The following is a 65421-nucleotide window of genomic DNA, read 5'->3' on the forward strand; positions in this document are numbered from 1 at the left end:
GTGCCATTTTGGTAAGTTCGTTTTGTAATTAAACAGGAAGTCCTACTGGGGAGCGGACAGCAAATCCTTCCGGGTTTGGATGTTTGTTTGTGTGCTTTGTTTTGTTTTTCGGGAAGACCAGGGTCATCCACGGACACACTCTGCAGAAGGGATTCCACTGGCCCCCCTCTTTTTTAATAAATAAATGACCTTAAAGAGTCTGGCAGTTGTGGGAGGCAGGGTTTCATGAGCTAATCACACCCCTGGGGGGAATTTGGTTGTGAGTAGTGTAGTCTCACCCTAGGGGTGTGATTAGGCTATGGTAACCACACCCACCCGTCATGCTTTATTTCTTAACTAATAAATCACTACAAATGATGGGCTCCGCAGAGCTATATATCTCAGGCCCCTCGCTGCACACACAAGCCGCCCCCTCTGGTGAAGCCAGAGGAAAAAAAAGTGGTGTTCTCTCAATCGATGCATCCCATTTTGCCCTTTGAGATAAAAATTTTAAAACTGGGCATGCACTTTGGGCGTGCGTATTTTTCCTTTCTACTATGGAGATATTATAAAGAGCCACTAAATTCTTCCGGCCGTTTCTGAGTCTATCCATATTCTGACATCCCAGAAGAGTGTCCTTTCTGGCATCTAGAGGACTCCTGCTAGATGGAAACATGACTTTTCCCTGGGAATTCTGGTTATTTGTGACTTAGGGCGAGCCAGGAGCAGGCCTTTGTGTTGTTGCTCTTTATCAGGGCATGGCTGGAGCCAGCACACGTGCTCCTAAAGGTCCCTGCACAGAATCGCTGTCACTCCTAATGTCCTTTATGCCTTTGGCCTCATTTTCTCTCCCTCGCCATGTTCCATCTTCTTCAGGAACGCATTCATTTGTGTTAGCTTTACCTAGTCTAATTGACAGGCTCCATTGTGGTGTGCCGAAAACTTTTGTTCGTATGGCCTTTATCCCTCCAAAGTGAGAATGCCATGCCCCTTTAAAAAAAAAAAAAAAAGATTTCTCAAACTGATCCCATACAGGCCAGTGCCTACACACACACACACACACACACACACACACACACAGAGAGAGAGAGAGAGAGAGAGAGAGAGAGAGAGAGAGAGAGAGAGAGAGAGCGAGAGAGCGCAATGATTAACCCGAGGCAGGGCAACTTACAAATACCATTCTCCCCAAGCTGCAGACCAACCAGAGAAAAAAAAAAGTCTTGCGTTTTACAAAGAGAAAAACCAGATATATTTAAACAGTGATACAACTTACACTTTGCTCATTTGAGGCAAATTTTGAAGACCTGCTGCCAAGTATCAGGGAATAATTATTTATAAAATTGGTGGGGGGTTCCCAATTTCAATGTCAGCCTTGGAAGGAAATAGTTCAGCCAGGCTATCTGGACGATTCAGCTCAACATCCAGCATTGCCCTGGCGGTTCTGACCAGGGCTTCCTACAGAAACTGTCTGCTGCCTTTTGGAGGTGGAGCCAAGACCAGGTGAATTGTCCCTGGAGGGGAATTAAAAGGGGCCTCCGTGTTTTACAATTAGCTGGAAAATTTGGTCTCAGGATTACTTAACATTAGACTTTAATCTTCTCATAGTCAGTTTGGAGTTGAAGGATTACCCGACTGGTTTGACTAGTGAAATATTTTGGCTAGTGGATCCCACTATGCATTTAAACTTGGATTAGTGCTTATTCTGGGTCCTATACTATATACTCTTTTTTGTTTTTGTTTGTTTGTTTTTCGAGACAGGGTTTCTCTGGCTGTCCTGGCTCTCACTCTGTAGACCAGGCTGGCCTCGAACTCACAAAGATCCACCTGGCTCTTCCTCCTGAGTGCTGGGATTAAAGGCGTGCGCCACCACCGCCACCCGGCAACTATATACTCTTATCAAGTACAAAAGTGTATGAGACCATTCTCAGGCCCAGAGGCACACACCCATGCATAACAGTAACTACCATCAAGGAAGTTATGGGAGTGTGGGTCACTCCCATAACTCCTGCTACGCTTCCAGGGAGACAGAGTGGTTACCAGCACACCTCTCTGGTGTACCACGGCTGGAGAAATGAGCTGGCATATCCACCGAGGTCTGACTTCTTCTAGGGTGCCTTGTTTCCTAACCCCCACACCTTTTCCTGGAAGTGGACCTCTTTGGGTATCTTTTGTTTTGAAGTCTAATTTTTCTGTGGCAGGTGTCCCATTGTGACCGTGTTATCCTTCATGGGACCAACAGTGTTACCCATGGCGGCAAGAAGGAACACTTCATTTGGAGACGGGAGCGAGGGGCTGGGTTTTAGGTTCGTGCCTACTCCTGCAGAGACCAAAGAGGAAGGGAACCTCATTTGATTAGGACTGGTTTTGGGGGTCCCCTCTCAGTACTTAAAAAAAAAAAAAAAAAAAAAAAAAACAAGCTGGGCAGTGGCGGCACACGTCTTTAATCTCAGCACTCAGGAGGGAGAGCCAGGTGGATCTCTGTGAGTTCGAGGCCAGCCTGGTCTACAGATCAAGATCCAGGACAGGCACCAAAACTACACATAGAAACCCTGTCTCGAAAAACAAAAAAACAAAACAAAACTTCCCGAGGACACTATTACGCTCAGTGATGGTTAAGAACCACCACATTGTCCTGACCTTAGCATAGTTCATGCCTTGGAAGGTAGAATTAGGACGATCAGGAGTTCAAGGCCATCTTTAGGTACTAGAGACTTTGAGACCCACATGACAACATGAAATCCTGTCTCATTAAAAAAAAAAAAAAAAAAGACAAACTAAGAACAAACAGCAAAAAAGCCTGAGTCCTGTCAGTGAGACATGAAGCCAAGGGGAAAGCCCATGGCGGGATATCTAATTTGGCTCTCACTTTGTTATTGGTAAAGAAAACAAAAAAGCCCAAACTCACCCATACGGTGCTATATACGGTTCTCTAAATAATTTCTTGGAACATGTACTGAAGAGGGAAAACACATACAGGTTCAGGGTGTGGATCCTGACACTGCTGCTGTATAATGCTGAACAAGCCCCTTATTTTCCTTGAGCTTTTATTCTAGAAAGGAAGGAAGGAAGGAAGGAAGGAAGGAAGGAAGGAAGGAAGGAAGGAAGGAAGGAAGGGAAGGAAGTCAATGTGGATACACAGTCTCTAGGTTACAGGATCAAACTACAACACTGGCATCTCCCTCCGTCCTGAGGCCCAGGCACCCTCCAAACACTCTGTGGATTATGTTATTGAAATCTTTCGAAATCCCATTTGTGGAGGAATTAGGAGATCATTGTGTTGCAAAGTGTTTTGTAACAGGTTAAACCCTATAAATCCGTGATGTGATAGGATATGGTGATTCCTGTGGTGAGAAAGCCTGGAGATCTGCCTTGAATTTCTTCCCTCATTAGTCAGTCCTTCGGGGTTTGGCAACACTCTCCTACTCACCTGCTGCCCAAGGCTCACAGCTTAAAAGATGCTAAAATTTCTCTCTTTTACATCAGGGTCATCCGTCAATCTTTCTCCTATACAGTACGGGGTCCTAGTTTGTTGCAAATTATGTAGCACATTGGAACTCAACTGACCCTTAGCTCTTGTGGTCCACCACATTAGCTTCCCCCAAAGAGGGGAGATTTTCAGAGTTGAAGAAGCTTCATTTCAGGGCTGGAGAGGTGGCTCAGCAGTTAAGAGCACTGGCTGCTCTTCCAGAGGTCCTGAGTTCAATTCTCGGTAACCACATGGCGGCTCACAACCATCTATCATAGGATTGGATGCCCTCTGCCAGCAAGCAGAGCACTCATACATGAAATATCAATAATTTTTTTCAAAAAACCTCATTTCTTTCTGTCTCTAAGTATGGCATCTATATTCTGACCATCATGAAGTACATCTCTCCCCAGGCCAGACGTCAACCCAGACCCTGAAACATGATCATTTATTTTGCTACAAAGACCCCAGGTTTGACAAAACATGGGCCAGCATTCTAAGCTTTAGGATGTATTTCCTGAGTTCCTCATTCTTATTTTTACAGTGACTGTTCTCTGTACCACTTTTTAAAAGGGCCAGGCCAGGACAAAAAGCATCCTTGATGAGTATTTCCTGAGGCTTTGGTACTGCCGCGAATTGCCATTGGCTCTCTTGCATCTACATCCGGTTCTGCACAGTAACTGTGGTAGTGGCTCAGTTTGCCTCAGAGAGTACCCCTGGAGACCATGCTCATCCTCCTGCCTCTGAAGCTCCGTTCCAGAGGCGTCAGTGGCTTCCTTGTGTGTCCTGTCTCTCAGGTGTCCATCTGACAGAGACCAAGAACAGTTCTGGAGATTTTAGTGAAATTGAACTTAATTTTAAAGAAGAAATTTCCTTCCTTTCTTTCTTTTTTTTAAATTACAGATTTTTATTTATTCTGGGCCTGTTGGTTCTTGGTTTCCATGAGAGGACTGCCCCCTGGTGGACAAGAATTATCAATTCACATGAAAACTTTTGCTTCAGTAAACTGAATTTTTGTTTGTTTTATTTTTTTTGTTTTGTTTTGGTTGATATTAATTTTATTCAAATGAACAATAGGGGTGGAATGTGTAGTATGTAAATTCCATTAATGTGTATCTCAAATGTCCCTCCAGGTATTCTGGAACATCCTCTAGTAGGAAGGTCTTTTGTTGTTGTTTGAGACAGGGTTTCTCTGTGTAACAGCTCTGGCTGTCCTGGAACTCACTCTGTAGACCAGGCTGGCCCTGAACTCACAGAGATCTGCCTGCCTCTGCCTCCCTAGTGCTGGGATTACAGGCGTGCGCCACTATCACTCAGCTATTAGGAGGGTGTTAATCTTTGCAAAAGAAATTCTCATTGGACTGTAGTGGCTGGGGAGTTATGAGTTCTAATCTGAGCCGGGCGGTGGTGGCACATGCCTTTAATCCCAGCACTCGGGAGGCAGAGGCAGGCAGATCTCTGTGAGTTCGAGGCTGGCCTGGGCTACAGAGTGAGCTCCAGGAAAGGCACAAAGCTACACAGAGAAACCTGGTCTTGAAAAACCAAAAAAAAAAAAAAAAAAAAAAAAAAAAGAGTTCTAATCTGTAGGTCAGTCATAGCCACTGATGTAGTCTATACTATAGTAACACCATTTTCACAGAATCAGTACACAGTGTGGAATGGAATACATATGGATGCTGAATGCTGCTTTTGGAATAATCATACGGAATGTACACAAAGTAGTTCAGGCATCTAAATTTCTTTTCCTGTGAGACAGACTTGGCACTCTTGTGCAAGTGAAGAAACCAAGAACTGTCACCTTCGGAAATGACATTGCTGGGATTTAAGCCTAGGTACTTGGGTTTCAGAATACATGCTTTTGACTCTCTGCTAAATGTCCTCACTTAGGAGTTTCAGAACACTTTAGGATTCCAGACGGCCTGTCCTGAGAGCACTGCTGCCCATCACGATGTGCTACCAGCATCAGCGTTATGGAAGGTTGGAATTTACCTATGGCAGACCTCCCCGCTCCCCTTTCCTGTGTCTCCCACCATCTTCTCCACGTGACCCTCATCAGAGAACTGTACGTGTAAAGAATGCTGAGAATTGATTCTCATCCATGAGGCTGGATTAATTAATGTATTTCCCGAAAACTTCAGCTCTCAGCTTATTTGCTTTCCTTTGTTTTCCAAACAACAACAATGGCAACAGCACAGTGGATCCTACACGATCAAACCACAATTCTTTGGCTTTTTCCGTTCAGAGCAGCCCATGCCGTGTGCTGGAATGCACTTAGAACATCTGGTTTACTGCAACATTTTCCCAAGCCAAGGGAACTACAGGTCTGCTTTCATCTCTCAGAGGCAAGTTTTCCTGTTCATGTTCATGTGATCCAGGCCCACGTGTCTACATATAGTCCCTTAAAGGGGTCCCTTGAAAATGGGTCCACAATTCTATATATAGTCCCTTAAAGGGTCCCTTGAAAATGGGTCCACATTTCTATACATAGTCCCTTAAAGGGTCCCTTGAAAATGGGTCCACATTTCTATACATAGTCCCTTAGAGGGGTTCCTTGAAAATGGGTCCACATTTCTATACATAGTCCCTTAGAGGGGTCCCTTGAAAATGGGTCCACATTTCTATACATAGTCCCTTAGAGGGTTCTTGAAAATGGGTCCACATTTCTATTATTTATTTTATTCCATTTCTATACATAGTCCTTAGAGGGGTTCCTTGAAAATGGGTCCACATTTCTATACATAGTCCCTTAGAGGGGTTCCTTGAAAATGGGTCCACATTTCTATACATAGTCCTTAGAGGGGTTCCTTGAAAATGGGTCCACATTTCTATACATAGTCCCTTAGAGGGGTTCCTTGAAAATGGGTCCACATTTCTATACATAGTCCCTTAGAGGGGTTCCTTGAAAATGGGTCCACATTTCTATACATAGTCCCTTAGAGGGGTTCCTTGAAAATGGGTCCACATTTCTATACATAGTCCCTTAGAGGGGTTCCTTGAAAATGGGTCCACATTTCTATACATAGTCCCTTAGAGGGGTTCCTTGAAAATGGGTCCACATTTCTATACATATCCTTAGAGGGTTTTGAAATGGTCACATTCTATACATAGTCCCTTAGAGGGGTTCCTTGAAAATGGGTCCACATTTCTATACATAGTCCCTTAGAGGGGTTCCTTGAAAATGGGTCCACATTTCTATACATAGTCCCTTGGAGGGGTTCCTTGAAAATGGGGCTGGTGGAAGTCAGAAAAGACTCATTCAAAATCACTTAACTCAAGCTGGGCATAGTGGTACATGCTTTGTGTTTGTTTGGTTTTGTTTTTCGAGGCAGGGTTTCTCTGTGTAACACCCCTGGCTGTCCTGGAACTCACTCTGTAGACGAGGCTGACTTCAAACTCACAGAGATCCACCTGCCTCTGCCTCCTGAGTGCTGGGATTAAAGGTGTGCACTACTACCACCTGGCTGTGGTGTGTGCTGTTAATCCCAGCACTCAGGAGGTGAGGCAGGCTGATTTCTGAGTTTGAGGCCAGCCTGGTCTACAGAGTGAGTTCCAGGACAGCCAGGGCTACAAGGAGAAACCCTGTTTTGAAAAACATAAAAGTAAAAAGAAAGAAGAAAATCCCTTAATTCAAACCATGGCTTCACACACCTGTTGTCTCCGTGTCCGAGAGGCTGAAGCAGAGTACTCATTAGAGGCCATCCTGGATGACACAATGAGACTCTGCTGAAAGAAAGAATGAAAAGGAAGGAGAAAAAAAAATCACCAAACTCACTTTCCAGTGTGCGACTGAGTCAACAAAGCAGCGTCCTGTGAGTTTGGACTTCAGGTGGTGACTGGAGAGTCTATCCAGTCCCGAATCTTTCCTTCTTTGAATGACGTATATCACTCCTGCTCCATGCAGTTCCGGCCTCGGGCCCTTGTGACCTCGATTACCCATCCAGAGCCTAACCATGCTCTAGCTCTCCATCCTTCTCACCCAGCTGCTTCAAAGCCTCAGTCTCTTCACGGGTGGTCTCCATTTTGAAGGATGAATCCCCTCCTGTTTGGAGAACCTAAAATAAGACCTGCTATAATGGAGAAACAAAGTGAGGTTTTGTTTTGTTTTTTTGGCAAGGTCCAAGGCACTTCGTTGACTACTTCATGACATTCAACAATACCGACAGGGTGTGGACTTCCCTGGAACAGCATTCCATCCATAGCAATCGGTAGTAAAAGATGATGTTACACATATCTGAGCATACAACACAAATCTTGTGTTTTTAAATATACAAATATTTTCCTGGGAAATCGCCACAGCTTTTGGAAACTGCTTTACGACTCTACCTACATTGACTAATAAGAGGGCTCCATGAGAAAAGGTGCTTACAGCCAAACCTGACAACCTGAGTTCGATCCACGGGACCCACAGAATGAACTCCTGAAAGCTGTCCTCTGACCTCCACACATTGTCACACACATGTGACTGCACTCATACACATGCATCATCGTGCATGTACACACACACACACACACAATAAAGTTTTATTTGTGAGATGTTTAAAGACTGTACACACAGGGCTAGGAAAGTAGCTCAGTGAGTAGACAGATGGCTTGGAATGCATGAATGAACCCCTGGGTTCAGTCCCCGGCATCGAATACATCAGGCATGGTAGCACCTGCCTATAGTCCTGTCGCTTAGGAGGTGGGAGACCTTAAGTTGGAGGAAGACCTTCTTAAGTCAGAAGAGACAAGCAGGAGAATCAGAAGTCTAAGCCCATTCTTCAGTACATAGTGAGTTCAAGACTAGCCTGGAGTACATTAGCCTGTTCCAAAATCAAAAACGAAGACTATCTACAAACACACACCTCAGAAATACTTTTCAAAATGTGATGAAGAAGCTCTCTCAGTGACCTAAAAAGATTAACATGGTTTCAAAATACTTTCTGCTCTACCTGTACCTCCTTTAATTACCTATGAACCGAGTCGGGGTGTTTCTTTGCCTTGCTTCTGCTAAAACCCTAATTAACTGATATTTGGCTGTTGTTTTCCTTCAAATTTAAAGCAAGAAAGAAAGCCCTTTGGTTGACAGTACAACTTGAAAGCATTTCACTTTACACCAATATGAAAAATGGAATTCTGATCATCGTCGAGCCTGAAGTATGGATTGAATTAATACAGTCTTTAATGACGTTTCCTACCCCCAACTCCACCCCATTGCCATCTGCATTCACCCAGAAGTTCATGGTTGAAATCAGGCTGTCTGGGTGTCTTGGACACAAAGGAACCCTTTGAAAATTTTGATTTGAGCATATGAGTGTCAAGAACCCCCCAGAACAGAGCCAATCCAAATCATGCTACAGTGTCTCCATTCAGAGGGCATCAATGTGCCTCTTTAATGGTTTTACATCCCAGGAAATTGTGATTACATGGCATTTGCTTTTCATTTGCTGAAGAATGGACGAAAGCTTGAAAGTCCGCTTCACAATGTGAAGAAAAGTACTTTTGGTTCTGGTCATCTTCTGCCGTTCTCGGATAAAAACTACACAGAAACGTCTTTAAGACACCACACAATTACATGTACAATTGTAGCTCAGTGGCTGGGGTGAGGAGAGAGTACAGTCTCAGCCCGACTGAAAAGGACTCCCAAATGGCTATTGTCCCCACGAAAAAGTCACTTAGTCAAGGATGGGATGGGCAGCCACAAGATCGGGAGATTAGTTTTCTTTCTCAGTACGACACTTCCCTGGGAGTTGCCTTAATTCAGGATTGACGGGAGAGCTATTTCTAAGTAAGTAACTGTAGGTTTAATTGAAAACTTATTTTAGTTGCTTGATACTATGGCTGAGAAAGAAAGCACTCAAAACTCACTCTGCTTTAATTATGAATGCAAAACTAGCCTCATGATATTCTTTGTGGTCAAGGACTTACTGGATATGAATAAAAAGCATCAAGACCAAGACCAGATTGTCAGTGGCTTGGTCCTAAGAGCATTCACATGAACCCAAACATCCTGCAAGATTTTTGTTTTTGTTTTTGTTGTTTGTGACAGGGCCTCACATATCCCAGGCTGGGCTTGAACTCACGATGTAGTTGAGAACGTCCTTGAACTTCTGATCCTCTTGTATCCACCCCCTAAATGCTGGGGTTACAGGTATTCACAACCATATCAAATGTACTTGGTTTGAAAGATCAAACCTGGGGCTCCATGCACGCTGAGCAAACATTTTACCAGCTAAGTTACTAGGCCTGCCTTTGAGTAAGAAACCAAGGCAGAAATTATAGACCATTGTAGGATAAGATCAAGATTGGGACTAGTGGACACTCACACAGTTATCAATATGACGAGTTGTGACATTAAATGGTATGAAGTCTTATGAGACACCACAAAGTGCTCCCAGCAGGTATCTCTTGAATTTAATGTGCACAGGAGTTGCTTGGGAGCTGAGCTGTAGAGCACCTACCTAGCATGCTTAAGGCCATGGAGTCTATCACCAACACTGGACACAAGAATTGCCTGGATATAAAGAGGCAGACACCTCCCTCTGAGGCTGTGATTCATTTTTTTTTAAGATTTATTTATTTATTATGTATACAGCATATATGACTGCAGGCCAGAAGAGGGCATCAGATCTCGTTACAGATGGTTGTGAGCCACCATGTGGTTGCTGGGAATTGAACTCAGGACCTCTGGAAGAGCAGTCAGTGCTCTTAACCTCTGAGCCATCTCTCCAGCCCTGTGATTCATTTTGTCTGTGACTGTCCCAGGAAACAGCACTGGACATGCACATTGAATAATTCTCCTTCGGGGGTTGTGGTGGTTTGAATAAGAAAGGCTCCCATAGGTTCGAATTTTGAATCCTTAGGGAGTGGCACTACTTGAAATGGAGTAGGAGATGGTGGCCTTGTTGGAGGAAGTGAGTCATTGGGGCTGCGCTTTGAGATTTCAAAAGCTGAAGGAGGCCCAGAGTCTCAGTCTCTCTCTCTCTCTCTCTCTCTCTCTCTCTCTCTCTCTCTCTCTCTCTCTCTCTCTCTCTCTTGCCTGGGGATCCGGATGCAGAACTTTCAGCAATCCTCCAGCACCATGCTCCCTACCATGATGCTAATGGACTGAACCTCTGAACTGTAAGTGAGTCCCGTTTAAATGCTTTCTTTTATAAGAGTTGCCATGGTCATGGTTATTGGTTGAAATATTAAGGCAACTCCGAGTAGTTAAAAGGGAGGTTATTTTGTGGGGTAACTTACAAGTGAAGGGTAACAGGGTCTGGGAAAGGTGTAGCGCAGTCCAGCCATGTTCTCTGGAGAACTCTGCTCAGTCTCCCTCCAGTGTCCAGGGTCCAGGAACCAAGAGAGCCGGCACATCTGGATCTCGGGTCTTCAGGGCTCCTCTCTCGGCTCCGCCTTCTAGGCGGGACAGTTACCGAAAGCCTCAATGGGGGTCAAAGCTGGAACATCTACCCACTTCACATGGTGTTTCTTCACAGCAATAGAACAGTGGCTAAGACAGGGTCTATGGTGAATTTGTAAATATAATGACACCTTTTATTTGATTGTAATACTTACCATATCTGAACTTGCAGATTGTCTCCACATTGTTGAAGTGCATTTACTCATCCTGTTGAGATTAATCCAGCTCAAGGTTTGAATAAAAATGATTCTTGTTCTTAAATAGCCACTCCATCATCACCTGGATCCGAGTGACAGAGAAGACGCAGGGTAGCCAAGTTGCATCACAGCCGAACACAGCTTGAAACCTGTAGAGATCAGGTAGTGCTTTTCTCTGGATTACTTCCTAAGTGTAGAACTGGCCTGTAGATTGTGCCTTGCCCCGAGTGACTCCATTTTACAAGGAATGCTTGGCCCCATTCTGAGTCTAAATGTGGATACAGGATGAGTACACAGATTGAGGCAAAACTGACAAATAATCTACTCCTGAAAGGAAAAAGTTACCGTTTACAAGTTTCTCAAAGTAGGTTGGGAACATATAAGTGTTGTAGAATATTATTTTAAGGTGTATTACTTTTGTTTGTGTTGCATTTGTTTAACTCTATGAAGCTGTGTTACTGTGCCTGTCTAAAACACCTGATTGGTCTAATAAAGAGCTGAAGGGCCAAGAGCAAGGCAGGAGAAAGGATAGGCAAGGCTGGCAGGCAGAGAGAATATATAGAAGGAAAAATCTGGGATGAAGGAGGGAGAGGAGGAGGATGCTGGGAGCCAGCCACCCAGCCACACTGCCAGCCACGGAGTAAGAGTGAAAGTAAGATTACAGAAGCAAGAAAAGGAAAAAAAGCCCAGAGGCAAAAGGAGATGGGATAATTTAAAGTTAAGGAAAGCTGGCTAGAAACTAAGCCAAGCTAAGGCTGGGCATTTATAATTAAGAAAAAGCCTCCATGAGTGTGTGTGTGTGTGTGTGTGTGTGTGTGTGTGTGTGTGTGTGTGTGTGTGTCTGTCTGTCTGTCTGTCTGTCTGTCTATGTGTGTCTGTGTCTTTGTACCAATAGGCAGAGAGTTCCCAATATTCCCCAGGCCTTCAGCTCAGCTCCATCACCACTGTTTGACATGACCTATTTAAATTGCTGTCTCTCCATCGGCTCATCCGTCTATCCGGTCCTGGTCTTGCACCTCACCTCCACAGTCCTGCCCCTCTACAGCTTGACTGACCCCTGTGGCCTGGCTCTGAAAGCCTGAGCCCAGCTCTGTGACTCCAACAGCTCTCCAAGTGGGGTCCTTAATGTTTTACTCAAGCGCTACAGCGGCTGTCTTTGAAATCTGTATCTGCCTCTGCCTCCAGCAAAGAATCTTTGAATTGCATGACTTCTTTAACCCTCTTGCAACCATTCTATAATGCAGACACACACACACACACACACACACACACACACACACACACACACACACACACACATTGCTGGTTAGCTTTTTTGTTATTAGAGAATAGGGAACCTCAGTTGAGAAGATGCCTCTGTAAGACTGGCCTATTGGAAAGAAGACTGTGGGACATTTTCTTGGTTAATGATTGATGCGGGAGAGCCCAGACCACTGTGGGAGGTGCCATCCTCTGGCAGTTGGTTCTGGGTTGTATAAAAAAAGCAATCTGAGCAAACCATGAAAAACAAACCAGCAAGCAACACCCCTCCATGGCCTCTGTTTCAGTTCCTGTCTCCGGGTTCCCGTACTGAGTTCCTGTCCTGACTTCCCTTCTAGATTCTTTGAAGCTGACAACACTAATGCGATGGTTAAGAGCTGTGGAAGGTGAAATCAGAGAGCTGTGGAAGAACCAAAAGGGAATTAGGCTTGAATGACAAATTACAGAATTGACTATCAAAACTATGTTAAGTTTTAATTTAAAATTGTAGCATGAATCTTAAAAGTTCTTATTAATAAGATCAAACCTGAGGCCAGTTATTGGGGTAAACACTGGAAGATCAGAGAGCCAGAACAAGCCACAGCTACCTCACCTCGCCGGATCCTCAGCTGGTCTTATTTTCTCAGACTGGAGGCTTCTGAGTCCTCATCCAGAATGGGTCTCAGCTGAACTGCTGCTTAAAAGCCTCAATGCTTAACCAGCCAAATGCTTCTAGTTTATGGTCCTCACGCCTTATATACCTTTCTGCTTTCTACCACCACTCCCTGGGATTAAAGGCTCGCTTTCTGAGATTAAAGGCATGAGTCACCATGCTTGGCTGTAGCCTTGAACACATGGATTTCTGCCTAATGCTAGGATTAAAGGCGTGTGCTATCACTGCCTATCTTAAGTATCTAGTGGCTTTTCTGTTCTCTGACCCCAGATAAGTTTATTAAGGTACACAATATTTTGGGGAACACAGTACTACTACATAAAATAGTTTAATTTAAAATAAAATTTTCATTCTTCATCCCAATATAGAAACATTATTACTATTACTTATTATTTTGATTGTTCAAGGCAGGCAGAGGATGGAAGACTCCCAGACAAACGGGGACAATTTGGATACAGACTATTCATCCTGAGGATGAGGCCGTGGCTCAGTGGTAAGAGTCTTGGCTAGCATGTGTGAGGCCCTGGGTTTGATGCTCAGAATTCACAAGAGAAAAGGATGGGTTATTTTTTGGATATGAATGTGCCTTTCAGGGACTGGCTAGACCTAAGTCATGGCTGACACAGCTGTTTAAGGGAGAGCAGTGGCCTCTTCCTCAAAGAAGAACTTGACTGTATTTTATAAGGAGAGAAGTCTAACACGAATCTTAAAATCTTATAATAAAAAAAAAAAAAACCCCAGAGCCAGATACTGGGGAAGCAGAACAAGCTACAGCCAACCTCACCTCGTCAACTCCTCAGCCAATCCTGTTTCCAGGAATCCTCAGACTGAAAGCTTCTGAGTCCTCACCCCTGAGGGTCTCAGTTGAACTGATTTAGCCACTAGCTCACCTCTACAGAATCCTCAGTCTAAAGAGAGAGAGAGTTGCTGTTTCCTCACGCCTTATATACCTTTCTCTGCCCTCACATCACTTCCTGGGATTAAAGGCGTGTGTGCTTCCCAGTACTGGGATTAAAGGTGTGTGCCACCACTGCCTGGCCCTGTTTCCAACGTGGCCTTGAACTCACAGAGATCCAGACAGATCTCTGCCTCCTGAGTGATAGGATTAAAGGTGTCACCTCTGTGTGGCCTCTCTGTCTAATCTAGTGGCTGGCTCTGTCCTCTGATCCCCAGATAAGTTTATTAGGGTACACAATATATCACTACAGAGAAGTCTCGTGTCCATTCCTAGCTTGTGTTTGTTCATCGAGGCACACTAATGGGGCTTTTCCTTTATAAGAGTTACCATAGTCATAGTGTCTCTGCACAGCAATAGAAATCCTAACTAAGACGCCCACCCCTTAAACCTGGGATCATCTTGGTTTAGCCTCCCAGGTGCTGAGATTACGATTACAATTGTGTGTCTCTACACCTGGCTCAATAGTCTTTTTTTTTCTTCTTCTTCTTCTTCTTCTTTTGGTGGGGTGGTGAAGTTTTGTGTAGCTCTGGCTGTCCCGAAACTCACTCCATAGACTAGGTTGGCCTCAAACTCACAGAGATCTGCCTCCCTCTGCCTCCCTAGTGCTGGGATAAAGGCATGCACCACCACTGCCCAACTTGCTCACTAGAGTTTTAAAAATATTTTTTCCTGAAAATAACTGGGTCTGAAATCCTCCTGGTTGCAATTAAAAATCCCATGTAGAAGGGGGGAAATATGAAAACATTGGCATTGGATCTTCTTTTCTTCTAAGGACAATGTGATCATTCAGAGACTCCCCAAATGTTGTTACTGTCTCCACTTCCTAAATAATGACAGCACTATTTGTACCTTGTACCGTAGATGGAGTGGGGCTAAGACATTCTTATAGACGAATTTCTAAATGGTCTTATTAAACAAGAAACACAGAGCCAAATGCAGATGTAATAGCCAAGGAGATCAGAGCAATAGCCACGACTAGCTTTAGCTTACCACCAGCAGTAGCTTCCACAGAGAGAGCTTCTTCCCATCTAACCGGTGTTTTTATTGCCTTCCTGTTCTGCCTCCTCATTGGCTCTAAGCCCAGCCGCATGACTTCCTTGTCACTGCCTGTCTGTACAGACCTCCAGGTTTCTATGGTTAGTACTGGGATTAAAGGCTCGTGTCACCACGCTTGGCTGTGTCCTTGACCACACAGAGACTCTGCCTGCCATGTGATCGGATTAAGGGCATGGGCTACCACCACCTGACTTGTGTTTTATGGCTATTTGACCTCTGATCTCCAGGCAACTTTATTTATTAACATACAAATAAAATATCACATTTCAGTACAAATAAAATATCACCAAATATTCTTCTGTAGGTTGCCATGGTCATGGTGTTTCATCACAGGCATAGAAAAGTCACTAATACACCAGCTGAGTCACCTCCTCAGCCCCTGCACTGTTTTTGATCTCTAGACACATGAGGACTAACCTGTGAGCCTTATCCCAGTGCATCCTGTCCCCCTTGAGGACTTTCTGAATACAGAGGGGCTATTTATTGGCAAAGAAATTTGGGTTAGGCATTCTTGAGTTTCTTCATAGAAGTCAACGGAGGGTATAGTTTGTTTTATGATGTGACAGGATGTAGAGCAATGTTTTAATCTTGAAAATGATTTCAGTGATATATAGGGCTTTTGAAACTTCTATGATCTTTGAATATTATCTTGGTATTTGAAGCCGTATTTCAAAGATCCTGCTCCGGCCTTTAGAGTGAATAGTTTCTATCTGAATTGTCAATTTATTTGTGAGTCTGCCATCTCGTACCTACTTTGCATAATTAATATTGTAAACAATATTAATGATGTTCTTTGATATTGGACTTGGGAAGGAAAATTTAATTTTAAATGTATTCTGCAAATAATTTGATAGTTGATTCTGTAAATGTCATTTTTAATGTACTTATAATTGTTTTCCAAACAACTCCTCTGGCAATAAGCCACATTATATAGCAAATAATTTCTTTATCTTCTTGGATTAAATAAAACAACATATTTATCTCTGTCTTTGTCTGGATTTTTCTTGCTGTGACTCACTTTGCCAGGAAAGTGAATTTTAAATATAAATAATAAGTTGGGTGGTGGTGGTGGTGGTGGTGGTGGTGGTGGTGGTGGTGGTGGTGCACACCTTTAATCCAAGCACTCAGGAGGCAGAGACAGGCAGATCTCTGTGAGTTCAAAGCCAGGCTGGCCTACAGTGACTTCCAGGAGAGCCAGAACTGTTACACAGAGAAACTGTCTCGAAAAACAAAACAAAAGAAAACAAAAAAAATAAAAATAATAAATAATAAATTCTGATGACCCCTTGTTTTCTCACCATACATAAACAAGAAAAAAAGAGTGAATGCAAATTTAAGAATATAAAATGCCTGAAAGTATCTTATTAAAATTCTAGAAGAGACAATGGTAGCCATTTCTTAGGACTGTCATAACAAGGCACTGAAAACAGTGGCTTAACTCAGGAGAAATGAGTTGTCTCGTAGCTCTGGAAACTGTAAATCTAATCAAGTGTTGGTAGGCTGCTGTTTCCCTCTCTCTGTCTCTGTCTCTGTCTCTCTCTGTCTTTCTGTCTCTGTGTGTGTGTGTGTGTCTGTCTGTCTGTCTGTCTGTCTGCCTGCCTGTCTCTGTCTCTCTGAAAACTGAAGAGGATTCCTTCTTACCTCTTCCTGGCTTTTGCAGTTTGTAACCATCTTTGACACGTCTTGCTTTGGAGATGCATCTCAACAACCTTCTGTCTTCACAGGGCCATCTCCCTACGGAGACACTAGTCAGACTGGATTGGGGGTCTATCCTACTCCACTATGACTTCCCATTGGCTAATTATATTGGCAATGACAATATATTTAACAATATATTTCAAGTCCTGTCCCATTCTGAAGTACTGGGAGTTAGGGCTTCAACATAGATATATTTTATTTTGAAAGGGGCTGGTCATGGTAGTGTGCCCCTTTAATTCAAAACTCAGAAGGTAGAGGCAGAAGGAACTCTGTGAGTTCAAGGTCAGCCTGGTCTACATAGTGAGTTATAGGCTAACCAGGGCTACATCATGACACCCTATCTTTAAAAAAAGAAAGTAAGGACAGAAGAAAACAAGAAAGCATGATTCAATTTTTTTAAATTATTTTTTATTTTTTGGAGCTGAGAATCGAACCCAGGGCCTTGCATTTGCCAGGCAAGTGTTCTACCACTGAGCTAAATCCCCAACCCTAATGATTCAATTTATAATAACCATTTTACTATCAATATTTATCAAACATTTAACAAATATGTGGGTCTGGAGAGATAGCACAGAGGTTAAGAGCACTGACTGGTCTTCCAGAGGACCTGGGTTCGATTCCCAGCACCCACCATCTATAACTCCAGTTCCAGGGATCTGACACCTTTTCTGGCTTCTGCAGACAAAAAGGATGCACATGCTACGTAGAAATAGATACAGGTAAAACACTCATACACTTAAAATAGAATGATTTTTTAAAATTGACAAATATTTGCATGGTGTTGTTAACTTCAATTATATAACTGAAAATGTTTCTTCCAGGTGGTACTGGCACACTCCTTTAATCTCAGTTTTCTGGAGGCAGAGGCAGGTAGATCTCTGTGAGTTCTAGGCCAGCTTGGTCACAGAGCGAGCGAGCTACAGGACAGCCAGGACTACTCAGAGAAATCCTGTCTTGAAAAAACAAAAACAAACAAACAAAAAAGAAAGTATTTCATCTTTAGAAGAAAGTTAGGATCTAGATCAGTGGTTCTCAGTCTTCCTAATGCTGTGGCCCTTTAATACAGTCCCTTACAGTGTGATGGCCCCCAACCATAAAATAGTTTTCATTGCTACTTTATAACTGGAATTTTGCTACTGTTATGACTCATCACGTAAATATCTGTGTTTTCTGATGACCTTAGATGACCCCTGTGAAACAATTGCTTGACCCCTCAAAGGGGTCAGGACCCACAGGTTGAGAACTACTGTTCTAGTCATTTGAGAGGAAAGCTTGACTGTGGTTCAGCAAATTCCAGAGAAGAGGCATCAAAACACAAGAGAAGCAAAGGTGAAGTGCAGCACGAATCCTAATTGTTCTTAATAAAAACCCGGAGCCAGATATCGGGGTAAATGCTGAAAGATCAGAGAGATAATTGAACAAGCCACAGCCACCTCTCACCTCACCAACTCCTCAGCTGAAATGGATGAGCTTCTGTCTCCTCCTGCCTTATGTTCCTTTCTCCACCCAGCCATATCACTTCCTGTCTCCACATCCTTAGTGCTGGGATTAAAGGAGTGTGACTCCTGAGTACTGGGATTAAAGTACTAAATTTTCTTTTATTTATTGGTTTTAAATCCATCACCACCTGGCTCTGTTTCTCTTTCAGACTGGATTAATCTCATGTAGCCCAGGGGGGCCTTGAACTCACAGAAATCCATCTGCCTCTGCTTCCTGAGTGCTGGGATTAAAGGTATGCGCCACCACTGCCTGGCCTCTATGGCTAACTAGTGACTGGCTTTGCCCTCTGATCTTCAGGCAAGCTTTACTTGTTAGTTCACAAACAAAATATCACCACAGTGAAGGAACAGGGGAATGCCGAGAGCCACCATTTCAAAATTAAAGGTTACACCATCAAGCAACTTGATAGAACATGTTAGAGGCAAAAATATGTTTGTATAGTCTTCTCTGTTCATGATGATGTCATCTGTAAACATTTAAAAGTAGAAAAATCTGGTACATATGTTTCCTGATTGCCGTGAACCAAACTGTGTTCTCCTGCAAAACATAATGAAGTCCTACTTCCTAATGTAGCAGTATTTGGACATGGGACCCTTGACAGTAAATTAAGTTTAGATGAGGTCATGAATGGGGGTAGGGTGGGGAGGCTCACGAGAGGATTATTGTCCTAAGGAGAGCAAATGCAAAAACATTTATCTTCTCTCTCTCTCTCTCTCTCTCTCTCTCTCTCTCTCTCTCTCTCCCTCTGTCTCTCTCTCTGTCTCTCTCTCTCCCCCTCTGTCTCTCTCTCTCTGTCTCTCTCTCTCTCTGTCTCTCTCTCTCTCTGTCTCTCTCTCTCTTCCCCCCTCTCTCTCTCTGTCTCTGTCTCTGTCTGTCTCTCTCCCTCTCCCTCCCTCTCTCTCTCTCTCTCTCTCTCTCCCTCTCTCTCTCTCTCTTTCTCTCTCTCTCTCTCCCCCTCTCTCTGACTCTCTCTCTCTCTCTCCCCTTGTCCTCTCTTTTCCCTTGTGAAGACACTGCAGGAGAGTGGATGCCAGGATCAGAGCCCTGTTTCACCCCTGGCCGTGACCTGAACTGATCCTGACCTTCCAGAAAATAAATGTCTGCTGCTTAAGCCTTCCTGCTCACGGTGTTTGTTGTTAAGTCAGCCTTACCTAGATAAATACAAAACCGAATCTGCTCACTGCTTTCACGTGACTAAGCAATGAGAGTATCAGAGCCCAAGGTCAGCGACGGTGAGACAATGAGGTTCTTGGGTTTGTCAGGAATAGAGTAGGCAGAGGACTTCGCCTTCTGATCGTGAATACAATAACCTGGCATTATCTTTCATAGAAAAATACCTTCTCTACTGGCTAGTGCATAGTAATTTTTTCCCTCTCTTTTCTTTGTAACATAATTCATTGGTTTGATTCTTTGGGAATTTGACATCATGTACCCCAATCCCACTCATTTCCTAGTCCCTCCATGTCTGCCTTCCACTCCTGTAGCCCCCCAATAAAATAAAATAAAATAATTAAAAAAAAAAAAAGCTTTTGCTCCTCCATCTTTCCCACCTCTGTAGCACATATTCATGTCATAGTGACCTTGGGAGCTGTGGTGTGTCATGCAGTAGATCCTTTTGCCCAAAGAGCTTTACTTGCAAACGTTCATTGCAGAGAGTTGTTGGTCTGGTACACCATCAATACTGGACCCTCACAGAAACTTCTCTAGGATGTCCTGCTGCTTCCCTGAGTCATGGAGATTTTGCCGCTATGGTTCCACAGGACCAGCCCCTTCACAGGCTCTAGCAAGTCATAGATGGGGTAGATGTTGAAGCGGGCCAACCCAAAGCCCTGGATGTGGGCCTGGGTATTAGCTGTGTTAGTCAGTCTGGGCCTGCTGGGTCATCCCCACTCCCCATCCCTTCCCATCCTCCCACCCCCCGCAGGCAGGTTAGGACCAGCTCTCTCAAGGCAGTTCTTCCAGGGCCAAGCAAGGTGGAGGCCAGCTCTCCCTCACCCATGCCATTGGGGCCAGTTGGGGTGGGGGAACAGCTCTCCTGCTGAGATGTCCAGTAAGGGGCAGAACCAGTTCTCCAGTGCCCAGGCCACCGAGGCCAGCTCTCTCATGGAGCCCAGTGGTAACATGGGCCATGAACTTCAACACAGACCCCAGCTAAAGTATGGCCATGAACCCAGACATGGCCCTTGGCCACAGCCTCAGCCAGGACATCACCATGGCAGCACAGGCCACCCAGATCAGCATGACATTGGTGACAGCAACATGGTCTCAGTTGTTGGCCCAGACCATGGGCATCCGTATGGCCCTTGGTGGTAACACAGGAGCATGGACTAACCCGGCTGAGGTAGGGCCACATTATTATGTTTTTGTTTGTTGAGACAGGGTCAACAAGTAGCAAAGGCTGGACTTGAACTCCTGATCCTCTCCCTTCACCTCCTCCTGAGTGATGGTATTAAAGGCTTGTACCATCATACCTGCCTAGTTACTTTTTTAGGTTGTTGATTGCATAATCTTGGTCTATAGTGTTGCTATCCAGTCCCCCATGATAAAATGATAAAAGGGTTTGGGGTTAGTAATATGTAAGTGCTAAATTCATTGTCCCCTGGATCCTGCTGGCTGCATGCTTACTGGGAAGTTTTATGTTCTAGGAGGTTGTATTTCAGTAGCTAGGGTAAAATTCAGAGCCAGTTGTTGAGTTAGGGTTCGAGGTGAAAGAGGACAGAGCAGACCTGCCACTCATCAGAATGAAGAACTCTCCCATAGCCTTGGCCAGAGTAACAATGTTCTACATTTTCAACAGATAGGCTTAACTTTTATTTAACCCTGGAGAGTACTATTTGTGTATCAGTGACTGGCAGCCATTTGTCAATTTTCTTTTTAAAAAGAAGATTGCAAGACTTTTCTTCGTTCCAGATAGAACTATGGGTAGGAATGTTTTGTTGTTGTTGTTGTTGTTGTTATTGGTTGTGGCATAAAACCGAGAGCCAGGGAGTAGTGACCCAGTTTCTAACTTTCGTCCATCAGCTATTACAGCCCATTTCCTGCCAGGGCCGTCCTCTCCACGGGCTGAAACTCATGCAAAAGTGGAAGAGATGGAGGTGATTTTTCATCTCAGAAGCATTAGATCTACAGTGTGTGTACGTGCGCACACACACACACACACACACACACACACACACACGGCAGAGATTTCATGTAGCTCACTAATTGATGAGAGAATTAGGAAAGCCTCTGAAGCTGATTGAAATGAAGAGTCAAAGGCTGAAAATATATATGGACTAAAGTAATATTCCGCTGGTTTGTGGCACATGCTTTTCATCCTAGTACGTGGAAGGCAGAGGCAAGCAGATTTTGGAGTTCAAGGCCAGCCTGGTCTACAGAGTTAGATCTAGGGCAGCCGCCAAAACTACACAGAGAAACTCTGTCTTGAAAAAAAAAATGCAAAACCCTGCCCCGCTGCTACCCTGCTGCTGCATCAGAGGGACGGAGAGTTACAATACAAAGACTGTTGCTTTTGCATCGGATTCGGTCTCTTGGTGGTCTTTGGGGAACTCTGGGCACAACAAAATAAAGGAATATTCAAGTGACTTTAGGAATTGTAACAAACTGGCTTTTTATACGGGAAGAGGAGGGTAGACAATGCAGTTCAGTCCTCACTCAGGTAGAATTCATCTGCATGCTTATAGGTGCATTAAGTAGAGTAATGTCACTTTTCCCCACACCCCGGTCCTCAGAACCTGGGATTAGGTTAGGTTACACCACAAAAGGGAATGATGGCTGCGGATGGAATGAAGATTGGCTCTACATCTGACTTCCTTATGGGGAGTTATCCTGGACTGCTCAGCTCAGCTCAAGGTAATTAATCACAAGTGTAAGGAAGTGGCCGAAGAGTCAGAGGGTTGTGACTGTGGAAAACTTCAGAACGATGGCGCACTGCCGCCTTTGACGATGGAGAAATGGGTCTAAGAACCAAGGAGTAAAGTGGGCAGTGACATCTGGAAAACTTAAGGGAGTAAATTCTCCCCCCCCCCCGGGGGGGGCATCCAGAAAGAAATGGAGCCCGGCAGAACTTTGGCCCTCAACCCAGCAAGACTTGTGTGGGATTCCTGATCTCCAGCATCACATTAGTAATAAATACATTGTTCGGCCACCTCACTTATGGCACACTTTAATAGCAGAGAAAGGACACTAACACAATGGAAAATAGTTACCTGCAATGTAGAGTTTATGTATAACCCCAGACGAAGGCCCAGACACGGAGGCTCATACAACCCCTCAGAGCCTCAGCATCCCATTAAATGTAGGCTTTAAAAGTGTCAGTAGACCTCATTTATTAAGACCCCCATACCAAGCTATCTCCGTGGACCCTCTGGAGCTGACTTTTTCAGACTGCTAATGTAAGTAGGAGTGTGCGCCAGCCAGGGGATGATTCAGCACTTATCAGAGATGCTCTGCCCACCACAGGGTTATTAATCACTGCCGGGAGTAAGAATGAGCAAATTGATGACTTGAACCCCCCCCCCCCGGAAAACCGGGGCGAGCCAAGTCATCAATAACTCTGCAATCAATTCTTGCTCCCTCAGCCAGTTTCTAGGCAAAAGGAGTCATGGCCTGTTGTGCAACAACCACTTCAGTTTGTGAGGTGCGTTACAGCAAGATTTTCTTACTTTCAATTAATGCAGTCTGGGTAACAATTAGGAATTGACTCTGAGCCTGTGAGGAGGCTTAAGGTAAGTAATTGGCAGACATTGAAAAATGAATTATAAAAAAGCATAACCTAAAAAATTTTTTTTAAATGTATCATTTTTGCCTCCTCTGACACCCATACTTTTTCTCTTAGCAACACTCTTGAATTTCAGGTGAGAATAATTCTATTTATTCCCCTTTGGTGGGTGAATGATCCAAACTTCGTTGACTGTATTTTTTGGACAAATGGCTGGCTTAGGAATTCTGTAAAAACCAATTTGGTGCCATGAAGATGAACCCTGCATGGTCCCATAAAAGCCCCGGGCAAGGTCACTTGGTGTCTGCTGTTCTTTGCCGAGCTGGTGGAACATGGGCTAACCTGTGGGAGAAACCAGTTTGACAATGAAATCAACTGAGGGGGGAAGCGGAGGAGGACAGGCTTCTTTGATGTTATTTGAACTCTTGACTCTAGGTGTGACTCAAGAAGGGGTCATCTGTCTCCGTCTTGTCTCATAGCTGCTCTATGATCGAGTCTGTGATTTCTCATGTGTTGGTTTAGGTTTAATTTCTGTTATCAAAATCTTCTTTGTTGCAGTAATTCCTCCGTACCCATGGAGGACGTATTCCAAGGTGCTCAATGGAGGCTTAGAACTGCAATGTTAGTAGCCCTTAACCTTATCTAGATACTGAGTTTCTTCCCTTGTACATGCATACCTGTGATTAAGTTCAATTCATAAAGCAGGCACAGTAAAATGCTGAGACCAAAACAGAACAATCACAACAATATACTTCACAAGTTATATGTATGTGTTCTCTCAAAATATCCTCAGGTACTGTGTGCCTGTGACTCGAGGATGATGCAAAGTTAGGCCAGGTGTGGTTGGTGGCCATTGCCTCTAAATCCCAGGTCTTGGGAAGCAAAGGCAGGTGGATCTCTGTGAGTTCCAGACTAGCCAGGGCTACAGAGTGAGACCTTGGAGAGGAAGAGAGGGGTGTGTGTGTGTGTGTGTGTGTGTGTGTGTGTGTGTGTGTGTGTGTACAAAGCCTGTGTCAGGAGATGACATGAGCTGGATGACACAGGCACTGTGATATAGTGTTAGGGTGTTAGGCTATTGCTGACCTGACAATCTGACAGGAGGGGCTTCTGCTTTGTTTTAAATTGAGATGACATAAAGCTCAACCATGTCACTCAAAGCAGTGTGCAGTTTAAGACTTACAATCCCCCCACCCCCAGAGATTTCCTTTGCTATTTTAAAAACAAAATCCTGCCTAGCCCAGGCTGGTCTCAAACTCACCCTGGAGCTGAGGATGACCATAAACTCCTCATCCTCCTCTCCCTATCTCTCAAGAATGGGATTACAGATGTGCACCACAACACCCAGATTCTTCTGAGATTTCAGTTTAATTTTTTTTTTTTTTTTTTTTTTTTTTTTTTTTTTTAAAAATCTTTTTTTTTTTTTTTTTTTTTTTTTTTTTTTTTTTTTTTTTTTTTTTTTTTTTTGGTTTTTCGAGACAGGGTTTCTCTGTGTAGCTTTGCGCCTTTCCTGGAGCTCACTTGGTAGCCCAGGCTGGCCTCGAACTCACAGAGATCCGCCTGGCTCTGCCTCCCGAGTGCTGGGATTAAAGGCGTGCGCCACCAACGCCCGGCCAGTTTAATTTTTTTTTACCATGCTGACTACAAATTGACTTGCAGCATCATTAAGTAAAAGCTCAGATGAGGGGACATTACTGTATTGGCAATCAGGAGAGTTCCAAGACTATAAGTCTATTGAAAAAAGATGATTTGGGCCAGCAAGATGGCTCAGCGATAAAGGTACTTCCTGCCAAGCCTGACTATTGTTATGGGTTTAGGGTTGCTCAGATATTCACCATGACCATGAATACATTTTAATAGGAAGAGGCCTTTTGTTTGGCTTTGGGTTTTGGCTTTTTGAGACAGGGCTTCTTTGTGTGGCCTTAGCTGTTCTCCAACTCACTCTGTAGACCAGGCTGGTCTTGAATTCACAGAAATCCGCCTTCCTCTGCCTCACAAATGCTGAGATTAAAAGGCATGCCCCACTGCCCCCCAGCATGAAGAGTTTTTTTTTTTTTTTTAATTTAGGTACTGGCACTCATACCTGGCACCAGGGTTTCACCTGAGAGAGCTCCCGAGATACAGCTCTGAGCCATCTCAGCCCAGAGTTTATAAAGGCAAACCCCACAAGGTTACATGGATTTTGCCTAAGCATAGGCAGGGCCTTATTTTAACATGTATGTCATGCAGTCGTACTAGTCATCTTTTTTAACAAAATTTGATTATACAAAAGCAGAAATAGCCGTTAGTCTTATGACCTATTATCTTGCAAGAACAACAAATTTTACCAGTTCGGTCAACTTAAGAATAGTTTTCAACATCTGGGAAAAAAGGGGAATGGGCTGACAGGGTATAGCTGTACAAGCTGGGGGATTACATGCTAAGGCATTTTGTCACACACACACATTATATATCACAATATATCTATACCTTTATCTATATATATTAAGCATAGTAATTGAAAACTTAAATGTAATGTTAACCATCACATTACCAGAGTCTGAACCTGGGATTCACATGGTAGATCACCTCGTGCAAGTTGACCTCTGACCTCCATGCACATGCCATAGCGTGCCTGCCCTGACTCATAAATAAATGTGATTAAAATAATTTTTGAAGTTGGAGCAGGGAGGAAGGGGGGGAATATCAAGGATAAAGATGAGAACATTCTCTTGGCAAAATCTTTGTTTTGGTATCTTAGAGCAGTTTCAGCTCTGACTGTGGACTTATTGTATTTTCTACTGTCCCTAAAAGGCCTGAAACTGTATTATAATAACATCAGCTCTCACAGTTTGTTTGAAGCTTGAGGAAGGATTTAGAAATAGACATTGTTTGCTTTTGAGATTTCCATATTCTAAGAGGAGACAAGAACAGAAGGAGGAAATCTGGCTATTTCTAAGAGTGGGAAGGCTGAAGGGATAACTTGATTGTAAATCAGACTTCACATTGCTATCTACTTCTGTACTAGTTACTTTTCTGGTGTGATGAGCAAGGGAACTTATAGAAGAGTTGACTTGGGTTTATGCTTCTAGAGGAATGAGAGCCCATCATAGCAGGGAAGTAGAGTCCGTGGCAGCTGGAATAGCAAGCTGAGAAGTCACATTTGTGGAAGCAGAGAGAGGGGGGGAGAGGGAGAGAGAGAGAGAGAGAGAGAGAGAGAGAGAGAGAGAGAGAGAGAGAGAGAGAGAGAGGAGAGTAACTGGGAATGGCACGAGTCTTTAAATTCTCAAAGTCCATCTCCAGTGACAAACTTCCTCCAACAAGACCACACCCCCTAAACCTCCCCCAAACAGGGCCACCAACTGGGGACCAAGGGTTCAAGTACCTGAGCCTCATAGTGATCATTCTCATTCAAACTAGCACAGTTTTTTTCTTCTTATTTTATTTTATTTTTATTTTACAATGCCATTCAGTTCTACATATCAGCCATGGGTTCCCCTATTCTCCCCCCTCCCACTCCCTCCCCTAACCCCCCATTCCCACCTCCTCCAGGGCAAATCCTCCCCCGAGGACTGCGATCAACCTGGTAGACTCAGTCCAGGCAGGTCCAGTCCCTTCCTCCCAGACTGAGCCAAGTGTCCCTGCATAAGCTCCAGGTTTCAAACTTCCAACTCATGCAATGAGCACAGGACTTGGTCCCACTGCCTAAACTAGCACAGTTTTTATCTGTTCAAACACTATTCCTTCTTAAAAGCTTTTTTAGAACATACACCATAAGCCAATATCCATGGTTCTTTTCAGTTTATATTCAGGAAATCTGAGACTGCAGAAGAGGCAGAGGGAAATCAAATTCAGCTACTAAGATTAATAAGATCATGGATTCAGTCAGCAAAACTAAGTCTTAGAATGAAACCTACCCTGCTGATAAAATGATTTAGGATTTCCTGGCATTCAGAACTGTGAGGAAAAAGAAGTCATATTGTTTAAAGTACTCAGTCTGTTGTGTTTGTTTTAATACCCCGAGTGAACCAAGACACACATGAGTGCATGTACACACACACACACACACACACACACACACACACACGCACTCAGGGTGGGAGAGGCAGGTTAAACAAATAATTCAAAAGAAATACTTGACCATGATAAATATAAACTGTGGGACAAATAATACGTGAGCAATAAAGAGGGTAACATGTTAGCTGAGCTGGAAGGACAGGAAAAAAATACGCTGGAGATTCTGGGGATCTGAATGTGGATATTGGCCAACAAAGCTTCCATTTCTACAGAGCACCTTTGACTCCTAGGCAGCAGCTGACTGGCCCCTGGGCACCTATGTGTCATGAAGATAACTACAGTTCTGAGAGAGAGTAGAAGCCTCGAGATGCATGGTTTCCCAGTTGGGGTCTGACTTGTTCTCTAGATCTTTAGCCTGCTCCCCTCCTCAGTCCCTGCATGCTTTATTCTCAATCTTTTTCTCATTTTTCTTTCCGCCTCTTCTCTAGGTCCCAGCAGATGACTGCCCTTCCCCTACATACCTTTATCTAGCCAGTCACCAAACTGTGGCAGCCACATTCAAGTCATCTTTCTCCTTCTCTTCTCCCACGCCATCACCACAGTCCAGGATTTCTTCAAGTCTCTCCCTAATTGTGTGCAGTGGCCTCCCCATGACCTTTCTAAGCCTGATGATGTCACACTTCTGCTTAAACGTGTAGTGTGCCTCTCTAGATTGCGGGGTTAAGTTTAGATGCCTTTTTAAAAAAAAAATATATATATATATATTATATATATATTTTTTTAAGATTTATTTATTTATTATGTATACAGAAGAGGGCGCCAGATCTCATTACAGATGGTTGTGAGCCACCATGTGGTTGCTGGGAATTGAACTCAGGACCTCTGGAAGAGCAGTCGGTGCTCTTAACCTCTGAGCCATCTCTCCAGCCCCTAAAAAAATATTTTTAATTAAAATATAATTCCATCATTTCTCCCCTTCCAACTCCTTCTGACACCCCCTCCCCCAGTGATGTTTTTCTGTTAGCACATCCTGCCTCTCAGTACTCCCAATCTTTCATCCCCCAGATCCATTCACATTCCTTCAGCTCACACCAAACTGTCTTCTGACTATTCTGTTACTTTACATGCTCTTTTCCTTTATTTGGAATCTCCTTCCCCTTTCAACCAAGTTTTCCTTTTCCTTCAAGATTTAGGGCCAGTATTACCTTTTCCAGGAAACTTCCCCCCACCCCGGATCAACTCAGCTTATGCCCGTATTTTATACAAGTTTTTGCTGTGATTTCCATTTACTCTATCGTCTCTCAGGTTATGTTCATATTCTCCATGCCAAGCGTAGTGCCTGTCACCTAGCGGATTTCACAAGAGCTTGAAAGAAACTAAATCACAGGGGTTAGAGAATCCCTGTCTGGAAGGATCATGGATATTTCGGTAGCTTCTGTATACGGAAGCAGATTTTTGAGGTTTGGAAGCCGGCAAGGAGAATCGACCGAGTCCTGGATGGGACGAAAATTGCTTCACCGGGTTTCACTTCTTAGATCTGTCTCTAGGCCAATTGGCCACTAGGGCAGGTGGAACCCAAACCAGAAGAAAAACTGCATTTCCCGTCATGCCTCTGGAAACAACTCCCGGTGACCCTCAACGTCCCCCACCTCCCTCGCACGGAACCGAAAGGGGCACTTCCGGTTCTGCAACACCCGGGAGCCGGGCGGCGTTGGTCGGCCCTTGAGGGCCTCGTTCGGAAGCTCCGCCCTCGCTTGGGTCTTTTCTAAAAAGACAGCGTCGGTCTGGACCGAGTGGGACAGGTAGCACCGGGGTGCCGTGGGGGGCTCCGGGGCCGTGTGCTGCACGGGGCCGGGAGGCCCCGTTGCTCCGGAGTCTTGGGGTTCCGGCGGGCTCGGGAAGCGGGTCGGACGCTCGTCGCCCCGGCACTGACGTTTTATCTGCTCTTCTTTTTCTCTGCCGTCTCAGCGTCCCGGGCTCCCTGCGTGTCTCCCATGGCGGATACGACCCCGAACGGCCCCCAAGGGGCGGGCGCAGTGGTGAGTGAGCGGCCTGGTCTCCCGGCTCCGTCCGCGGGGGTTGGCGAGGAGCAGGAAGTGGTGGAGAGGGGCTGGAGCCTTCTGGAAGCCGCCGCCCGCGGGGCTGGGGGGAGGGAGTGGCGTGGGGCTCCGAGTGTGCTTCCAAAAGCGACACCGCCGCCGGCCGCCAGCCTGTCTGCGGGCACACGGGGCCTCCCCGCGCCTGCCCACAGCCCAGCCTCCCCGGTTGTGTCTCCTCCGGTCGTCCCAGGGTTGAAGGTGCCATCGGAGGCAGAGGCTTCCACCCACACCCCTCGTGGTGCGCGCAGTCGTGCCCTTTGTACCTGCCTTAAGCCCTTTTAAGAAAGTTCGCAAAGGGGAGAGCGGCGTGTTTTCTTCTTCAATTGGTCGTCTCCTAGCAGGAATACTACTCCCCTTTTGTAAACTTGATAACTGAAAGTGTTGTCTTGTACTGCACTAGCCGAGATACCTTGTCATTTAGTCCTGAAACCGAATTTTTGATTTTTTTTTTTAAAACATTTGACAGCACCTCTGTATACACACACCTATTTTGCTGACCCATTTGACATTCTTGCTAACCCACAAATGCTAAGTAGGTGTATTCGCCTCTCCACGCCATTTGGGAAGGTTAACACTGATGGTAACCTAATGCGTAGTTCATGTTGTCCATTGGCGCTTCCCCTCCTTGGGGCTCAGCTATTGTATGTGTTAGTCTTACCTCTCGACTCTCAGTCAACGGAAGTTCCTCTTTGGGTTTTGAAGACACGGGTAGTTGCAGTGTCTAGACCTGTTTTGCAGAGTGATCCAGAAACTGGAGTTACATGACTGATTGTGTCCTCAAGACAAGAACCATTTTATGTTGACTCTGTTTGGGGGATTCAGGTGTGATGTTTAAGGTGATGCCTCAACTGGTTCACCATTGTAAAAATACAGTTTTCCCCTTTATAATTTAAACTGTCTATCCTAATACTTTGAGACTGTGAATAATTTGCCCTCAAGTGTTTAATCCAAAGATCCATTAAAATAATTTGGGGGGGAGTGGTTGGAACCGTATATATCAGACAGTTCACACTTAAAAACTTAAACCACCATGTGCCTTTTAAGCTGCTGTATTGTGTAGTAGAGCATACCTACATCAAGAAGACCCAGATGAGGGACTGGAAAGATGGGCTCAGTGTTTAAAAGTGAATGCCGCTTTTTCAGAGGACTCTAGTTCAGTTCTTAGCACCTACCAGCTGCTCACAAGCCCCTGTAACTCCCAGATCTTCTGGTCTCCATAGGTCACTTTATACACCACACAGATGTATTCACATACACATAACACATAATTAAAAGTAATAAAAATGAATCTTTAAAAAAAGATGCCTGAAAAGGATGATTCAGTGACTTACTGAGGAGTGAAAACCCTACACAGATACTTATTTTGTTGGGTGGAATGTATAGAGATCAGAGGAAAACCTACGATAGTCAGTTCTCTGCTTCCATGGTGGTCTCAGGGTTCAAATTCTAGTCACCAGTCTTGGCAGCATGGGCTGGACTGTCTGTATGGCCCATCAAATGGATTTTAAAGAGAATACTCTAAAGAAACTGAACATAGCAAGCTAGAGTCAGCCTTGCATTTGACTGCTGCTGTAATCAGTTAAGTTTAGAGGCATCACAGTATAATAGCTAGATCTCAATAGAATAGGCTAGCAGCGTGTTTTATATTCTTGATGTTGCTAGTATGTAATTAAAAGGCATGTAATAATGCCCTTGAATTTTAAATATACTTGTATTTTTCCTAAAAAAAAATTTTTACACATGCAAAATCCAGAATGAAATTGCTTAAAAGTAGTATTTAAAAACATCAGATAGATGCATGAATGTGTTTTAAAATCAGTTTATTGGAAATACCAAGTAGAAGAAAAAAATTCCATCACATGTAATGAGGATATGTATTATGAGACTTCTGTTTATATACCCACATATGTTTGTATCTTGGTATTAACTATTTTTGAATATTGTAGTTAAAAATATAAAAGCCTCTTTAGAAATGGATATGAGGTCTATGTAAGTGATAAAGCAGATTTTAAGTTCTTGCTTTCATGATAAGCTTAATCTAGGTCCACGGATAACAGGGTCAAGCTTGTGCCTGTAGTGGATGCAGAGAGTCCTATGATCTGAGAAGCAGGTACCATTTCATACTTGACAGGCATGTTTTGAGTGCCCTTCTGCATGTCCATGACAGATAGTCTGCAGACTGATGACTTCAGCACTAACTCCTGCAATGATTTTACCTCTCTCTTTGTACTGGTTTATTTAATCCAAACCTATTATTTGATGCCTTACTCAGTTCTGGGGCCTATTTGGGTTTGCGATTTTTCTAAGAATAGACATTATAGTTCTCTTGAGAGCCATTTGTTCTTATTTAATGTTGTTTTAAAATAGAGCCATTATTGTAAATATTGAAATAGCACAGAAAATTTTGTACAGTTGAATTACTGTCCTGATTTTTTTTTTCTGAAAGTGCTTCTTTTTTTTTTTTTTTTTTTTTTTGGTTTTTGGAGACAGGGTTTCTCTGTGTAGCTTTGTGCCTCTCCTGGAACTCACTTGGTAGCCCAGGCTGGCCTCGAACTCACAGAGATCCGCCTGGCTCTGCCTCCCAAGTGCTGGGATTAAAGGCGTGCGCCACCACCGCCCGGCTCTGAAAGTGCTTCTTATACCTTCCACAGCATATATGTGAAGAAGCAGTTACGTACCATGAGTTTCCACTTAATAATCTAAAAAGCAGATGTTGCAAGCTGGTTCTTAAAATAGCCTTCATAGGAATAAAAGTGTATAAATTGTCCTTAACATAATATTTTTCTTTTCAAATCTAGCAATTCATGATGACCAATAAACTGGACACAGCAATGTGGCTTTCTCGCTTGTTCACAGTGTACTGCTCCGCTTTGTTTGTCCTGCCTCTTCTTGGGTACGTATTACCATGTTTCTGACTCAAGTCGGTATGTGTGAAATGCTATTTAGCTTTAGGAATTGTTGAAATGTAAATGGCATAAAACTAATGCACACAAGCCCCATTCATATCAGCAGTGATCTAGTAATACCAGTTGGGGGATGCTTTATTGTGGTTGGACTGCTCATTGGCAGCCATGGTTTTTGCAGTTCTTACTTTTTTAACTTGACAGAGTGAATGCTTTATATTATACAGTTAGATGTGTATTTGAAGTGATGTTTCCCAGAATGTGGAGTACATTCGTGTAATTTATTTTCTATTGACAATTAAATGATTTAGGTGTTGTGCAATTATGATGCAATTCACAAAGGAGGAAGAGCCCTGGTAGCTGTTGATGTCTCACGATAACTTTTCCTCTGGTAATTTTCAGGTTGCATGAAGCAGCAAGCTTTTACCAGCGTGCTTTGCTGGCAAATGCTCTCACCAGCGCTCTGAGGCTGCATCAGAGATTACCACACTTCCAGTTAAGCAGAGCATTCCTGGCTCAGGCCTTGTTAGAGGACAGCTGTCACTACCTGCTGTATTCACTCATTTTCGTCAATTCCTACCCCGTTACAAGTATCCTTTTCATACTCATGACAGTGAAACTGCCAGCTAAACATGTAGGAGATGTCTTGATTGTTTTTCTGTTGGAAGGATACAGTAATGATGTTCCATGAAGCTTGTTTGTTTGGCTTTTAGTCCGTCATTTGTGTGGAGCTGTATTAATATCAACTTTCTGTCCCCAAAATTTGAAATCTAAACTCTGTAGAGCTGTTTTGGGAATTTAGACTTAGTCTCTCAATATTCTTGCCTTGTAAGCCTAGCAGATATTTAACAATTAACATTCAAAGCACAAGGTTATACATGAATTTAGTATTTAGATCTTTATTTCATACTTCATATTCATATTTCAATTAATTCCATATCCTGGTGGGAATATGCAAATTTTTCAAAAACATGCAAGTTATTTACATGTATGAGGGTTTTGCCTATATGTATGTATGCACAACATGTGTGCTTGATGCCTGTGGAGATCAGAAGAGGGTGTTGAAACCCTGCAACTGAAGTTGTAGGCAGTTGTGAGCCACTGGGTGGGTGATGGGAAATGAATTTAGGTCCTTTGTAAAAGCAGCCAGTGTTCTTAACCCACAGCCATCTCTCTAGCCCTACAGATTTGTTACTTGAAAAAAAGTTTTTGGCTACCCCAGCTACCAGTGACCTAGGAACAAAAGAAAATTAATCTTGTGAAAATAATGTGCTATAATGTAAAATAGAAAGTAAGGACATGAGCCAAGTGTGGTAAGCCTGTAATCATAGCCGTGGGAGGCACAGGAGGGTTAAAGCCAGCCCGGGTTACATAGCTAGTTTCAGGTCAGCCAAGATTACGTAGTGTGACTTTGTCTCAGAGCAAAACCAGGCTAGCAAGGTGACTAGCAGGTTAATTCTTAGGAGTCGGGGAAGAGAAGTGGTGAGCAGTGACGAGCCCATCAATAGTAAATGCTAATCTTATTCCTAAAGAAATCCGGAATTGGGGTATATGCAAAGGTGGCCCAGAGGAATACTACAGATGTATTTGAGCCTTTATTCTTTGTTTGTTTGTTTGTTTGTTTGTTTGTTTTTCGAGACAATTTCTCTGTGTAGTAGCCCTGGCTGTCCTGGAACTACGCTTTGTTGACCAAGCTGGCCTTGAACTCATAGAAATCTGCCTCCCAATTGCAGGGATTCCTTTGTTCTTAATGTGGTATATTGTCCTTATTCTGTCAGTGACTGGCACTTAATAAAATAGTAGACTTTTCACTCCTTGCCTTTCTAAATAATTTTTTTTTTTTTGAGCTGAGGATCGAACCCAGGGCCTTGTGCTTGTTAGGCAAGTGCTCTACCACTGAGCTAAATCCCCAACCCCTCTAAATAATTTAAAAGTGACATTGAACCAGGCATGTAATCACATGCCTGTAATCTCGTCACTTGGAAAGTGAGGGTAGGAAGTCAAGGCTAGCCTGGGCTTTTGTGAGACCCTGTCTCAAAACCAAAAGTTGGAAAAAATAAAGTGACATCAAAAGCTAAGATGAATCTCTTAAGGATTTGTGAACTGTAGACAATTAGAGGAGATAAAGTACTCATTTCAAGGCTCCGTGGTGGCTATGTGGTCATTTGACAGAGGATGAAATTTGGCCTAGGAGAATGAGGTTTGTGAAAACCAGGACTGGAGCCCAGATATCTTGACTCCTGTTGGAGGTTATACTTTGGCACTGCCTCTGTTACTGAATTAGACTTCAAGTCTGGGGGTGTCAGAGTTTAAGTTGAATTTTTTTTAAGCTTTAGCAGAGTTTCACGTAGTCCTTAAAAATGAGAAGTTTCTAAGTTTCAAGTTTTAAAGGAGTCTGATTGTTAAAAAGTCTTAAATTGGAGCCAGACGTGTATCCCTGGAATCCTAGCACCTGGGGAGCTGTGGCAAGGAGGAGTGAGAGTTTGAGGCCAGTGTAGGCTGCAGAGGAGGATGCATGTTTCTGTTTAGTCTTCTAATGTGTGGGGGGGCATAGCTGCTCATTGACTAGAATGAGTGAGTCAAGGTGATAATGAGTTTGATACTCAGATTATTAGCAGTTAGCATTTCCAGCTAGGCCATACCTTCACCTAGTACAGAAAAATAGTGATTCATTTCTAGTGCTGATGTTACTATCGATAACATTTCAAGGCTAGTGTTTATGCCATTCATCATTGATAGTCATTCATGTAAATACTTGGCAAGTTTTTTTATTATTAACCTGGCAAAAATTGGAGTGGATCCATTTCATTTTTTTTTTTTTTTTTTGAACAATTGAGCTGGGTAGCAATGGTGCACGCCTTCAATCCCAGGGAGGCAGAGGCAGGCCGATCTCTGTCATCTCAAAGCCAGCCAGGTCTACAGAGTGAGTTTCAGGACAGCCAGGGCTACATAGAGAAACCCTATCTCAAAAAAGAAAAAAGAAAAATTGGATGAAAATTGTGTATTTACCTACAGTGTAAGGTAGGTAAATATTGGACTTAATATGAAAATTTAAAGCCAATAAGACCTATGGTAGATTTTTATATAAGCTGAAATTTATAGTCTTTTTTACAAATTCAGTATGAATTTTTTACAAATTCAAAATGTTAAAAAAAAAAAGCATTCAGGTATATGTCCTCAAAGTAATGGAATTTAAGCACATTACTTTGACACCTTTGTCTGCAATGTAGACTCTTATAAAGGCACTGTAGAAGATTTTCTGTGTTTAAGACCAAATTAGTGCGCTGGAGAGATGGCTCTTAGCGCTCATAGTGTCCTTGCAGAGGATCCGGGTTTGGTTCCCAGCCCCACATTAGGCAACACACAACTGCCTGTAATTCCAGTTCCAAAGGATCCATCCAGTCCCACTGACCTCCAAGGGCGAGCGTGCATGTGTGTGTGTGTGTGTGTGTGTGTGTGTGTGTGTGTGTGTGTGTGTGTGTGTGTGTGTGTTGAACATTAACTCGTGCAGGTACATACACATAACTAAAAATAATAAATAAATCCTAAAGAAACAAAATGACCAATTGGCCAATGTGGGGTGAAAACTATATTCAGTCATTTAGGTAGCTTACATTTTCGCTTTGCTTAGCAGATATTTGTGGTGCTTTATTAGAAATGTTTTTGACTTCCCAGATGGATGGTAAGATTTAGAAAGTGAGGCCGGGCGGTGGTGGTGCACGCCTTTAATCCCAGCACTCGGGAGGCAGAGACAGGCGGATCTCTGTGAGTTTGAGGCCAGCCTGGGCTACCAAGTGAGCTCCAGGAAAGGCGCAAAGCTACACAGAGAAACCCTGTCTCGAGAAACCCTGTCTCGAAAAACCAAAAAAAAAAAAAAAAAGATTTAGAAAGTGAGGAAGTTTACTTCTTCCTATGAGGTAGAACTTCATTTGATTCAAAGTCTGGCTATGAAAGAAAATCCATTCCACCAAACTCACTGTCAGGTGTACTTAGCTCTCTTTGCATGCAGCCAAAAAAAAAAGTGTGCATGGGCTTACAGTACTCATTGACTTCAAAGCTTTCCTTAATTGCTTCTCCAGTGAGTATTTTCCCAGTCTTGTTATTTTCTTTGCTTCATGCTGCCACATACACTAAGAAGGTCCTTGATGTAAGTAAAACTGTTTGTTTCTTTGCCTTTTACATTGTCCATAGTTAGTGTGGCTTGGAGTTTCAGACATTTTTTCCCCATAAACTTGATAGAAATTTTTTTAGTGATTTGAAAATTTTAAATTTAAAGATTATATTGTTAAAGTGTTATAAAACAGCATCTTGCCGGGCGGTGGTGGCGCACGCCTTTAATCCCAGCACTCGGGAGGCAGAGGCAGGCGGATCTCTGTGAGTTCGAGGCCAGCCTGGTCTCCAAAGCGAGTTCCAGGAAAGGCGCAAAGCTACACAGAGAAACCCTATCTCGAAAAACAAAAAAACAAAAAACAAAACAAAAAACAAAACAAAAAAAACAAAACAAAAAAAAAAACAGCATCTTTTGGGCTTTTGTAGACGCTTTTGTAGAAAGGATTGTTCTTAAAATTTTCTTCCGGTTCCCTGAAGTTTGAAATATACATCTTCATTTAAAAAACTTATAACTTGCAGAGTGCTGGTGGCACATGCCTTTAATCCCTTTAATCCCAGCACTCAGGAGGCAAATGCAGCTAGATCTCTGAATTCAAGGCTAGCCTGGTTTATAGAGCAAGTTCCAGGACAGCTAGGGCTGTTACACAGAGAAACCCTGTCTCGAAAACCAAACCAAAATCCTATTACTCTAAGTTTGATGAGCTGGCAGAGATCTCCTGCTGTCACTCTGACTTACTGCATGAGTATAACCATACTGAGTGGTTGTATAGTGACATTAAGAGCTGCTTTCATCAACTTTTTTTTTTTCCCCTGGTCTGGGATGTTCAGCAATCAAATTAAGCAGACATGCTGTATTTATACTTAAATTTGAATTAAAATACCAGTGTAAGTTTTTTTGTTTTGTATGTTTTTTGGGGGGGGAGGGGTTTTTTTTTTTTTTTTTTTTTTTTTTTTTTTTTTTTTGAGACAGTCTCCATGTAAGCCAAGCAAGCCTTGAATTCAGAGATCTACCTGCCTCTCCTTCCTGTGGTGGCACACACCTTTAATCCCAGCACTTGGGAGGTACGTGGTGCCATTCTAAAGAGACGTCCTGAGCACCCTCATATTTTGGTGTTAGGGTGATTAGTGAGTTATTAAAGGTGTCGTGTTACTTCTAATGCTTGTTTCCTTTTGTTTTAGGCAAAGGGTTCAAATAGTTTACCTCTGCTGAGATCTGTCTTGGATAAATTAAGTGCTAACCAACAAAATATCCTGAAGTTCATTGCTTGCAATGAAATATTCTTGATGCCTGCTACAGTTTTTATGCTCTTTAGGTAAGAACTCAGACATGCTTGTTTTGAAGATTGACAAGTGAACAGAAAGATGTCAGATTGCATCCTGCTTGAATCAGCAAGTGCAGCATGTACCCTCAGGTAGAGCATTCCAGATGCTCTAGTAGAAGCATTGCACCATGGGAGAACCAGGTGCAAATGCTTTAACAGGCTTTGGAAATCATTTTTCTTTGACATTTTCATGCATGTGCATATTGAGTGATGGTCATTTTTACCTTCTCATGGCCCCATTACTCTCTCCCCTTCTCTTTTCTCTTGTTGAAATCTTTCTTCCCTAGAAGCTCCCCATACTTAGATGTCTTTTTTGATTATTAATTAAATTTATTTGTTGACAATTTAATACATGTATGTAGTGCATGTAGTTATTCTCCCCACCCACTTATTTTCCTTTTGTCCTTCCTTTTCAATCCCTATTCCTTCTTACAAGTCCTTTTCCTATAGTATGTTTTTTTGTTATCCACTGTGTTAAATCAGGGCCATCTGTGTGACCAGGGTGTGGAACTATCCATGGCAGCCTGGTGGGCTCACCAGTGAGTGTAGAACTGAAGACAGGGACTCCTCTTTCCCCAGTATCCATGAGTAGCCCTGGGACAGGAAATTTGTCTTTACACCCGTGAAACATCATTTAACCCTTGGAGATTAATTTTTGATTTTTGAAAATTAATTTAAAAAATACTACATATAGAAGAGTCTTCTGCCTTAGTAAGGGTTACTATTGCTGTGATAAAACACCATGACTAAACCAACCTGGGGAGGAAAGGAATCATTTGGCTTATGAGTCCATATCCCAGTTCATCATCAAACGAAGTCAGGGCAGAAACTCCCAACATGGCAGGAACCTAGAGGCAAGAGCTGATGTAGAGGCCATGGAGGGTGCTGCTTACTGGCTTGCTCCTTCTGGCTTGCTCAGCCTGCTTTCTCATAGAACCCAGGACCACCACCAGTCCATGGTGGCTCCTCCCACAGTGAACTTCCTGCATTGATCACTAATTAAAAAAGTACCCTACAGGCTTGCCTGCAGCTCGATCTTTGGAGGCATTTTCTCAACTATGGTTCCCTGCTCTCAGATTACTGTAGTGTCTGTCAGTTGACATAAAACTAGTCAGCACAGTCGTGAAGTCTAATTCAGCTCATTCTTGCCTTTTTTGAGGTGGTATAAGGAGACATTTTGAAAGATAGTCTTACAGTAACAATTGCCTACAGTTGTTTCCATATTTTGTTTGTAATCTGGAAATAATAGAGAAAACTTCTTTTGAGAGGTAGACTATCACAGCAGTGTTAGTCTCTCCATTGGTAATTTTGCATTTGATTTTAATCATGTACATATCTACCTGGATGCTTGCTTTTAAATTTTAGTTTTATAGATAAGCTAATAGGGGTATCTAATCTATTGGCTTCTCTGGGCTATGTTGTCATCAATGAAGTTCATGACCGAGCAAAGGAAAAAAAACCTTCCACAATATTTTAAATAAGGTTACTATTTTATGTTGGACTGGAATTTTAGCTGTGTTGTGCCTCATATGGCCTCACAGGCTCCAGGTTGGACACACTTCTTTTCTAAAAGAGTAGTTTATGATGAATTCTAGTTGTGGTTCTGTGTTCTCTGTTCAAGAGTAAGCAGTTCTATATGTGCATTTGTAATCCATTTAGAAAATACATAGCTGGTCGAGGTGGTGCCTGCCTTAAATCCCAGCTCTTGAGAGACAGAGGCAGGTGGATCTTTGTGAGTTTGAGGCCAGCCTGGTCTGCTGAGTGAGTTCCAGGGCAGCCAGGGCTACACAGAGAAACCCTGTGTTGAAAAATAGAGAGAGAAGAGGAAAATATATCTGTAGAAAGTATAGTTTGTGGGTGTAGCTTTATTTGCTTATTATATTTACTGAGTGCCATAGTTGCCATAATGCATGAATTTTTAGAGTTAATGTTTTTTTTTTAAATTTTATTCATAGTTTATGTATGAGTGCTGTACGTATATACTTGCATACCAGAAGAGGCATCAGATCTTATTATAGATGGTTGTGAGCCACCATGTGGGTACTAGGAATTGAACTCAGGACCTCTGGAAGAGCAACTAGTGTTCTTAACCGCTGAGCCATCTCTCCAGTCCTGTTTGTTTCTTTTAATGATTATTCATTTGCTCTGTTGAATTAGTATGTTCCATTTTATTATGTTTTTAGTTTTCCAAATATTGATGTAGTAGATACCTTTCTTAGTTTGCTTATATCTGTATACCAACAATGGTTTCTTTAACGTAGATATCAGAATTAATTTTTCTATGTTTAAGTGTACTTTGTGTTTAATAGACCATGTCAAAATGTTCTTTAAAATGTCTGTGTGTTTGTCTAGGCCCAGGCCTGTAATCCCAGCATTGGGAAAGCTAATGCAAGAGATTTTAAGTGCTAGGCCAGCTTAGGCTGCATAGTAAGACTCTTGTCTAGGAAAAAAGTTTATATACTTGTTTTTCATTGTACAAGTTATTGTTACAGAGTGTAAAACTTTATACTTTTTAGTCTTTGTTGACTGATCAATGAAGTTTTTATATGCCTGACAGTTGGTTTTATTTTTAATTTTGTTCTTTCCTGTGCTAAGGATTGAACTCAGGTCCTGGCACTTCTTCGTAAGCACTCTGCTATTGAACTGTACTACTCTCAGTCCAATTTTACCTTTTCCCCCCCTTATTTTGAAACAAGGGCTCACCAAATTGCCTAGGCTGGCCTTGGATTTCCAATCCTGCATCCTCCTCCTGAATTTCTTTTTTCTTTTTTCTTGTTTTGTTTTTTCCAGACAGGATTTCTCTGTGTAGCCCTGGCATCCTGAAACTCACTTTGTAGACCGGGCTGTCCTTGCACTCACAGAGATCTACCTGCCTCTTCTTCCCTGCTGGGATCAAAGGTGTGCACCACCATACCTAGCTGTGAAAATGTTTTAAATAGGTTCTCTGGACCTGGACTGCAGTTGATAAGACTTTTAACTTGTTTCTGAGCCTTGAATTTTTCTCATTGAAAAGGAAATATTGCCTGGCATATGTAAGGCTTTGTGTTTAACCTCTAGCACTGAAACAGAGTAGTAATTGAAACAGATAAATAGTGAAAATCCATTTCCTAAGTGTTGATTATAGGATTTGATGCAGCTCTGCTTGTAAATTATTCAGCTCTAAAGCTTACACGCTAAAGTTTAGCATACTAACATGAAACCTAATTTTAGAATTATAGTAGGTTTTTACTTTATTGATCCTTAACTCAATTGAGCTCATTAAGACTTTTATTTAACACTGTGGACAAAGTTGTTATCTTAATTTTCAAGAGTAGAGTTTACCAGAAATACATTTAAAGATAATTTTTTCACTAGAATTTATTTCTTTAACAAACGTGTGTGTGTGTGTGTGTGTGTGTGTGTGTGTGTGTGTGTGTGTGTAGATACCAGAGGTTGACATTAGTTGTCTTCCATTATCACTCTCCAGACTCTCACTGAACTGGAAGTTCACCATTTGCCTGCTCTGGCTAATCAGCAAGGCCCTGGCATGTGAACTCCTGTTCGCATGCATGTGCAGCAGGCACTTTAGCTACCCAGTCATCTCCCTAGTCTGCAGCTCCACACTCAGCTTGTCTGTATTCCTCTTCCTCCTAGCTTCTGGTGATTACTGTTTTACTCTTCCTTGAAACAGCTTTGCTAGCAACTGCATTTGAGTGAGTGTTTAATTTTTCTATCTCAGGCTTATGTACTTTTATGTGTGTGATTGTTCAGCCTGCATGCATATGTACTGTGTGCATGCCTGGTGCCCACAGAGGCCAGGAGAGGCCCTGGAACTGGACTTAGGGATAGTGGTGAGCTGCCGCGTGGCTTCAGAAGCCAGACCTGCATGTTCTACAAGCGTAGGAACTGCTAACTGTTGAGTCCTTCCTCCAGCCCCACACTTGTCACTTCCAGTTCCGTCCATTATTTTCCCACTATAAATGATAGTGTCTCGTCCTTTTAAGACTGGTTAGCATTCAACCGTGTATGTATACTTGGGAATATGTAGCAGGTGTCTTTATTCATTCCTCGCTGATAGATACTTCAGTTGATTCCATATTTTGGCTGTTGTGAGTAGTGATGAAGTAAACATGGAGTGCATAGATCACATTGATAATACTGATTTCATTTCCTTTGGATACTTGCTTAGAAGAGGAATAGTTGGATCATGAGGTAGTTACATTATTTGTTCATTCCCGTTTTCCATAATGTTTGTACTACTTTACATTGCCACCACTCATGCATACTTTTCCCCTCTACATCCTCATCCGTGCTCTTTTTTTTTTTCTTCTTATTTTCATAATTGTTCTTCTGATGGATGAATCTGTAAGCTGCTTTGAGTAACATGTTTTAATATTTTTTATGCATAAACAAGGGAGATTTTTCTGGTTTTGTATTTATTGGTTTCATATAATTTTAATTACTTTAATGAATTAAAATCATTTTATGAAGTTTATTTATTTTGTCTTTGGGGATCAAGCCCACAGCTTCGACACATGCTAGACAAGTGTTCCTCCACTGAGCTATGTCCTCAACCTTCCATGTGCAATAGTATATTGTGTATAGAATACTTAATGCTTTAAGTGTGTGACTTAATATAACCCAAACTATAAAATTAAAATACTCGTGCTCTCACTAGTCTTTCTGTGCTCCCTCCCTTCATGGCAGATGCACTATCTGATTAGTAGAGGCTGTATTACTTAGAGCTCTGTATTGAACGATAAACCTACATTCTTGACTTGACCTCACATGTGCATGCACAGATGTGCAAAGACAGATGGTCATTGGAAGTTTGTTTACTTCTCTGCTTCTTTTCTTACATTTTCTTCAGTTCCTCTCTTCCCTTCTCCCTCCCTTTCTGCTTCCCTACTTTCCTCCCTCCCCTCCATGTTTTAGATTTTTGAGACAAGGCCTTGTTTTGTAGCCCAGGCTCATCTTGAGGCAGTCCTCCCACTTCTACTTTTTGAGTACTAGGATGCTGAGACATAAGCACCCTGTTGTGGTTTTTGTTTGTTTTGAGGGGGTTTAGTCCTCAAAACAGAATCCTCAGGTGCTTATAGGAAGTTTTGCGTGGTAAGCAGAAACTGCCAAGCTACACCCTCAGCTGTAGCTTTATTTCTTATTGTATCCTAGAGCCACCCTAAGCATTCAAACAAGGGAGGCTTGGTAGTCATAGTAGGAAGATAAGATAGAATGCTTGAAGTTGTAAAAGGAACTGGATAGTTTGCATGTTATATTCATATTACATGTTAATAGAAGTTAAAGTTGGTTAACAACATATAAGGTGTTCCTCATTTATATTTTTTGGGTATGTGCAAGGACAGTACATGCTGTTTTGTCTCACATTCATAGTAGTGTTACACTCTAGAGCAGTAAATAGTGAGCTATTACACGATGAGCACTGTGTTAGTGTTAGTCATTTTGTTGTACACTTGTGTGCATGTTCCTAGAAGAATAGATTAAGGGGAGTGTTTTGTGAATTTCATCAGAGACTAACTTGGATGGTGGGAAACTGAGTTTTCAGTGAACGTTTTCTATATTTTCATTGTTAAATATTTATTTTTTTATTTTTTATTATGTATACAGCATGTACGACTGCAGGTCAGAAGAGGGTACCAGATCTCATTACAGATGGTTGTCAGCCACCATGCGGTTGCTGGGGACTGAACTTAGGACCTCTGGAAGAGCAGTCAGTGCTCTTAACCTCTGAGCCATCTCTCCAGTCCCTAAATATTTGTTTAGATTGTTAAAATTTTGTTTGATTATTTGTTGGGCAAAATGTATATAACATTAAGTGATAAGCTTATAATCATGTAAATTATTTTTATTATGAAAGTATTGTACAAATTAGAAGAAAGGGTTAAAAATACTAAGCTCTTTTTAAAAAAAGATTTTAAATGTTTTTATTTTCTTTTCTACACCAGGATCTCATTATGTAGCTGTGGCTGTCCTGGAACTCACATAGATTCTCCTGCCTCAGCTTCCCAATTTAAATATTTAAAGCCATTAAACTTGTCTTTAAAAATATTTTTTAATGCATTTATTATTTCTTTGTATGTATGTGAGCACATACGTATAGGTCATAGGACAACTGGGAGTCAGTTCTCTCCTTCCATCATGTGGGTTCCAGGGTTCTGTCTCAGGTCATCATGCTTGGCATCCAGCACCTTACCTGCTGAACCATCTCTCTGGCTCACATTCTGCTTTTTTTCAAAGTTACTCTGTGGGTTTTTCTATGTTTTTGTTTTTTTCCTTTTGTTTTTTTAGGACTGAGTCCCTTATAGGCAAGCTAGCTCAAACTCACTATATGTTTAAAAATGACCATCTTCCTCCATTTTTCAAGTGCTAGGTTTATAGGTGTGCTCCACTGTCTGTCCGTTATATATTTTTCATGGCCAGGATTTTTGAATGACTAACTAGGATATTATTTACTAACCCTACTGCTTCACTGTGTCCACGTGAACTTGGAGTGTATACCCAGTTCATCCTCCCGCCCTCCTTTGTATCCAGAGTCTTATGCGTGCCTAGTACATGCTCTATCTAGCACTGAGCCATGTCCATAGCTCCATTCCTGTTTTGTTTTTAGTTATTTGAGTGTCTTTTTTTGGTTTTTCGAGACAGGGTTTCTTTGTGTAGCTTTGGTGCCTTTCCTAGAACTCACTCTGTAGCCCAGGCTGGCCTCGAACTCACAGAGATCTGTCTGCCTCTGCCTCCCACTTGCTGGGATTAAAGGCATATGCCACCACCACCTGGCTATTTGAGTGTCTTAATCTAGGTAGTTTGTAGGAAATAATTCCAGACTTAGAGTTTCATAAAACACATACATACTTGCCTCTTGAGGTATTAGAATTATGGTTTTTTAATCAAGAACACTAATTACTATAGGCTCTGTCAGTATATTATTTAGTTGATATAGTTTTGAGTTTTTATTTACTCATAAAATGAGGCATTCTTAGCTTGGATGTTTATTAAGATTTAAAACTTAATTTCAGGTGGGCATGGTGGTGTACACATGTAGTCTTAGCCTCCAGAATGCTGCGATGGGAGGTTCAGGAGTTCTAGGACAGCCTGGGTTACATATTGAGACCCTGTTTCAAAAGAACAAAACATTGAGCCCACAAGATGATTGGGCAGGTGCAGACACTTGCCTTCCAAGCCTGGCTCTCAGTTTGATCCCTTGGTTTGATCCCTGGAACCCAAGGAAAGGTAGAAGGAGAAATCTGACTTTGCCCTCTGACCTTTACACACACATGCCCACATATAACAGCACACACACACACACACACACACACACACTAACAATGAATAATTTTTAAAAATACCAACAAAAACCTTGCTTTTTTTTTAAATCAGTTCTCTGCTAATTATAGAGATAATATTTTCTGAGTTTTAGTAATTAAAATTTTAATATATGGATATATTTATAAAAACTTAAGTAATAGCATTTTGCTCTTTTCCAGTCATCTGTACCTTCTGTTTTCTTGTAAGAGTAATTTGTGCGTAGATCAGGTAATTGTTACTGACCATATGATGAAGACACACATATTCTCCTTTTAAATTGCTTGTAACTTTTGAATGTATATAGGAATTGTAATGTGTACTCATCACCCTTGTATTTGTTTATTTCAGTGGCCAGGGAAGCCTGCTGCAGCCTTTTATATACTATAGGTTTCTCACTCTTCGTTATTCCTCTAGAAGAAATCCATATTGTCGGTAAGCTGTGACTAGCTTCAATCTGTTTTGTTTAGTATACTGTCCAGATGTAGTGTTGATTACTCTTGAAAATTCTTAATAGTTTAGAACTTAGAAGGAAGAAATATCTTTGAAATTTAAGTTGTTGGCTTTAAGACTAGCTGGGGTTAGTGAAGACGTAGTTGTATGAACTGATTCTTCATTTACAGGTTCCCATCCTGATAAATTCGCTCTTAAGTGGAAAATACACTGAATACACCTGCCTGCCCCAGCAAACAGCTTAGCAGCACAGTGCTCCATGGAATGGCCCTTGTTACTGGAGCTGCAGCTATCTGCTGATACTGCTAGCCTTAGAAAAGATTGAAACCTGAAGTATGTTGCTGAGTGCGTAACACTTTTGCAGCAGCATAAGTAAAAACACTGGAGGCTACACCACTCAAGGATGGGGATCTTATATTTCTTTTTAGAAATTGAAGCCAGAGTTGTTTTTTTTTTCATCTTTTAAGGTTCTAATGCTTAGGAAATATGTGACTTTCTTAATTGAAACAAAGACCATAGTTAAAGTAGTCACAGGTCAATATATAGCGCTCTCTCCTTATGTGCACTGTAGCTTCCTATACTTCTGTTACATGGGGTCTAAAAAGCTCATAGCCAGGGGAGGGGTACACATCTGTAAACCCAGCGCTCTGGAGTCCAAGGCAGTTGAGGAATATGTCCAGTGTTGTCTCCATTAACTTCATTATAGCACTGAAACTCCTAATGTAAGGAAAACTTCTGAGAGAACATTTATTTATTTAAAGAAACAGTATGTGGCCTGGTATGGTGGCACATGCCTTAATTCCCACACTTGGGCAGTAGAGGCAGGTGGATCTCTGTGGGTTCGAGGTCAGCCTGGTCTACAGCATGAGTTCCAGGACAGCCAGATCTACAAAGAGAAACCCTCTTTTGAAAAACCAAAAATAAAAAAACAAAGTAAAGAAAGATATGGTGTGTGGATTGCACGTTACGTAATTTTTTGGTCTTTTTAAGGATGAATTGAATTTGTCTGTAAAATGTGAAAACTGAGTGGTAAAGAAAAAATGTAGGGCTGGAGAGATGGCTCAGAGGTTAAGAGCACTGGCTGCTCTTCCAAAGGTCCTGAGTTCAATTCCCAGCAACCACATGGTGGCTCACAACTATCTATAACGAGATCTGGTGCCCTCTTCTGGCCTGCAGACATACATGCAGACAGAATACTATATACATAATAAATAAATAAATCTTTTTTAAAAATGTAGATAATCCCTTTTAGATATAACCATTGTTTTTGAAAGTGCTTTTTCTTACTTCTCAACTCAAAAAGACACTGGATTTTGAGAATGTTGTCTGATGAGATGGGAATCTTCCTGCTACCCTGGCTGGCCTTGAAATCCTAGGCTCCCTACCTCCTGCACTTGTACCTGAGGGCTGGATAGCTGTGCATGGGTTCTCCTTTTGTATATTCTAGGTGTATTCTAGGTTCATCTTTGACTTAAATTTTTGTTGTTTTTCAACACAGGTTTCACTGTGTAGCTCTGGCTTTTCTGGAACTTACTATGTAGACCAGGCTGGCCTCGAACTCAGAGATCTGCCTGCCTCTGCCTTGCAAGTGCTGGGACTAAACGTGTGCACCACCACACCCAGCTACTTCTTTAAGTTCTTTTTGGTCACCTTTTTTCTCAGCATTATTTGTATTCATTGCCTTGTTGTTGTGTTTCTGAACACCACTATTTTATCTTCCAGAAACTTGTTTAATGAACTGAGGATTGTTGTGGAGCACATTATAATGAAGCCCTCCTGCCCACTGTTTGTGAGAAGACTTTGTCTCCAGAGCATTGCCTTCATTAGCAGACTGGCACCAACAGTTGCGTAGTTTAACCTCTAGTTAAGCTGTGTGTAGAAGATAGCATTAGTAGCTGGTAATTCAGATAGGGGTCTCAAATGACAGGTCTAACACCGACCTCAGTTCAATTTACATGATTTACATAAGTGCATCTCAGTGCAAAAATAATCATTTTCCTGGCATGTTAAATCAAGCCTTTAACAGTTTCTGAGAAAATTTTACTGTACATTATTGTTTGTGGTTATGTAAATTTGTATTTAGTGATAAATGTTACTAAATTGTTTTAGATGCTGCTATGCCTACATCATGAAATACATTTATTTCTTTTAAAAAGAATTCTGAAATTTGTTTCACCCCAACCATTAACCCAAGTTATGTCTGGAATGAGTTCATTATGGTAATAGATGAATTCAGTATATTTTGAGACAGTATTTTTTCCATTCAGTAATTTTGGTTGAGAATTTCACAGAAGCACATTCCCCTGCAGTTTCATTTCACATTCAACTTGTGCTGCTTTGCTAGGACAGATGTGTTTAGCCTGCACCATTACAAGGGAAATTCTCTATTTATTTTATGACCTGCTAAGCTTTCATTTCCATCAGTCCATCGGTGGCTTTGATGGTGTTTGAAAACGGCTTGGCTGTAAACCTGTTTTGGATTAGCTGTTTGGGGTCATATAACCATGTACTCTAGAAGGTGGTAGTGAAACAGCGTTCCTTTGAGACACCTACTGAGTAACTTTGACGAATGTCCCCAGATAGGTATCAGTGTTGCTGTAGTGTGGAGAAACACCTAGTTCAGTGTCTTGACTCCAGTTTTCTTGGTTTCTTAGGCTTGAAAGGTCCTAGAAATTTGCAGCAGCAGTTCTGATGCCTTTGAAAGGATGTGATTGAAGATTGAGCATGTGATTACACTTGTATGTTCTGAAATAATGAAGACTATTCTGTAGATTACATGTTTATCCAGCAAATATGATTCAAAAGGTTAAATGGAAAGGTTTATAGGTAAGGCAATTAATGGGGAATAGTTGAGGGGGATACTGGGTGGTTCAGCCTGGTAATGCATACATGAGGTTGGGGGGGTTAGATGTATACTGCATCTGTGATTGGGGCTGGATAATATGTTCAAGTCTTTTAATTGAGATTCCATCAATTCCTTTATAGAAGTCATTTTGATCCTTATTACTGTTGCATGATTGGAAATACTTAAAACAATGCACAATTTTAGTATAGAGTAATGTAATGTTGTGGTCTTTTTTTGTACCCAGTTCTCTTCTATCTGCATGTAATTTGGATTTCTCAATACATTCATTAGTAGCTTGTAACATCAGTTTTCTTTTTGTTTAAGCTCCTAATCTATAGAAAGGTGATAGTGTTGGGGTAGACTTCCAGAAAATACTACATGACAGCTTAGCTTTAACCAGCTACTTTTACATTTTTATAATATTTATCTACCAAGTTGGAGAAACAACTTGATAATATCCTGTTGTTGATTTTTTTAAATGTATGTGCCTAGCCTCCTTATCACTATATATGTAATCTGATGGTTTTAAAAATACAACTTTGTAGAGCAATAAAGTGACTGTAATGTTATGTAAACATGCTGATTTCTAAGATGTTTTAAAACATTGTCTTGAGTGACATCGAGTTCTGGCAGCTAAAGGAATATTTATTTTGAATTTTCTCTCTCTCTCTCTCTCTCTTTTTCAATCTGGAACATTTTAGATTTATAAGAGGTTCAGAATAGTGCAGAGTTCCCATGTACCTCTTAACTTGTCTATTTTTATATTAGCATCTTTTAATTAGTAAGACATTTATGCAAAGTAAGATAATAACCTTGGATTAACTAAAGTACAAAATTTATTTGAATTTCACCAATTTTTCTGTCTTTTGTGTGTGCTGTATTTGTACCTGGATTGCCTTTTATGTTTCAAGGTGTATAAGTGAGTTTTAGATCTTTATAATATTGGTCAAAATATTTCCTTAGAGGAGCTAATTCATGCTGGCTTTAACAATGTAATTTCCAATGTTTAATGATATAAATTAAGTCTTTTTAATGATACTGCGGAATTACATTATTTCTGATACACCCGTGCTTGAATGGAAATATAGATTTGTTCCTTAAAGGAAGGTGCAGAATATAAATAATATTCTCAAACCCATGAAAAGGCAAATTTTATAATTTGAACATTACTAGATGTTTACAAACTAGATGATTACTAGTTTGCATGAAATTGTAGTTAGAAATATCACATTGTGTGTGAATGTGTACAGTCAGCTGATCTTGAATCTGAAATTAGTGTTTCCATGTACACCTATCAAAATACTGGAAATGTAATAGTGCATCTAGTGAATGAGCAGGGGAAGCTTTGTGACACTGCCTAACTAAACAGTTTAAAGGAAGTTGGTTTATCATCCAGAATATCTAGTCCTTTAGGAACTGGAACAGTGCTGTTGTTTGTTAAACCCCATTGGACAGATGGAAGTCTCATACAAAACCTTTTGTTCTCTAACAAGCATTCTATATTCCTTTGTGTACTTCATCTCTCATTGAGTTGAATGGATTTTTTTGTTTATTTGGTTTGTTCTCGAGATAGGGTGTCTTTGAGTAGTCCTGGCTGTCCCAGAACTCAGACCAGACTGGCCTTGAACTCCCAGAGATTTGCCTGTCTCTGCCTCCCGAGTTCTGGGATTAAAGGCATGCCTGGCAAGTTGGCTATATTTTAATATTAAGCCACAGAGCAATTTCTTAAGTGCAACTTGTATTTAAATTTCCTTGAAATAAAATTTCCCTAAGGTAAATGCTTTTGGAAGAAAAACAAGAAAGCTAATTGTAAAAATTAAATTTAGATACTTATGTATCCCTTATGGAGAACGTCAAGGCAAGCTTGATAATAAACCAGAAGTTCTGGGAAATTAATGGATTTTCTTGAATAAAAATTGCAAAGCCCCAGTACAAGTAAAGATCTAGACAAAAATTTGAATTAGATTTGTAAGTTTAGAAAATATCCTAGAAAGGAAAATGAAGGCATGTGTAACAAGACAAATAGAACTGAGTTCTCTAAAAAATGTTTCAGTTGAGAGATTATGGTAAAATCCTCAACTAACATTGAGGAGTTTGATTGTTGAATCATGGGGGGCGGGGATAGCTGTGGAAAGTTAATGTCTATAATCAGTAGGTGTCACTCTTTCCTTGGGTAGTGCCCATGTTTACAGCTGTGTTTGGTGAAATGCTATGTTACCGAACGTGCTTAACTGACCAAAATACTAGGCATTTTAATTCTGTGACCCCTGTGCTTGAACAGTGGACAGATACTTGGTAAGTACTTATGTGCATGCTGGGAGATGGGCCTGGGGATTGACACCTGGGCCTCTGGTCCTACCACTGGGCTATACTCCCATCTTCGGAGTGCTGCTTTATAATATAAACTATTCAAAAGCAATGCACTGCCAATAAACGAGCTAGCAAAACTGGACCCAGCTGGGAGTGGCATGTGTGCTGCTGTCTCTGTCATCTTTTCATTCTCGGCCTAAGTCCCCGAGGACATCAATTGTAAGATGATTATTTCCCCTTTCCAGATGTAGAGAAACGATGGTTACTCTTTTCATCTTTTCTTATATAGAGAGATGGAATTTTAATTTTTTTCCATCATTTGTAGGTACACTAGATAGGATCAATTTAACTTATGATTGAGACTTTCCAAGTAATATGAAAGCACTTAACAGTTTGTATATTATATCAGGAGTGCTACCTGAGTTTGAAAATCAAGTGTAGTTGTAAAGGTTTTTCTCCGCAGCGCTGGACTTCCTAGGACCAGGGGAATTCCACACAGGCAGTGTGTTGGTGAGCTTGACAGACAGTATACTAGAGCATGGCATACCTTTGAAAAGTCTGGAGTTTCTCGACAGTTCTTTAATGCATACAGTCTTTGGTTGTTGTTGTTTTCTTGAGACAGGCTTTCTCTGTGTAGTTTAGGTTCCTGTCCTGGATCTCCCTCTGTAGACCAGGCTGGCCTCGAACTCACCGAGATCCGCCTGCCTCTGCCTCCCAAGTGCTGGGATTACAGGCATGCACCATAGCCACCCGGCTCATACAGTCTTGTATAGTTTGACTGCACAGCCATTCTTGGAGCTGGTGTCAAGGATATCAAAGGAGCTGCTGGGAGTTTGGAAGGTATCCTGTAATTACTTCATCAGTGAGATTTTTGTGATTTGAGGTGGCACTTAAGTGTCTTATCCAGAATGGCCACATTCTTGGGTGAATGCTCTCTGGGGTCTCCGTTTTTGTGTTGTGCATGCCATGTAACTGACACACACACCAAGTTTGAGTTGGCGGTGACAAGACAAAATGCAGTGTTCTTTGTGTCTGAAGTGGATTCTTTTTCTTAGAAAACTATAGGGAAAAGTTGATGGATAGCTGTGTTTGCTAGAGTCTTAACAATTGGCTATTATAGGAGAAAGAAGGGCCCAAGAATCATTTCAATTTTTTTTTCTTTCCTAGCTTGTTGATTACTTGCTTTCTCCCTTTTTCCCCACCCCCACCCCCCATCCCCATCCAGGTTTCTCTGTGTAGCTCTGACTGTCCTGGAACTCATTCTATAGTCCAGGCTGACCTCAAACTCAGGGATCCGCCTGCCTCTGCCTCCCATTTTTTTATAGCCTTCTAAAGCTACATTTTAAAAATAGGCTTAGCATTTTTGAAACTAACCTTTGTTGTTCATAACATTTAATTCCAAGCTTTACTCTTCTCTTGTGTAACTTTAAGAACATTTCCTTTTGACATTAGTTTTTATCTACGTGTATCTGTAAATTGAGACCAAAAGAGCAACATCTTGGGCAGATAATATTTATGATGTGTATATATTGGAACAAATATACAATGACTGCGAAGATTAGAAAGAGTTATGGAAACTGCTTGACTTATAAATGCATCACTTCTGGTGCTTGATATAACAGGAGATATTGAACTAAAAAATTGTATATACAGAATGTCAGCATTTCTTACTAACTTCTCCTGAATCCATTTTTAATATATTATACAGGTTGGAGAGTTATATATACTCTTCATGCCAATACTGTCCAGACTGTAGATTTATAAAATAAATTGAAAAATTCATCATTCTCCTGTATTCAAGACCAAAGCACATAATGCTAATGTAGGACTCAGAGGGGAAATATCGTTCTCCTGCATATTTGAGAAAATGTGAAGTCCTTTCAAGAAAATGTAATAAACATCATAATCATAGCCTGCTGACACTAAGAAAAAAGGACCTCATTCGCTCTTTCTTTTATGCAGCGATTTACTGGTCTCTGCTGATTCCAAATTGGATCACTGTAGTAAATTATCCATGCTGGTACCTGTGAAAGTAAGCCCTAGGATTCATATTTGCTTTGTGTTCTGCTTAAATCAGCAAGAATGATAAATTTGATGGTGTGAAATTGGAAGTATCAAGGGCTTTGATGATTGAGCAAAGTCTTGTCTCCACCTATAATTTTTTGTTACCCTTTTTCACTGTATGTGCTTCATATGTCTAATATTTATTTCAATACAAATTAAATTGTTCTTCCTTCCATCTATAATGTTATACCTAACATTTTATTGATGTAAAGTCAAATTGTGTAATAAAAGACTTTCTGGATTTAAGCAGGTTTAGAAATGCTATGTTGCACAAGTACATTTACAGTTAGAATTCAGCTTTCCTTTGTGTCTAATTGCTTGTTGTTGGAAGAAGGTGAGTCTGAATGCTTCTGTTGTCCCCCTCCCATTACAAATACAGACGTAGTGTGATGTTGAAGACCGGTGTTAAATGGGAAAACTGCATTACCAGCTGAGACTTGGTGAGGGGTGACATTGGATATCTCAGCTGCTTGCTTCTATACATTTTTGTTTAATGAAATGGATAGCCTGGTGGATGAATTATTTATAGCCTTAAAATGCCTCACAATATACAATTCATCCAAAGTCATCAGTCAACACCAGATAACAGAATACATTTCCCTTTTAGGTGTCTAGAATTGGTAGATATTTTCTGTCAATTGAACAACAGGAACTTACTAAGTAATGCCATGTATAAGCCAGTTACCTAAATCCTTGTCCACTTTAGTAATGCAATCTAAAACACATTATAGAAATCAGTTTTATATGAAGGCAATTCTGATGGGTGGAAAATAGTGGATTAATTAGTTATCCATGTATGGGGTTGGGGATTTTTAGCTCATTGGTCCAACTCAACTCAGCTCTGAGGGGAGGGCAGGTAATGGCACACAACAGAATTACAGAAAAGACCAAAGGCAACTAGAGTTATCCATAAAGCAGAAGAATGTTTGGTAACCCAGGAAGTGGAGTGTTTGGGGCCTCTGGAGACACCTTGGTGAGAAAGCACTCCCTTCTCTAGTGAGCACGACTGAGACCCTGAATTTGATTTTCAGTATTACATGAGAGTGAAGAAAAAATGATTTCCTAAAGATGTTTTAATGTATTTATTATTTTATGTATGACTGTTTGGCCTGCATGTATGTATGTGCACCACATTGGTGCCTGGTGCCTGTGGAGGTCAGAGGGCATCAGATCCCTTGGAACTGGAGTTACATGTAGTTGTAAGCTATCATGTAGGTGCTAGGAGCTGAACCTAGGTCCTCTGGAAGAGCAGCCAGTGCTCTAAACCATTGAGCTAACTCCAGCCCCTTCCTAAAGATTTGATGTAGGTTATTTTGGTGACATACATGTTGTTGTCTCATAATACAGTTTTTTTAAAAAGTGAGATCTTTGAAGTGGTTTTTTTTGTTGTTGTTTTTGGTTTTTGAGACAGGGTTTCTCTGTGTAGCTTTGGCGCCTTTCCTGGAACTCACTCTGTAGCCCAGGCTGGCCTCGGACTCCCAGACTCCCAGAGATCCGCCTGCCTCTGCCTCCTGAGTACTGGGATTAAAGGTGTGTGCCACCGCCGCCACCGCGCCGCGCCGCGCCCCCCCCCCCCCCCCCCCCCCCCCCGCCTTTTTTTTTTTTTTTTTGCGATTTATTATACGTACAGAGTTCTGCCTGTGTGTGTATGCCTGCCAGAAGACAGCGCCAGATCTTATTACAGATGGTTATGAGCCATCATGTGGTTGCTGGGAATTGAACTCAGGGCCTCTGGAAGAACAGCCAGAGCTGAGCCATCTCTCCAGCCCCGGTTTGGAGTTTCTTATATCACAATGCTGAACTTTGTTTTTTTAAGGGAGGCTCTCTCTATATAGCCCTTGCTGTCCTGGAACTCACTATGTAGACTAGGCTGGGTGCTCAAACTCATAGAGATCTGCCTGCTTCTGCATCCCGGATATTTGGGTTAAAAACATATGCTGCTATATCCAGTTCCATAATTCTGAACTTTGGGAAGGCAAGATCAGCTCATTCCTTGGTTGAATGGGGACGACTCAAAGAAGTGACACACTGAATTCTTGAGAATAGGTGATGTGTCAATAAGAATTCCATTTTAATAGGATTTATCTTAGGGCTGGGGAGATGGCTCAGTGGATAAGAGCACTTGTTCTGCGAGCATGGGGTTGTCAGTTCAAATCCCCAGAATCCATGTGCAAAACTGGTCATGGTTGCACATTTGCAGGTGTCCTTGGCACTATGAGGGAACAGCTCCGAGCTTGCTAGCCACCTGCCTGCTCCAGCTTCACTGAGTGACCCTGTCTGTCTTGAGGAAATAAGGTGGGGAGAAATAGAGCAGGACACCTGGCATGCATCTGGTCTCCATGTGTGTGCACTGCACACGCCACTCATCTTACACACACACACACACACACACACACACACACAGGTTTATCTTAGGGCAAATTTTAAACATACATGAATGTTGACCGATGCAGTGAAAAGTGTCTGAAGTCTTATTACACCGAACTCAAAACCATCTCCTGTGACCTGTCATCTATATACTTTCCCCTTTCAAATAATTTCACATTATATTACTTCTCAGAAATTTTTATTAAATAGCTTTAAAAGAGCATCTTTTAAGATCAGTATAAAATGTCTAAGTAAGTCACATAGATATTTTTAGGCTTGTTAATAGAAATAAGACACTTTGGCTTTTTTTTTTTTTTCTCAACTTGACACAAACCTGACTTATCTAGGAAGAGGAACCTCAAATAAGAAAACACCTCCAGGGGCTGGAGAGATGGCTCAGTACTGGCTGCTCTTCCAGGGGACCTGAGTTCAATTCCCAGCAACCACATGGTGGCTCACAACCATCTGTAATGAGATCTGGTGCCCTCTTCTAGCATGCAGGCAGAATACTGTGCACATAATAAATAAATAAATCTTTAAAAAAAAAAGAGAGAGAAAGGAAAAGAAAACGCCTCCAGGTTGCATGCAGGGCATTTTCTTGATTAATAATTGATGTGGGAGTGCCCAGCCCCCTGTGGGTGGTGTCACCCCTGAGCAGGTGGTCCTGGGTCATAAATGAAAGCCAATAGAGCAAGCCATGAGGTCCGGGGCAGTCAGCAGTGCTCTTCCATAGCCTCTCCAGTCCTGCCTCCAGGTTTACTGCCTCCGGGTTCCTGCCTCCAGGTTCCTGCCTCCAGGTTCCTGCCTTGGGTTCCCTCGGTGACGGAGTGCGACGTAAGCTGAGAGAAACTTTTTCTTCCTTGAGATTTTGTTTGTTTTGAGAATAGTATTTTTTTCACAGCCGTAGAAACGCTAACTAAGACAAATTGGTGCCAGGAGTGGGCTACTGCTTTGACAGACCTGGCCATGTATTGTCTTTAGTCCTTGTTGGAAGGACTTTGCAGCTTTGGGCTGGAAAGCCATTGAGTGCCCAGAGCTTAATGAAGTCTTGTGGGAACATAGAAGACTGCTGAGAGCATTGCAGACAATGGAGGAGACCTGGCCAGTGAAGTTTCATGGGGAAGAAGAATGCCTTCTAGTCTTTATTGGTGCACTCGATTCTTTGAATTGAGAAGCTGTGGTTCTGCTCAGCTGGGGCTTATGAATAGACTGATTGACAAGAAATTGAACCAGTAAAACGAAGTATTTCCTCAGGGTCAACAGGCAAGCTGTGGTCTGGAGAGGGCAAGGCTGTTATCCCCTGTACTAACAGCTGAACTTGGAAATGTGTGCGAGTCTATCAGGTGGTACGAGTTTTGGAAGCATGAAAGGATCCTGAAGAGCAGCTGAGGCATGGCCCCATGAGAGGCCATTGGTGAAGATAACAGCCTCCATTGCAGAAGCCTCAGGATTGAAGGGCTCAGACAAAGAAGTTGATGCTTGGCACCATGTGATAAGGTCAGAGTCCCTGAAGAGAGCCCACAAGAGGCAGTTGGTGAAGGTGCAGCCCAGTTGCAGCAAGAAGCTCCAGCACTTTGGAGATGCCAGAACATGGGACAACGGCCAAGGACAGCAGGAGCTGTGAAGTGGAGCGCCTGAGCCCAGGAGACAGGCAGTGTATGCTGTGGACGGCAGAGCCGGTGGGGGTGGAGTGGAGGTGGGGTAAGAAGCTGTTCAAGCCCCGTGGAGCCCAGAAGATGATGCATCCCAGATGTATGAAGCTGAGCTTTCACGGTGGAGGACCTTGGTTTTGCTTTTATTTGAATGTAACCGTGCCCTTGAATTTCCCCCTTGGAATAAGGAAGTATGTAACTTATTCTTGGTTTTATAGGCACTTAAAGAGACTGAACTTTTTTAAATGTGTGAATTTTTTAAAGACTATGGGATTATTAAAGTTATGTTTTTTGTTGTGATACTAATGTCAACTTGACAGCTTGGGAACAAATGAGAAAGATTACAGTGGAAAGGTGATGTGTTTGTGTGTCACGTTGACAAGGGGTCAGTTATGCTTGCTGTTTTTTGTGTGTTCACTTAATACAAACCTAGAGTGATGGGAAGAGCAACCTCAAGAAAACACCTTGGGGGGGGTGCCCCCCCCCACACCTTTAACCCCAGCTCTGAGGCAAAGGCAGGCACTTCTCTGAGTTCGAGGCCAGCCTCGTGTACACAGTGAGTTACGGGACGGCCAGAGCTGTTACATAGAGAAACCTTGTCTTGAAAAACCAAAGGGGGGGAAGAAAAAGAAAAATACCTTTATCAGATTGACTGTAGGCAAGACATTTTCTTGATAATGTATGTGGGTAGTGCTGCCCCTTGGGTCAGTGTCCTGGGTTAGCAATGAAAGCAGGCTGGGCAAGCCATGAGGAGCAAGGCAGCAAGCAGTGCCTCTCAGCTCTCGCCTCCAGGTTCCAGCCTTGACATCCCTTAGAGATGGGAGCGTGGCTTGAGAGTTGTAAACTTAAACAAAACCTTTCCTTCCCAAGTTGTTTTTGGTTATGGTGTGTTATCACAGCAACAGAAACCTTAACTAAGATGAACATATTGAAGGCAAAGGAAAGTGGAGCTTGGCCTCTTTCCCTCTACTGCCCTCAGAGCAGGATAGAGACATCAGCAGCTCTGCCCCCTGGGGGAAGTGATGAGAATGGGAAATCTGCTTTTTTACTTAGTTCTCCCCAACTCTGTTTAATGTAGTTCAAACCTAAACTGCGGATTCTGCCTCCACCTCAAAAGTATCAGGATTAGAAGTGCTATGATTCCCTTTGCAAGGGAGGTGCTGTCCTATTTTCCCTTGAAAAGGTGACTGGCATTTGGAAAAGATGGTGTGTGTGTGTGTGTGTGTGTGTGTGTCTGTCCGTCCGTCATCTGTCCATCCATCCAAATGGGCACATGAGCTTGTGCCACGGTGTACCTGTGGAGGCCCAGTGACAACTTGCAGATGAAGAGAATGCTGACAAGGGGGTCATTTGGAGCTCAGCCACTAAATAAAGGATTTAACGTTAAAATAATTGTCTTTCCAGATTTGGTGATAGATGTTTGTAATCATAGCAGTTGGGAGGCACAGGCAGGGCCTCACTTGGACTTGGTAGCCAGCCTGGTGTATAGAGTGAGACCATCTCTTGATGACAATAAAACAGGACATTTTTGGTTAACGTAAACTAGCAAGTATGGATGTAAGTCAGGGCACAGAGTTGCAGTCTTTTAATACTTGCTATTGGATGTTGATTAGGAGTTCCAACACAATAATTAACCAACTACCCGACTTAGTGACAGAAAGTGGAAAGGGGTTAGAGAGATGGCCCTAGGTGAGGGTACTTATTACACAAGTGGGAAGACCTGAGTTTGGACTCTCCACTTAAAAAGGCAAATAAAGTCTCCAGTGCCCATAACCCTGCTCTGAACAGAGATGGAGATTTTTGTTTGTTTGTTTGTTTGTTTGTTTTTGTTTTTTGGTTGTTTTTTTTTTGCCCCGACCGCCCAGTCCCAAATAAACACACAAAAACTTATATTATTTACAGAATACTCGGCCAATAGCCCAGGCTTATTACTCACTAGCTCTTACATTTAAATCAGCCCATTCCATTCATCTGCATTGCCATGTGGTTTGTGGCTTTACCTGTCCTCTGGCATCTTCTTGGGCAGCTGGCCCATGTCTCTCCTGACTCCTCCCTCTTCATCCCAGTCCTCAGTTTGATTATCCTGCCTAACTTTGTCCTGCCATGCTATTGGCCAAACAGTTTTATTATTAAACAATGAGAGTGATACATATTCACAGCAAACAGAAGGGTCAACCCACAGCACTCAGAAAGTGGGGGCAGGAGGATTGCTGAAGCTTACTGGCCGTGAGCCTAGCTGAAAAAAATACTGTGAGTGCAGGGTCAGTGAAAAAGCATGAAGAAGACATCTGATAATCCTTTGGCCTCCACACGTGGGCACACACATGTACAGAAGTGGGAAAATTGAATTGAGCATAAAAGCACATGTTTAACACAAAGGGATGCAACTTTTAGGGCTGGCAGATGGTATTGTGTTGGCTTAGCACAAACAAGGCCCTGGGTTTGATACTTTAGCACCAACCTCCAAATACCAAAATACTGCCAATCACACTGTAGACCTAATTTAGCAACCTAGATGTTAAAATATAAGTTCTATCCTCAAAATCGGGAGTCACGGGAGAAGCTAAGCTCAGATCAGTAATCTCAACATTTGAGAGAGGGAGGCAGGAAGATCTGGAGTTCAAGACCAGTTTTAGATATATAACAAGTTTGTTACTATTCTGAACCACGAGAAACCCTGTCTCAAAAATAAAAATGTCTGTCAGAAATCATGATTCTAGTATTTGGACATTCTCATTGTTTTCCTAGGCCTAAATTTCCTCATTTGTTAAATGTGGCTAGTAGAGAAAAAAATTGGAGATTGCTTGATTTTTTACATGTGAAAAGATTTTCACCAAGGGCTGTAGTTACACTATATTTCTGATTTACCTCTAGAGACTGGGACTCCTGCAATGTGTAAGGAACTACCCTAAGAGAGTACTTGATGGATCTGTGTTGCTTCATCTTTCTGACCCTCATTTTTAAGACAACACTAATGGAAAATAAAACTCAGGGCTGGGCATGCAGCTCGGTGGCAGAACTTGGGTTAAACATTTGTAAGACTCTGGGTTCAATCTCCAGCAAAAAAAAAAAAAAGAAAGAAAGAAAGAAAGAAACTCAACTTTGAACCTACTCAAAACATTTCCCTATTCCAGTACAAAGACTTCTGTTTTAGCCTGCCAGTTCCAGAGATTTACACGGGAGGTAGAAACTAGAGTGTGGTTACTTAGCCAAACTTCACATGTGTCTATCTGGAAGAGCTCTTTGCAGAAGTAACATCTTTAAAATCAGCAAATGATTAAAAGACACCACTCTCTCCTCCAAATTATCTCCATATCTGTGATATGCAGAGAATGTATCTAAGTGTTACGTTTCTCTGCCAGCCTTAGGAAGACGTTGAAAGCCTCTTGACATTGGAAGAACATGTGATCCGGCCATGGTCAGGGGTCCGAAGTCAAACAGGACTGATTGCAGTTGCATTTTAATTTCATTGTGCCTGTATCCCTGTAAATTGGCCTGACAGCCACACATACTTTATGAGATGATAGATGAATCAAACACAGTATTTAACAGGGCTTTCCATACAAGAACTTAGTAAACTTTGTCATTCTCACAGTCATCTATAATTTAGAACAATTCTGAAGACTGCTTCATTGGATAATCTAACAATTTCCTCTCCTATGTACTTAAGGTACATAGTACTCCTATGTACTGACTGGGTTAGAAAATAACCACAGTTCTCTAGATACTGTATAGTAATAGGTGATAGTTGTAATGATGGCCACATACAGTTTTACCTCCTCAGGTTGTAAAATTCTAAAATTTCAAAAAGCTTACATTTTGAAGCTTGCAAACATAATACTGTAATACAATTATAAAAATATCATAGGAACCTATATTTCAGCAGTAACTATCTTATATAGCTCTCTGATTTGGGGGAACACATTTAATTGCTCAAAACATCTGTTTCCTCATGGAAAAAAGTAATACAAGACCTAAATATTAAAGTATGTGTGATGCCAACCTAAGACAGAGCACTTGTGTGGCCTGAGCAGGCGTCTCCATGACGGGTAAGGTGACCTGCTGACGCCCCACACAACCCAAGTCAGAAGCTCATTTTTTAATAAAAAGGGGGACCTGTAGGTCCCTGGCCCCTGTTTTGGGTAACTGTTGCCTTGCTTGAAGACCTTGATCTTGATATCCTCCCTATGCTAATTCCCTGCTGGGTTCCACCCTCCTGAATGTTTAAGGGAAGTTCCTTGTCTGTGTATCCTGCTTAACGGGCGTTAACAGCTTAGATGCAAGATTGTAAAATATAAGTAGCGAACTTCTGCCCTCTGGGGTTCTCCCATTGTGCTGTAAGCCTGTATTTAAGACCTCCTCCCTCCTTCAATAAATGACATTCGGCATTTAAAATTATATATATATATGTATATGACATATAAAAAAAAGTATATGTGATGGATATGGTTTTCTTGCCAGTCCCATTTCTGGGATATTGAATCTCTAAAGGTTTTTTTTTTTTTTTTTTGGTTTTTCGAGACAGGGTTTCTCTGTGTAGCGTTGTGCCTTTCCTGGAACTCACTTAGTAGCCCAGGCTGGCCTCGAACTCACAGAGATCCGCCTGGCTCTGCCTCCCGAGTGCTGGGATTAAAGGCGTGCGCTGCCACCACCGCCCGGCAGATCTCTAAAGGTTAATACAATACAAGAGTGGTTTTAAAAAACAAAGATACCTAAGGTAATGGAGGAAAGGGATTCAGTGAAATGAGAAAAGACTTAATTGCAGTAGATACATTTCATAGGCCCAGCGAAGCATGCTCTGCTGTGCCATACACACACATTTTGAAACCTACCCCCTGTTGATGTTAAACCAGTTGGAGGGCTGGGGAGATAGCTCCGCAGGTAAGTGTGCTTGCTGTGCGAACATTAGGACCTGAGTTCAAATCCCCAGAACTCAATATAGAAAGCTGGACATGGCCATGTGCTCCTGTAACCTTAGCACTGATGTACCGAGGCCAGGACATCAGTAGCTTTAGGAAGTGAGAGACCCTTTCTCGGGGATAATAGGGAGATCGATAGAGCACAGCATCTCTTGTCCTCCCATAGCCCCCACGTGCAGGTGGACTTGCACACACACACATTACCACCCCCACCCCACTCCACCCCACCCCTGCAGCCATCTCACACACACACACACAAAACAAAACAAAAAAAAAAACAGTTGGAGCAGGGAAAGATTGCTTTTTTGATGACGACTTAAAAGAATTGTAGCAGGCATTTGAAGGAAGGGAATACTTCAAGATGACCTAGACTTAGGGGTGGTATGTAGTAGAAATGCAATGCCAGTTATTCAGGTAAATTTAGGTTTTCTGCTAGCCACATTCAAAGCAATAAAAAGAGACTTGGGGTATAGGTCAGGAGTAGTATGTCCTTTGCATTACTATGTAAAAAGTCATGGGGTCCATCCCCAGCACTATAAAACATAATAAAAGTACTAATAAAATTAATTTTTTTTTTTTTTTTTTTTTTTTTTTTTTTTTTTTTTTTTGTTTTTCGAGACAGAGTTTCTCTGTGTAGCTTTGCGCCTTTCCTGGAACTCGCTTTGTAGACCAGGCTGGCCTCGAACTCACAGAGATCCGCCTGGCTCTGCCTCCCGAGTGCTGGGATTAAAGGCGTGTGCCACCACCGCCCGGCAAATTAATTTTTAATGTTTTGTTTGCTCCAATATAATCAAAACATTTCAACAATAGACAAGCTAATTGATGTATTTCGCTTTTCCCCCATTTTGAGTCTTTCAAACCTGATACATAAGTTATTCTTAATCACATTGTATATGAAGGGGCTTCGGAGAGTCTCTGCTGACTGCCATATCACCACATGTTGCTTTCCAGAGCCCAAGACCTCATGGCTCTGAATAGAATGTAAGGACGAGACCTTAAAATCAGCAACTAGTGCTTGAGGACCTTGTGGTTAAACTGTATCCTAAATAAGGCCAACTAAAGACTGTTTTGCTATAGATTAAGTCAACTTTCCCTTACAAAATTAGTCAGCTGGGATGACCACAGCAAAATCCCACCAACAGAGTGGCCTCAACAAGTTAATCCTTTCCTTCTTCAGGAGTCCTGGGAAGTCCAAGAACCAGGCTTCCTTCTGAGGCTCTCTTTTCTTTTCTCTTCTTTTCTTTTCTTTTCTCTTCTCTTCTCTTCTCTTCTTTTATTTTTTTCTTTTCTTTTCTTTTTTTTTTTTCTTCCCGAGACAGGGTTTCTCTGTGTAGCTTTGGAGCTTGTCCTGGCTCTCACTCTGTAGCCCAGGCTGGCCTCGAACTCACAGAGATCCTCCTGCCTCTGCCTCCCAAGTGCTGGGATTAAAGGCGTGTGCTACCCCCCCCCCCGGCTTTTTTTTTTTTCTTAACAGTTTCCAAGCAGCTTGACTGCTTTCCCCTCTAATGAGCCACCAGGCCCGTGTGCTTAGGGCACTGGTACCACCTCTTTTAACTCCAATCATCTTGGTAAACTCTGGTGTTATTTAAAATATTTTGTTACTAAATTGCCGTGACGTGCTCATGGTAGGCAATACAAATTTGCGTGTGACACAAGCATGCTGTGGTGTCCTTGTGAGGCCAGAGGACAACCTTAGATGTGGGTCCTTGCCTTGCACCTTACTCAAAACTGGGTCTTTAGGGTTGTGGGTCCATGAGTGTCCTCGGATTCATGGCCTCTACCTCCTTTCTCACCACTGGAATACTAGAATTATAGATGTGTCCTACCACAACCAGCTTTTTAAGTGGACTTGGGGAATTTGAACTCAGGTTCTCACACTGGTGTGGCAAGTACTCCCCCCCCTCCCAGCCACCCCCACCCTAATATTTATTAAACTGTTAATGCATAGTACTGATACTACATCTTGCTTCATGTGTCAGGTAGTGTGAACTGTAAAACTATTAATGGAGGAGGTTTTATACCACTAGTAATGCATTAACTCAACATGCTGTCAAAAGCATGAAGTCATTAGAACGTCTCAAAAGGACCCCTGTTCCCAAATTGCCAGGCATGTTTTCAGACATACCCAGAATCAGACTGTGTTTTCAGCAGTCTCGGTTATCACAGGAACAGAAAATGCATCCGTCTCCCACCTAGATCGAAACAGTAGCCTCCTTACACTTCCGCGTTTGCCCACCCCTTTCTGCGGTGTGTTTCTGATGTGGCCCCCATTGCCCTGCGGAATCCTCTTAACGTGTCTCCTCAGCACAGAATCTTAAGCTTAGTGGCCTCCACTCTTACAGCCCTGGCAGTGGCCCCCAAGCCCTGCTCAGACGTCTGTCTGTTGCTGGGACTGCTGCGCTGGCCTCAGGCTTCTAGGCTCAATTAATCTGCCTCCACTTTCTCCTACCCTCTAAATGAGGTGGGCGTGATGGGCGACAATTGCTCCTGTTTTTATCCCAGCAACTAATAGCCCAGCCCCTTCATTGGAAGCACAGCCTGCATTGTGGACTGGTATTTCTCGGCTAGGGGGAAGGGTAAGTTAGCAACTGGAATTTTTTTTCCCCCCCATGGAAAAGGAATTAGGGTTGTGAATCTTGACTCAAGTATAGCTTCCATGATGGACAGGTCTTTCTTGGCTAGGGGTAGAGATAAGTTAACTACTAGGGGGAGGGAAAGCCGTATTTTCATGGGAAAGGAATAAGAATGTGAGTCCACGCTCAGAACAAGCAAGGGTGCAAAAGTTGCTAAAGCAACATGAAGTCGATGCTCTGGTTCAAGTTAATAATTCTTTTTTGTACTCTGACCTCTGGTTGCAGTTCACTTGTTGAAGACATGTGGGTTTAGTAATAATTCTTTGAGACTTCACATTTGTAACTTTTAAAAAGAGCATTTAGCATCTAATTTCAAATTTTCCTTTTGTTTCTCTTTATTAGTGTCTTTCCTGTGCCTCCCTCTCTTCTTTGGGAAGTCTGTGGCTTCTTAAAGTTTCCTCCTGTTGTGCAGAGGAACGGGCAATGTGATGCTTCAGTGCATTCGTTTCTTTTTGGAATGCAGCCAAATTCATGGTCAGGATTGTTTACTGTTTCTCAGGCACAGCCGAAGGGTCATCTTCCAGAGGCAGAACCAGACCGTGCTCTGGCCTCCTTTCTGCACTATCTGCTTCTTTCTAACCAGAAATCAGGGCAGGAACAGGATTTTCTTCTCACTTTTATTTCTCTAGAGCTACTTAGGTCCAGAAGTAGACAGGGCATGGCTAAGATTAATTAAGATTAGGAAAAGTAAAACAAATGGTAAGCAATGTGTTTATATTGTTGAAATCATCCCAACAGACAGGGAGCTGAGATCAGGAGTTCCTGCCTGTTCAAAGCCAGCCCCAGTGAAGAAAAGAAAGGGGAGAGGAGAGGAGAGGAGGGAGAAAGGCGGGTGGGGAGCACTGTGGATCCTAGATTTATTCATATTGAGAAGGGAAGTTGACCAGAAAATGAGGGAGTGTGCTGAACATTCACTGTCCAGAGTAGAGGTTGGAGGGATTTCATAGAAATTTCATCTTTATCCTTCCGAATGAGGGGCGAGATATTAAAGGAGAATTGAAAGTGTAGTTTTTAGTTTCCATCCATTTATTCACTACACACATCCTATGCCCCACGCTCTAAAGTACATTGACTACACAGGGTAAGAAGATGAGGGAACAACTCCAGTCTAAAGATGATCACAGTGCATCAGGTGAGGTGAAGCTCTAACCTGCTCGACTGAGACTCTTGGGAGACACAAGCCAGACACCTCCTGTTTTCTACACTTGTCCTTTTTCAAACTTTAGCTCCTGTAGCTGTCATTAAGATTTTCATTCCAGGGATTTGATTTTAGTCCTCATTTAAAACAACCTCAAATTTATTTATTTTTATTTTTTTTATTTAAAAAAGCTCCCTATCATCTGGTCAGAATAGATCTATGTTCCATCTCTGCAAATGCTACATTGAGATCCTTTCTAATGAAACAAAAAACCTGTGAAATTCCCCACACAACCTCAGCAATGTTGGAGTCAAAAAGCAAGAGTCAAAACCCATTCTTGGCTCTGGCTATAGCTCAACAGGTAAAACTGCTTGCTGCATAAGGCCGATGACGACCCGAGTTTAATACCCAGGTCCCACATAAAGGTAAAAGATTACAGACTCCACT

General features: G+C 42.2%; 1 protein-coding gene across 2 annotated transcripts; it reads left to right on the forward strand.

Annotated features, from left to right (window-relative positions):
* Nucleotides 1-28522: 28522 nt before the first annotated feature.
* On the forward strand, nt 28523-48929 carry Tmem33 (transmembrane protein 33). 2 transcript variants are annotated; one of them, XM_028882271.2, is made up of 9 exons: nt 28523-28665; nt 28832-28902; nt 31761-31855; nt 32268-32455; nt 35945-36012; nt 37155-37288; nt 44945-45028; nt 46769-46889; nt 47701-48929. In XM_028882271.2, exons 2-9 carry the CDS (start codon nt 28858-28860, stop codon nt 47704-47706), a joined length of 741 nt encoding a protein of 246 aa, XP_028738104.1. In that variant the 5' UTR covers nt 28523-28665; nt 28832-28857; the 3' UTR covers nt 47707-48929. The 2 variants fall into 2 exon arrangements, with proteins under 2 accessions (XP_028738104.1, XP_028738103.1); XM_028882270.2 differs by having other exon boundaries at nt 46769-48929.
* The last annotated feature ends 16492 nt before the right edge of the window (nt 48930-65421 follow it).

This window comes from Peromyscus leucopus, chromosome 10, assembly GCF_004664715.2.
Source record: "Peromyscus leucopus breed LL Stock chromosome 10, UCI_PerLeu_2.1, whole genome shotgun sequence".
Lineage (NCBI taxonomy): Eukaryota > Metazoa > Chordata > Mammalia > Rodentia > Cricetidae > Peromyscus > Peromyscus leucopus.

Bases quoted from the DNA above. Each gene is read 5' to 3' on its own strand.
- Tmem33 (XM_028882270.2), top strand. From the start codon at position 28,858: ATGGCGGATACGACCCCGAACGGCCCCCAAGGGGCGGGCGCAGTG. The intron at 36,013-37,154 runs GTAAGTAAAACT...CTTTTGTTTTAG, and splicing joins ACACTAAGAAGGTCCTTGAT to GCAAAGGGTTCAAATAGTTT. The intron at 45,029-46,768 runs GTAAGCTGTGAC...TTTATCTTCCAG, and splicing joins AGAAGAAATCCATATTGTCG to AAACTTGTTTAATGAACTGA.